Genomic DNA, 72,089 nt, shown 5'->3' with positions numbered 1-72,089 from the left:
TTCATAGCGCCTCCAAAAAGATAGTGTAGCAATTTGCCCTTCATTATAGCATCAAATTGCTCCGCATGTGATTTTTGGGAATATAGTAAAGCGCAGCGGACCGCCAGTGGTGTTCATACCTTGTGGTGGATAGAAGTTTGGTCCTATATGCCAAGTGAGGTCTTTTGCACAATGAGGTGGTTTTACTTCAGAAAAAAGTAAAACCTCATTATCTAATACATCCACACATCTACAACCACACCTCAGAGCAAAGAAAAAGAACTGAGAATAAAAAGCCAAAGCCAAAGCCAAAAGCAAACTTAAGATCAAACTCAAAGCCAAAGTAAAAAAGATCAATTCATAGAAACTCATAAAATGAAATAAATGTCAAATAAGTGTAGAAAAACAGAATTCAATAGGGGGTTTCAAGTTCTTTTGTTTTTTTGCAAGATTTATAAATTTGGACAAGTTGTTTGTAAAACAAATTATGTGTCAAACCAATGTATCTTGAATTAAAAAGGTGTCCCACTTTGAAAATTTTATGCATATTTTACAACGGCCAAGTTGTTGTAGCGTAAAAATATGTGAAAATCAGCAAGTTGAAACCCCCTAATTTCATTAACTCTACAAACAACTGTATGTAAGAGATTTCATCCCACCAGGCAAAAATAAGGAATGATGTTGGTGGTATTGTAAGGATTACACCTATGTATGGTTTGCCTCAGAAACAGCTGGTCTGATTGCCCGGGAACAGCTCTGAAATTCTAGATGGAAACAGTCCTAATTGATATTCTAGTCAGATAAATCAATTGCAAATCTAGGCCCAGCTCATGGAATACCATATAAGATAAAAAACCTTGGATGATGTGATGAAAAACCACTAAACAAAAACAATGAAGATGGAGAGGGTACAAGCAAGAAACTTCAGATAAGGGTACGATCTGAGAGTGTCACAGGCACGCAATACCACCAAAGGACTGATGAGAGCACAATTGAAGAGAGCAAAGAAGAAAGAGTGAAAGGAAGACAATTATAAAATGAGCCCTTGTTGCATGTGTGAATGTGTGTACATACACGCAGATTGTATAAAAGACAGAAACTGCAGAGACACAAGAAAAAAAAAGTCACAGGAGGATCAAATCATATTGGTAGAACATTTTCTAAATGATCCATCTGATTTTGATGAAGAAATGAGATGAAGCTCTTCAGATATAGGTCATAAAGTAATAATATGTATAGAGTAGCTTCTGGGCGGGTATTCAGCCAGTCGTGTTTGACATATTTCTTCAGCATATTCCATGTCACCTTGAAACTTGATGGAGAAACAATATTATACCTCTGCACCCTATGTACCAATCAGTTATTCCCTAGAGTACTAGTAGTCTTCGTCTCCAGAGAATCTGCAGGACACAATAATACAGGAACCCAAGCTTGCCAGCCCATTCACCCAATCCCCCTGGTCTGATTTTTAATTCATGGAGTATGCTTTTTGTCATTTCCATCAGTGCCTGACCACAAGCTAGCACAGAGCTATCAGACTGCACGGATGCATCTGGAGTAGAATTAGCTTGTGCTAAACTTCTGATAAAGTTGGTCTCTTCGTGGAATTGCTCATCTTTGCTGGGGTTTGGGTTTTCAAGATTCTTGAGAATTACTTTGTTTTTTTGCTCAAGATATCCACTCTGTAGGTATTCTTTTAGGCTGTGGTCCAAATAGCTATGTTTTATTGGACCTGTGGTGGTCTCTGCTTGTTGCTTCAAAACATTGCCAATTTCCGAATGAAGGTTGAGAGCAGGCACAGCCATCACAAGCACCAGAGTCTCCAAGCTCAATAAAAGAAGAATACTTCCAAAATTCATCTTGAATAGACAATCTTTCTTGAAATTTTTCCCAGTTATCTTTTTGCTGTAGATCTGATGGATTGGAAGAGCAATAAAGTACAGATGAATATCTGTGGCTCAATATCTGCCCTAGAAGATGAGCTGACTTACATAGAGGAAGACTTTTGGCTTATTTTGTAGGCCTGATTTTTCTTGGTCTTAAAAATGTGGTATGTGCTTTGTTGTCTAAAGGAGAAAGATCGACTACTTTTAATTTCAACTCCTTAATGTTAAATATGTGTATGATAGATGATAGATTGTGTTGGACGACTCAAGTGATGAAAATTGAAAGTCAAAGCTTGAGAGATCTTTATCAAGAAATGAAGAATTTCTGAAGAAAATCTAAAGAGCAAGAAAGGTGAGTGGAATAACGTGTGGCAAATGTGGAATGATTGGATTTTATTTTTTCTCATAAAACCTCACAACCACCCAGAGAATCATCAGGAGAAATCTCACAAGTCAGACCTGGTATCATACAAGTCTTGGCAATTGCTCAAAAAAGGTATGGTGCCAAATCATTGCATCAATTGAGTTATTGATGAAAATTAGCAGAGCATCACTTAATGTGTTGATGAAAATTAGCAGACTGGCTTGTGAATCAGTAACTTTGGTGTCTGCAAGATTGTGGGGCATCTATAAATAGCAAATGGATGATTTCAAGTAATTCAAATGACAGCGGACAGTGAAGAAGCTGTGCAGCATTCAAACTCATCAAAGTCCCTTGCCACAGGCCCTAGGCTTGAGCAAGTCCCAGCATTCAGATTATGAAATCTGCTCCAAGGGGGCATAGTGAACATAGATTGCTTGTGCAGGGATGTCACACACACTGAAAAAACATACACTGCTTGAGGCAAAACTGTGTGCATATCTCAAGTGACTGCAGCCTGTGCAGCGGATATATGGAAATCAGACAAGTTCAATCAGCTGCCTTAATAAAATATCCAAACTGTATCTTGCAGAAAGAGCTACATCAGAACAAAAGGACATCAAATGAAATATGTTGATTTTACTGGGGAGGAATTATTTGCCTGTACCCATATCCCAAGTACAACTTTACACTACGCCAAATTGCAAATTTACCCCTGAGTTTGGAAATTTGAAAAGACATGGAAATTATAGAGAAGCTGGCAAGGGTCAGGTCAATATGAAAAATAATGGTTGGGCCCTTTGGTGCATTGTAATCATCTGGCATATTTTTTCATATATTTAAAACCACAATGTGTATAACACAACACAAAATATGATACTTTCTGGGCAGAAAATATAAAAACTGACACACAAAGATACTGAGCAGTCAAGAAGAGATAGAAAAATACACAACAATTTGCATATTGTTCCTATGGTTGAGACCTTTGATTTGAGTATATTTTTGTATTTTTAGTGTGAAAATTGTTGATTGTACTAACAAAAACCCCAGGTGAAAAACCCTTCAGGATCATTGGATTACAACCTGTAACAGAGATTGGAATTTGGCTAATGGGTGACAAGGGGATATCTTGAATTTTAAATCCCTCATATCTTTTGCAATCTTGGTCAAAACACTTGTTAATTAGTTCATTAGAAAGCCATGGGCTTCATTTAAATCTTATGTTGAGCCATACAATCTGCATCTCTGCTACAAAAAAATATTTGTCTTGAAAATGTTTAGTATATAGCCGCATAGATATTCTTTGGAATTTCTGCCTGAATGAAAGATATAGTCACAGAGTTTGGCTTTCCAATGAACTACAAATCAAGTGGTTTGACCCAGAATTTAGATGATACAAGGGATTGTTGAATTAAAATGATGCACATTGGTCAAATTCCAATATCTGTTACAGGTTGTAATCTGATGATCCCAAAGGTTTTTTGTTAGTACAATCAACCATTTTCACACTAAAAATACAAAAGAATACTCAAATCAAAGGTCTCAACCATAAGAGCAATATGTTTTTTTTTGTATTTTTCTCTCTCTGTCCGAGTGCTCAATATCTTTGTGTGTCAGTTTTTATATTTTCTGCCCAGAAGATATTATATTTTCTGTTGTGTTATATGCATTGTGGTTTTAAAAATATGAAAAAATATTCCAGATGATCGCAATGCAGCAAAGGGCCCAACCATTATTTTTTCATATTTTTCTGACCCTTGCCAGCTTCTCTATAATTTGCTATGTCCTCTCAATTTTCGAAACTCAGGGGTAAATTTGCAATTTGGTGTAGTGTCATCAGATCATTCTTAATCATAAGACTTCATAGAATCATTCCTGAACTCTTTTTGTACTCAAATGCATCACAATTTGACATTTCATATTACATGCTTGTAGTGGTTGCCATTGATACTTTACATCACATGTGCAACAAGCAATGTAAAGGGTTGAGTTGCACAGATGACAGTCATGCATTTGAATCTGAGCAATTTTACATCACATAAAGTTGCATCACAAAGGATCCATGCAATGTGAAATCACAGCGCAGATGAATCACATGAACCCTTGTAATCTAACCTCACATGTTATGTTGAATCACTTCCAGGACAAGCTACTCAAAATCACATCATCAGTACATCACACAGCACCAATGTGATTGAACATCACAATTCCCAGTGCTTTGTGCTGGTGCTTACCATTATACCATGTAAAAATGTTGCCGGTGTTTGATCGCCAGATCTTCTTGTCTTCATCAAACTTGCAGTTTGACTCGCGCGGAGCAATTGGGACTAATGATTGATTGGGCTCCTATGTGGGGGCTCTAACTTACCCAAGTCCCTCTTAAACCAGCAAGTAGTTGAGAGAGGGACTCATGGCTTATACATGAAATTTGGCGTGTGAGCCAATTTGTTTTGGCTGGCGACTTTTTCAATCCTCAATAGCTCTGTCCCCTGCAAATATATATCCTCTGGACCCAAGAAATGCCTTGTTCGCCTGCTGATTCCACACACCTGAATATGACTCACTCCATATCTGGCCCATTTAATTCAGAGTAATGAGAGGGTAGAGTCTGCAAAAAGCACCACAATTCTCGAGAAAGATATTCAACATGTCAAAACCTCACAGCAGGCAAGCTGGATTGTTACACAAACCTCGATTTTTTAAGTCTGGTTTCTAGCACTTTCTGAAACCCAAGAAATAAATTCAAAAGAACCAACATGTGTAGGTTGAGCAGGATCACAAGGCCTTTCTTAGGTCCAGAGGATATTTACTTGAAGGGGACGCAGCTATTGAGGATTGAAAAGGTCACTAGCCAAAAGAATTGGCACACACACCAAATTTCATGTATATGTAAGCCATAAGATCATCAGCAGCAGAGCCCGTAAAATGTGAGCTCCCAAAAATACGGGTGGTGAAATTGCCAAAAATTGTTGCAGTGGACCCCGTCAAATGCAAGGTGAGTCGTCAAGAGTCTCTGGATGTTTGTCAAGAGTCTCCTGATTTAGGGGGCCAATCAAGAGTCTTGATGTCATGTGCAACTGTGAGTACAAGCATACCAAAACACCTCAATCATGGGGTTTCCGTATCAACACGGGGATTTGTTGGGTTCTTAAGGATAAGGCACCAGAGAAATTAACTCAATAGAATGTATGTATTATTCCCAGTTTAAAACCACAAAAAGAACCTTTGATTCTTATTGAACACACTCAAATTAAATCAACAAACTTTGACTGTTATTCACAAATGAAAACTTATAGTCTTATAACACGTAAAGAATTTTCTCCTTTGATGAAAGGGGCTAATTAGTGAAATTAGTACAACAATAGCAGATTGAACTGTTGATGACACTATTATAATTGTATAAGATAAAGAAAAAGCGGACAAAATTATTACAGAAAGAGAGACACCTTTTATAGTCCAGCTACAACCCTTAATTACAGTCAACCAACTTCAAAAACCATCAAAAACCATCAAAAACACTTAATTTGCACTTTGTAATGTAATGTTACTAATGTATGGCGTGATCTGCACAGCAAATCTTATTCTTCATGTAATGTAATTGATGTACAGCACTTCAAGTGATGCTTACATGTTGAATTTTACTTGTAAAATAGCTGAAAACCGTATTTTGGTATTTCAAAGTTTTTCCACAGGCTGATTTTGATTATTTACATAATTGATTCATGATCTACACGCAATTCTGATCATTAATCACTATCACATGAGGTACTTTGCATGAGTGGTTAATGAGTAATTTCTGTGTAAAGATCTTTGTCAAAAGATCTTCACTGTGAAACGCTGTGAGATTTATATATAAGCCGCATACATGTGTCTTGTGGCCGGTTCTCAAAATTCACAATATAAATCTTTTTGCCTTATACGTTTTTTCACATACACCCGTTACTAGTGGTTTAAGATTTGTACATTATGTAATCACACCTTGCGCGCTGATTGAGCCATCTACCAACCTTGTCTGACGTCATTTAACATATGTAATAACCTAAAAAACTCTATTTTCATCATTTTTCACCCATTTTTACTCTTTTACACAGCATTAGTAATCTTTTTCTGAACTTTATATGATCATCTAAAAATCTACAGCCGTGCAAATCTCGGAAAATCCCTCTATTAACCTTATTTATGACTAATACCACCAATACATAACTTCAATAAGGACCAGGCGCAGTTTGGCCCAAAACCTGCGCGTTGTTGCTAACTTTTCCAGTTCAAGACTAGATTTTGACTTTGAGATTGGCGAGGATCAGCCCAAGATCCATGTAGAGCGCGAGTGACATGCAGAAGGATGTCACTTGCTGACCTATCTAAAACCATGCTTGATGTTTGCAATGTTACGATGGATAGACTGGTGAATGCTGAGCTTGATGGTGATATTTTAATCATCCTGATCCCTACTTATTGATGTCATTAATAGCCAAAGCAGGCCCCTGGATAGCTCCTATTGAAGGTACCGACTAAAAAGGTATTTTTTGCTTTGAATTTTTCTTGATGTTAGGGACAAAAAAAGTATGTTTTCACCCTGTTGGCATCAGATCATGGCAACCTTGGAGGAATTAATGCAAGATTTCCTAGCTTTTCCTTGGCTAGCTTTGCATGTTAGCAAGGATTTTTTGGCATTTTTTGTGATTTTTTTTTGCAAATGTTACCTACAAATGGGGTATTCTTGGCCCCCCAAACCCTTAAATTCAGGTATGAATAACTGAAGTTTTGAGTTTTTTTTGTTGGTATGCTCCATAGGAGCTATCCGGGGGCCTGCCAACGCACAAAATTTGATTGAAGCAGATATTTCCAATTATAGATAGATATGGCTTCATAACTAATTATCACTGAGGAAGGAAGAAAGGATGAAAGATCCTTATAGGTGTCCTCATATTCCATAAGCACACCTTTCACAGAACTCCCCTTGCCTCCGGTGATGGATGTACTTCCAAAACCCATAGATCTTCTTGCTCATTTGAACTTAAAAAGCCTGTGCAAATCATCCTCGAGGGGAAGATGCACAGGTTGCATCACTATCAAATGTGCCAAAACCATATTCTTAGAGTCAAAAACAATCAAATAGCAACACATTCGTGAGCTCCAATTTTAGGACCTCACAAATGTGTTGCAATGGAGCAAAGAGCAACTGAATTAGAGAACTGATTTACATCAGTTCCTTGTAATAGAAGTCTGCTTGATCACGAGCCTCACTGAAACCATGTGAGGCTCAACAATAAAAAATCATTTATCTTGCCTAAACAAAGTTTGAAAGTGCTTTATAAGCCACTTTTAAAAAGATTGCTCAAAAACCCGGTTAAAACAAGCCTACTTATAACAATACTCCTTTCACAACGACAACCTCACTTCCGCGCCTGGTCCTTGATACCCGGAAATCCCAGTTTACCATCCTCAAAAAGACACCCATCCCTTAATACCTTTTACACCTCCTTATCAAATCACGCGATTAACCTCTGTATTGACTAACATTACGTCCCTCTTTCATATTCCAATCTCAAGTAAGCCATATCTCCAATATTAACACCCTAAAAACCACTTTCAAAACCTATACACCTCCAAAATCACCAATAATCGAATTTTCCATAACTTCTAAGCCTGCTTATCTTTCTGAAAAGTTCAAAGATGAAAGTTTTGCATCTTAATAAGTATTTTTGATCCCCAACTTTCCCGGAAACATTTGCTTAAATCCTTCTAAAGATCTTCTATAGATACTTTTTTATTACATTTTCGAGTTTTTCCACCCGTTTTCTTCTTTTCTCTTCTTATGAATATGTTTTATTACTGTTTTGTTGGCTTTTCAATATCTTTTGTGAAATAAATGATGATGTAATATGAAATGTATAAGCCTACAAGAGCTTCAATTGATATCATAAGACTCCTAAAAGCGCTGAAACTTGAGATTTTCACTGGTTTACCAGATTTTTAAAATTTTGCTTGACATGCCTCTTTAACTCACCACACCAAGAACCTCTTTAATGCTGGCAGTGACAACAGGTATGATCATGATTGACTTGTTGCCTGTCTGGTTTGTCTACTTTGATATAGTGGCAGAATTGTGCAAAAAGTACCTTCAATGTCAATTTAAAAAGTCAAGATGTTGTTGGCCTGATTGAAGGTCAGTTAAGTGGGCATCAAATGGTCTGGATGTTTAGCATGTGGGTCAAGAGCTCAGCCTGAGTTATTGGTCACCTTGCTTACTTAAAAGAACAACAAAATCTCCAACCTTTGAAAACACAAACCCTCATCAACTTGTAGATAAGTACAACCAGATCTGTAATTTTCTCTTTGATTTCACAAGCATCCTTACAAATTCAGTATTGGTGATCCTAAGCAGAAGAGCTGTACTTGAAAAGGGATCATAAGTGATGTGTCACTGATCACCAAGGCAGCAAGCCACCTCTGGTGCTTTAGTGAAGGTAGAGTAGATTTGAACCTTTCAAAACTAAGCTTGTAGTGGAAATGAATACAAAACAGAAAGAGACACAGATATTTCCAATAAGAAGACATTTGAATATCACCAAAAAGAAGAGGATATGTAAGTTTGACAATGAAAAAAAATTAAATTAAAGTTTTATTAACAGGTCAATCCGATGGCTTGTTTCCATTGGTACATTAAGCTTAAGATCTATTTCCTATACATCAAGTAAAAAAATCAGTATTCAATCTTTAAACATTTTTAATTTCAACATCTTGATGTGATGAGATGGAAAGAGTTGAACAAACCAAAATTTCATCTGATGTTAATTCATCAGTGATATGACACTAGGGATTCAAATGCTTGAAGCAATTCAGGTGTGATCTCTTGACTTTCTGAATCAGCATGTGTAGTGAAGACCATGTGCTTGAACTTGATGACGCCCTTCATACCATCCACACCAACAAGTTCAAAAGCATTTTTCCAATGAAACTCAACTTCAAATAGATCTGCAACAAATGTTCTAACATTCCTGAACATTGGAACTTGCAACCACCGCAATTCTGGTACGAGGAAAGTGAGAAAATAACAACCTCCAATGACCCTCAATTTTGGGAAAAAATCTATCACACTTTTGCCAATTTGACCGTCAACCATGCAAAGAGACCCTCTAATGTATCTTTGACAGGTTCAAATACTTGTTGTAAGCCTTCATACCGCGTGAAATGATCCAGTTCCAGAAATTTGAATGTGTCTTTTGAGGCTGTAGTGATATTAGAAACCTTCTATATTTGTGCTGTTATGAGTGAAACAAAAGTAACATAAATTTGAAAGAGCTGGCGGTTGTAGCTTCAAGCACCTTGATGTACCGGACTGGATTGATAATTGTTCAAGATCAGGTATTGCTGAAAACAGTCCCAATAATGAATCTGGATTGTATGTTCCCAATGAATGTCCAATATGGTGTACGTATAGACTCATACCAACATATAAAAATGACATGGGTTACGCGTGTAATTTTTCCATGTCATGTTTGATCAAAATTCATCCCCAAGCCAAAAATCATACAACATGACTCATACCAACACACATCGACATGGATTTTTGTTTGCCAAATCCCGTGTCGTAACATGAGTCATTGCGGATGGTCTGACGGCCAACAAGTGTCATACCGACAAACAAAATGACACCATATCACATCTAATAGCTTTACCCGATTCACCACCGGTACATAGGTTGCAATATATGCCTTCTCTGGAGTAAAGTACCTTTTAAATCATCAACCATTCCCACCTACAAACTCAAACATTCCTTCTCTCACTTTTGTTTCTTTGGGTAAGTATTTCAAATCCTTCTATCTTTGAATTACTCACAATATTCAACTTGGAACTCATCAATATTCCATCAAATGCCCCTTTCTTTTCTGTTCTCTTGCTCAGGTTTAGATTCCTCTTCTCAGTCCCACCCCCTTTCAATCCATTTGTGATTTATTAACAAACAATGGTTTAACCTTTTTTAGTGATTAGACACAAAAACAATTTCATTTTCAATTGATAAATCAATTTTTTCCATTTGATTCAATCAAAATCAATAGTTTTCATCCGATTGGATCAAAATCTATCATTTTCATCTGATTTGATCAAAATCAATCGTTTTCATCCAATTCAATCAAGATCAATCATCCCCAGACTCCATCCATCTGATTCAATGAAAATCAATTGTCTCCATCTGATTCACCTGTAATCAATCATCTCAACAGCTCATCATCCAATCAAACCAAATTAGATTGAATCTTTAGTTCCTAATCAAATCAAGCAATCTCATTCATTAAATTCAAAACACTTCATTTCAATTTCTTCAAAGTAATCCAACTTTGTTATCTTTAGATTCATCTATCTAAATCACGAGAATGATGTGAGATAAACCTTGATTCTTTCTTCCATGATGGGAAGTCTCACAGGCCAATTTGATAGAGGATGGAATTGGATCTTGCATGTTAATTCTTCACTATGTGAATGCGGAACTACTTGATCTCACCAATGGCATTCCTCTATGAAATCGGTTTTGGATCATGATGATGTACGGTCACTGCTGAGGTTTAACTGTACTTGTCCTCCCCAAGACTGGGTTGGCTTCACGCACCAGAATCTTGTGGGTAGGGTTTGACGCAGACCTTATGCAAGCCTAGTCATCATTATCCAAGTGTGGGATGGACACTGAAAGTGGGTTGCTGTCTTGAACTATTACCTAAAAAATCAAAAAAAAGAAATCAATCCGCTTTTGTAGCTAATGCAATTCAACCTGTGAATGGAACATCAAAAATGAGGAAGCCTTTGACAACGACTATCACTCATGAAAAAACAATTTATTAAAAGTTGAAAACAATCAAATTGAAAAATTGAATCCTGCTTCTAAAGAACAAAAAGTTCAATTGTTCAGATTTGCTTGGCTCGTTTTCTTTTTTTAGTAATTTTTCTTTCATTACTTGTACAAAAATCAACAAAATACTTGATTTGGTATATGATTCAAATGATGATGATATATATTCAATTTTATCTTAGCATGTATTATATTGCAATTCAAGCAAATTTCCTTCAATTGAACATGGCCTTATAGCTGTTTGTCTACTTCTTGGTCTATGTATTCAGTTTGATTAGATTTGTTTTATTTTTTTACTCAGAAAATCTCAAAGGAATTGAATAAAAACAGGCCATTGCTATTTGCAGCCCACATGAAATCCATGTAGGCGCTGTCCAAATTACGCCTACACAGTTGTTTTCCGCCAAAAAGCACCTACATTTATGATGTAGGCGCCTTTTCCTTTTTCAAATGACGCCTACAGGCTGAAAAACCAATGTAGGCGTCATTTGTGTATGCCTACATTCTACAAATAAAATGTAGGCGCTTTTTTTGAGCGCCTACATTGTTTTTTCCATGTAGGCGCTTAAGTTAGTTATAGGAGTCTTATACACGTGTGAATACAAATCTATAAGGGTTCTGGTATTCATATATAAGGGTTTGGTATTAAATTATAAGGGTGGTGAGATTAATTATAAGGGTGGTGAGATTGATTAGAAGGGTGGTGAGATTAATTATAAGGGTGGTGAGATTAATTATAAGGGTGTTGGTATTAAATGATAAGGGTATTAAATGTAAGAGTGCTCATTTGATTATAAAATTATAAGGGTCTTATAATTAATTATAAGGGTGTTGGAATTAAATTATAAGGGTGTTGGTATTGAATTAGGGGGTTTCAAGTTGAAGATTTTTACGTATTTTTATGCTACAACAACTTACCTGTTGTTGTAAACTATGCGTAAATTTGCGATGCGGGACACCTTTTTAGGTGTCCCGAATTAAAAATACCTTGGTTTTACGCATAATTTTTTTACAAACAACTTGTCCAAATTTGTAAATTTTGCGCAAAAAATAAACAAACTTGAAACCCCCTATTATAAGGGTGTTGGTATTAAAATATGTAGGCGCACAAAAATTACGCCTACAGTCAAAAAAAAGATGTAGGCACATTTTCGTGACACCTAAACAATAAGGGGGCTCAAGTCAAAATATTTGCAACCTTTTCTTAAAAAATTGGGGAAAGTTTTTTATGGTACCGTGCTGTAAAAACTTTTCCCAATTTGTAAAAAAGGACCGTAAAAATTTCTTCCGGATCTCCTTCTGAGCAGTAAATTTACGCAAATTTGCTGCTTAAAAAAATTTGGGATGTCGTATAACATTTCCCAATTTCATAAAATTTTGCGTAAATTTTATGAAATTGGGAAAAGTTTTTTATGATAAAAGTAGTAAATTTTTTTGACTTGAGCCCCCCTAATGTAGGCACTTCAAATTTACGCCTACATTTTATTTTTAGAATGTAGGCGTACACAAATGACACCTACATTGGTTTTTCAGCCTGTAGGCGTCATTTGAAAAAGGAAAAAGCGCCTACATCATAAATGTAGGCGCTTTTTCGTGGGAAACCTTCATGTAGGTGCTGTTTTGGCAGCGCCTACATGGATTTTGTGTGGGCTGCAAATAGCAAGGGCCTAAAAACATTGAGATTTTAAAGTTGATGATTGTCTACATAGCCAGAGGAAGCAAGTTTTTCAACAAGTCAAAAGGTAAGATGGATTTGACTACTTTTGTTGTATTAAAATGAGCAATTCTGTGAATTATCAGCTCTCACAAGTGATTGATCAAGAGAACTGCAAGAAACATGATATGCTATAGAATTGATACTTCTTCAACAGCTTTTATCATTTCTTATTGATCTTTGGTCATCAATCCTAGTATACTAAATTAATATAATCCAATTTGTGGTTGTGAATTCATTTTGTTGCTTTGTTTGATTCTGTTGTGTTATGAAAGATGAAAAGGAAATATGTACTCAAAAAATTGAATTGATTATAGAGACAGTTACATTTGGTGTCATGTTGTGTTGGTATGGCACTTCCCGGATGGTATGATGTACAAGATGACTCATGTTACAACACGGGATTTGGAAAACAAAAATCCATGTCGATGTGTGTTGGTATGAGTCATGCCGTACGGTTTTTGGCTCAGGGATGAATTTTGACTAAACATGACATGGAAAAAATACAAGTTTAACCCATGTCATGTTTATATGTCAGTATGAGTCTATACGTACGCCGTAGTCCAAACCGAAATGAAATTGATAGAGATTTTAAATCTCCAATAGTCTTGATAGCTTCAATCAATTCAGGAGAAACTTTCAAACAACACTCAAGGCAAATTTCCCACGTCTGCAAGTTTATACCTAGTAATTTGATCAATCTTGCTACTTGATCGATTGTACTAGAACACCGTTTCAAGCCATGTGTTTTGGACACCGTCTGACATCCCTCTGCATGTGTATGCCAAAGTTCATCCATAGTCTTCTAACAGGACATCAAAAATGATGTGCAAATAGATCATCATTCCAATTATGAATAAGGATTTTTGCACGTCTCCAATCCATCTTGATGGTTTCAAAATAAAATTGCATAACAGCTTTAGACCAAGTTTTGGATACCAGTCTCAAGTTGATTAGTTTTGTATATGATGAATTATCAAGGTAATGTTTCAATGCGGTTTGTCCAGGTGATCCGCGGAAAGTCTTCAATCTGTTGACAAATTCTGTTAAGATTTGATTCAAGATCTCAAATGGTAATCAATTGGTTTGGTTCATTTTATCTTCCTGGTTATATTTCTTCGGCAGTGATTCAATGAAACGTAAACAATTTGATTATCCTCGTGGCAAAAGTCATTGAAGATTTCATGTTCGTTTGATCAAGATGCAATCGAGGGAGAGCCTTCATGTCACTGGTGTTCTCCAAAGTCAGGTTGGGGTGTGGCTCTAAAAAAAGGGGCACCCTGGCGCGTTGTTTGAAAGAATAGGTGCATCCTCACAGTGCAAAAAATACAAAAAAAAAATGTGAAAAACAAAAAAAAAGGTTGTATTCCAGCATAGCACACGTAATGAAAACAAGACAATCAGTCAAATGTCATTGGGGTTCCACACTCACATTTGGCTTCTTGTTGCCCAGCTGAATGATCATGCTCTTTGGTGATGAGAAATCCAGTCCAACAAACACCGCAGCTGCTTGAGGGGGGAATCCATTTGCTTTGCAGGGCTGGTTGATGAGCACTATTACTCAATTTTTTGATTTTTGGCATTGGAATGATTGGGTTGATGATGAGGAACAGGTTTGCTTTCTCACTATAAGGCATACAGGTTTTTAGGCGCGCCTACCCAATTTTTGAAATCTTTGGGCACGCCTTGCGCCTTGGCGCGTTTTTTTTTGCGCCCCCAACCTGACTCCAAAGCTGCATGCTCTCAATTTTGTGGGGTCCAAACCGCTCATATGGCTTGGCTGGCCCTGGTCTGATAATCACAGCCTTACCTGACACAGGTCCGAGACATCGGGTGGGCAAAGGATTTTTTAACCAAATGCTGTTTTGCTTTAGCTTAAACAAAGTGTCCGCGCCCTCACAGAGGGGCTTATGCTGGCTTATGACTGATAGTGAATTCTTGACGTGAGGACTATATTACAAGGATTAAGTGTACTTGAGTACTTTTTCTCATTTTTAGGCTTCCCTCATAAGCAAACTTCACCTTACTCTGCAAGCAAAGTTGACCAAAACAACTTTTTACATGATCTTGTAGCCTAAGATGATAGGCACTCTGAATAATGCAGCCAAAAAAGTGGTGCAAAGATTCTTACAACACATCTGTATTGTTGATTTGAATGTATGCCCCTTTACATGTTGGACATAAGGCTTGGAAACCTGCCTCATGAACAGCATGATGGAGTGATTTTGCCCTCTTGATTAGAAGAGATACACATGTAGAAAATGACTAAGAACAACTTTCCTTGCGCGGTAAAGTGATGCTTGTCAATGAAGGAAGCAGAAAACCAAAAAATTACTTAAGGACACCTAATCCTTGTGGTCCTCACCCCAGGAATCCACAATTTGTCACAAGCCCATGGCTGCGCATGCAGCCACGCAGAGAGGGCTTTGTCAAGTTGAGGTTTTGCTCAATGAGTCAAAGAATCAAAAATTAAAAACTTCAAAGAAATTTCAATTTCCGCCAAATAGAAATTACTAGGGGGCAATCAAGGTGTGCTCCAGCCGGTATCTGGTATGTTCAGCTCATTCCAACAACCAAACTGGTGGGTTATGTGGCCACTGGATGATTCCACAGGCCTTTGTGGTATCCGGATCCGACAGATGCTTCATCTGGCATCTTGGCAGAAAAACTGTGTCTGGGTCTCTGACAACACGCTTAAACAGTCGTATCCGGTGTTCTGGAAGGCGCCCAGATAGCTCCTATGGAGCATATCAACAAAAAAAACTCAAAACTTCAGTTATTCATACCTGAATTTAAGGGTTTGGGGGGCCAAGAATACCCCTTTTGTAGGTAACATTTGCAAAAAAAAATCACAAATAATGCCAAAAAAACCTTGCAAGTCCCTAACATGCAAAGCTAGCCAAGGAAAAGTTAGGAAATCTTGCATTAATTCCTCCAAGGTTGCCATGATCTGATGCCAACAGGGTAAAAACATACTTTTTTTGTCCCTAACATCAAGAAAAATTCAAACCAAAAAAATACCTTTTTGGTCGGTACCTTCAATAGGAGCTATCCAGGGGCCTGTTTGGGCCATTCTGACATCCAAACCAGCAGATTATCTGGTCACCATATGATATCAAAGGCCTTTTTGACATCCAACTCCAACAGATGCTCTGGCCAGTATCTGCCAGATATTTGGTTCCAGAGCATGCCTTGAGGGGGAAAGTTACCCTGTCACTGCCAGAAGAGTAAGGACAAAAACATCCTTGAAATGGTTAAGTACATACCTCCCAAATTTAACAAAGTCCCTAACCAAAGGCCCAAGGCTTGAGCAAGGGCCTCACTGCTAAAAAAAAGATCCTTGCCTGAGAAGTGAGCTTGATTTGCTCAAATATTGCTACTTCAACATCCCTGTTTTGTTTATAAATAAATAAAGCTCCAGGTAAAATAAAAGTAGGACAACAAATGTCCATTGCATACATTACAACTAAAAGCTGAGCCATATCTTGTTTGAAACACCTGCTAGTGGGTGATAAACAACAAGTCTTTTTTCTTCTTCTAACTGGTGAGGGAGCCTGTATTTCTTACCAACAGGTGAAATTGATTTATCATTAATCACACAAACATGCCACTTTCCAGAAAGATACAAAGGAGGTTGCAATTGGTGCATATGTGATAAGATCTTACTCTTATCTTTGTCTTCTGCATCCAATATTGTTTCTCAAGGGATAAAAAAATAAAGTGATGTAGAAATTTTTGAGCAGATACAGCTCACTTCTCAGGCAACAATTTCCTTCTTGGTGGCAAGTCCCTTGTTCAAGCCTTGAGTCTTTGGCAAGGGACTTTGTCAAGTTTGAAGACCTCTAGGAAAAAAGTCTTAAGACAAATAATAAATAGTGATTAATTTTATGAAAAGGAAATACTTGCATGAATATTCTCAACATTGAGGGGCTCAGGTTGAGAATCCAAGCAAAATTTCAATCAGATGTGAGTAAAAAACCAAGCATACTTGATTCTGCAAGTCTTGTGCTCAGATGTCCTAGAATGTGACACACATTTTGGGAAACAAAATCCAAAAAAACTAACCTGAACCTCTCCAAGGTTCAACAAAGAAAATTGTACCTGGAATTGGATCTCAGATTGATAAGTTAATACTTGTAGTTTTAAAAAGGTTTGGTTGCTGTAAAAGAAAAAAATTATTATACAAAGGAAAGGCCTGCAGTAATTTTTGTGCACTTCAGGCTCAAGGTCTATTTTTCCCCTGTCTCACTTGTTGAATCCAAGACAAAAGAAACAATTACTCATCTTCTGTTTGTTTTTAACACTAGTTCAGGGCTCTAGTTGGATCAAATTATACTTACATCATTTGACAAACCAAATTTGGCAGAGGAGATGACAAAAAGTAGAACCAACATTGCTAAACAAGAAAATTTCAAATTGAAGGGACGTTCACAAGTGGATCTAATGACTTATTTCCATTGGCCCATTCAGTTCAAGATCCAATTTCTATTCAATAATCAAAATAATCAGTACAAAGTTTTTGACCACTTTGCCTATCGAAGTTTTTGTGTCATCAAACAAAGAAACACTAACCAAGATTTCATCTGATGTTAATGTTTCAAAGAGATGACATTGAACTCCGTGATATTTGAATGCTTCAATCAATTCGGGTTGAATTCCTTCTTTTAGAAATCTGACATATGTAGTGAAGACCATGTGTTTGAGATTAGGTACCTTCTTCAAAACATCTACTCTGCCCAATTTCAAAGCATGTTTCCAATACTCCTGACCGCGATCTAGATCTGTGATAATTGTTCTGACGTTCTTGAACATTGGAACTTCCAACCAACTAAGGTCTGACATGGGGACCGAGGGATAAGGCATATAATGAGTTGCAATAACTCGTAATTTTGAAAAATTTAAACCTGTAAGACTTTGGTTAAATTGTCCAGTGATCCACTGTGCAAAGAGACCTTCTACTGTATCTTTGACGGGCTCTAAAACTTGCTGTAAACCTTTAACCTGTTCCATAAAATTGAATTCAATAAATTTTAATGAGTTTTTTGAAGCTTCAGTGATCTTAGAAATCGCTTTCAAATTTTGACCACGAGTGAGAGAAAAGTATTTCAAATTCGATAGAGCTGGTGGTTTGACGTCCAAAAGTTCGGATGAATTACACGGAAGTGTTAAACGTTCAAGATTCGGAATTGCTGAGAATAATCCTGATAATGAATGCAGATCGTATGTTCCATCTGGTGTGTCATATTGAAATGTAATTGTTAATGATTTCAAATTTTCGATGGTCTTGATGGCTTTGATCAAATCAGGAGAAACTTTGAAGCAACATCTAAGCTTAATGACCAATGTCTCCAAGTTTTCGCCCAGCAATTCAATTAACCTTGCTATTTGCTCGATCCTAGGCCAACATGAATCAGGTTTTTCTGACGGCTCCTCACATCGCTCTGCGTGTGAATGCCCGAGTTCAAAAATGCTGAGTCTTCTAACAGGACATTGAAAATCAGGTGCAAATAAATCCTTGTTCCAGTTATTGATAATTTTTTCTGCATAACCCGAATCAAGTATCTCTAGTGTTTCGAAATAAAATTGTATAACAGCTTTAGACCAAGCTTTAGATACTAATCTCAAGTTGATTATCTTCGTATATGAATCAACATTAAAATAAGGCCTCGTAGCAGGAGCTCCATATCCCGTGGGTATAGTAAACAAATCATTCACAAATTCGGTTAAGATTTGATTAAAAATCTCTAATGGTAATTGATCAATCTTGTTCATTGTATCTTTGTTCTTGTTTTCGTTTGATGAGGTGATTTTTGATTTTTATAATCCGAGCGATTTGAATGTCCACCTATCAGTAAGATATTGTTGAAGTCCGATATCAAAATGTCGTGTTAGCCTGTTCGAGATGAAATCCAATCTTTATGTTGCTTTTTGATCGTTGATGTTGGGTATTTGGATGAGGGAAGGTCAATTTTCTGAATCCCCGAATAGCCCCGAATTTAGGTTTGAGCACTTCGGTCCTCGTTGATCATCCGGCCCAAAATTCAAGAGGCCCTCCCAGCAGCGAGCGAGCCCTGACTTTCTTTTACTTAGGCTGCCCCAAGAGCGAAGATCTCAAGGATCGGTGAACTCGCAGATAGGTACAAGTTGCAACCTGAGCTGGAATTTTCTCTTTGAGCAAACAATCTTCCTTGCACATCTGGTAACGGCAATCTTAAGTGGAAGAGCTGTATTTGAAAAGAGATTCAAAGTGGTGTGTCACTGATCACAAGGGAAGCAGGCCACCTCTGGTACTCCAGTAAAGGTAAGGTAGACTTGAATATTTGGAGATAGGTAAGGTTGCAGTGGAAATAAAAACAAAACATAAAGAGACAAAAATGTAACTAGCAAGATGACAATTGACTATCATCAAAAAAAAAGAATGTATGAAATGTTGAGAGTAGAGGATCCTGAATTGTAGGTGTATCTACAATTGAATCTAACTTCTTTCCATTGGTCCATTGAGATCAAGATCTAATTGCTGATAAAAAAAGTAAAGAAATCAGTATAAACTCTTTATAAACTCTTCCTTTCAAGATATTTGTGTGATCAGAGAAAAAAATATACAAACCAACATTTCATCTGATGTTAATCGATGAGTAAGATGACTCGACGTTGGTAACTCGTTATTAACAAAGTGGAATGGGGAAAGTTGGATACATGTAATTGTTCTAACGGGTCGGACTTTTCGCTAATCTTGTTTTGCATCACACAGATATGACATCATATCTGTTGACCACTATCGTTCAACTTTCCTCCATTCCCATTCTCATCGAATCTCATCACCAACTCGAATTTCTTCTAGTCATCTATCAAAGTATTATAAAATCGAGATCAAACTATAAGAATTATTAAGAAACTCTAGAAGATTTCTCTAAAAAATTTCTCTAAAAAACCGTTATTAAAGACCTAAATGAGTGATGATGGGTCATTCAATTATGAAGCTGCAAGAACTGTGGCGGTCCAATTGGAGACCTTATCCGCTGAATATGAAAAAGCTGGTGGTTCCAACGGGACGTCTATGGGGGAAATTCAATCATTATTCTCAAAGATCGTTCCTTACAAGGCACCAAATTGGTACCGACGATGGTCCATATTTGCTGCAGGACTTATTAAAACGGATGAAGCCGATCAACGGCCAATATTTCGGAACGAAGGTCCAACACCGACTAGACCGGTCATGTCAGATGACGATCCAGTCTTCATATTTGATCTGGCAACTAATCCGACGTTTCCAGAGGACATCGTCCTGGATAAACAAAGACAAAGTCATAGTCCAGATCAACAACCAAGTCATGTGCATATACTCACACAAAAAGAGATTGACATGGCTCAAACAGCCAGAAATTTACTCGACGCTGAAAATGATAAATATAAAGATAGATCACAACAGTCTAAATCTTCTCCTCCTCTTATTCAAAAGAAAATTAGTGAACATCGGAAGAGCCAGAAGACAGATGTGGATTCCGACGAATCAGAAGATTCAGATGCTAAGACAGCTAAAAAAGCTAAGAAATGGGACTGGATGTCGAGAGCAGAATCAGGTCCTAACTCAGAAGCTTCGTATACACCAGGAGCTGTTAGATTTGCTAAAGCAAAGAAAGGTTATCAATCAAGTCTTACCCAAGCTGTTAAAGGATTCAATCGTACAGTTAGACCTTCAGATTTTCCAAAAACTTTATCTAAAGAACTATTGGAAGGTGAATATATCGATTTACGAAGAATCAAGGCTGAATATATGGCGAAGCAAAAAGGTTATACTGCTCCTCTTACTCTGGATGGGCGTGATAAAAATTTGTCTTTACAAAATAAAGCTCTATCAGAAAACATCATGGATGCTCAAGAATGGCATTAATATTTCGACATCTTACAAAAAGCATATCAAGAAGCTTTCCCGAGCTGTTACGAGGATTTTGTCAAATATGCAGACTTTATCAAAGATCAGTTTATGTCTGATGGTTCAAAGGCAGATTGGATCTGCGTGGCAAGTTTCGATGCAGCATTACGAAGAAATTTCGCAGCGAGAGATTATATTTCTTTTGCAGATTTTGATCATTGGTGCTTATCAACCTTATTGACGAAGTACATGGCGGATGCTTATAAACCTCGTCAACCAGAAGCATCGACAAGTTCTCAACCATATCAAGGGCCAGCACGTCAGAGATCAAATCAAAGAGATCAGAACTTTATGAAAAATCAGAATTCTCCCTTATATTATAACCACAATTATAAATACAAAAGTGGTTTGGGCGTTGAAGATACTCGGAATATGCGGGAAGAAGAGCAGTTCTGTTTTGCATACAACCTTGGTCACTGCAAACTTGATGACAAATGTCCAAGGATGCACCGATGTGTTGGTATTTCACTTTATCGAGTATAGAATGTTGATGACAGTAACTAACACGAAACAATCAATAAATTTCAGAACGTTAAAGGGTGTCGAAAGCCACACCCAGGAGTTGAGCATACCTGAAGTAGAGCAAAAATCTTGCTTTGGGTTGGTTTTCTCTATGTGTTTTCTTTAGCGGAGTTATAAGAAACTAATATGTTAAGTTATGTAGTGATTCGAAAAAGCAAGAAGACATGATTATTGACAAGGATTCATCGCACAAATTCTTACGAGGATACATCTGGGACGGCATCAATGATCGAGGATGTTCTCCAGCGATTGAATCAAGTCTAGAAGCTCGACCATTTCCAGACGCACCGTCATTAGAAGAAGACATTGATGCAGCTTATGCTCTTAAGCAGTATCACTATTTGTTTAAGATAAATACACCAATTAAAGTAGACAAACTTGAAACTCTTCTTCTGAAACATCCTAATAGGCCATTCGTAGATTCGGTTTTGAAAGGATTACGTCAAGGATTTTGGCCAAGTTCAGCATTACCATCATCTGAGGTTATCGATGGGCCCAATCATGAATCTTGCAAAACATACAAAGAAATTTTAGACATCCAATGTCAAGAAGAAATTGATAAAGGTCAATACTCAGAAGAATTCACGACACTCCTCCCGGGTATGAAAGTTATCCCATTATTAATGACATCAAAGAAGGACTCAGTAAAAATGCGCGTGTGTTCAAATATGAGCGTGGGAAGACCGTCTCCAAATGATTTAATCGACAAGGATGACATTGAAGTCACCTATGATAGTTTGAAGAATTTTGCTCCGTATCTGATTGATTTGAAAAAAGAGAAACAAGAACTCATGCTTTGGAAATCCGATGTAGAAACCGCCTTCAGAATCATCCCTCTTCATAAACAATACCAACTTCGTCAAATTATGAGGATTAAGAACAAGAAAAGAATCGATTACAATTTAACATTTGGTTCTTCAGCATCACCTCATATTTGGTGTGGAGTTTTTTCCTTAGTCTTATGGATCGCGGAATTTGTCTTCAACATCAAGAAAATGAATAACATGATGGATGATGTTTGGGGGGTATGTGGTCGAGAAGAATTCATTATGTTTAAAGATCGAAAAATTCCTACTCCACAAGCTAAACTGTTATATTTGTTTGATATGCTGGGGATTCCATGGGTTTGGAAGAAACAAATCCATGGTCCAGTCATAGAAATTATAGGTCATATGGTGGATTCTAATAAGATGATTATGTATCTTCAAGAAGATAAGAAAATGAAATTACCTCAAGCTATCAAAAATTTTGTTTCAAAACCAAAAGGGAAATTGAAAGAGTGGCAAGAATTATTAGGACATGCTTCTTGGGCATGCACTTCGATGCCATGGGGTCGATTCGCTCTTCAAAGCTTATATGAAAAGATAGGTGGAAAATATGTAAAGTATTTACAAATTCCTCTAAATAAAGAGAATCAAGAAGATTTACGTTGGTTATTGAGCTATTTCAAGAAAGCAGAAGGTGTTAGGTTTATAGAATCAACACAATGGACTCTCCAAGATGCAGATTCGGTTTGGTTTACCGATGCTTGTATGACAGGCGTTGGCGTCTGGGAACCTGGTCCATGAATAGGTCGATTTGCAGTGTTTCCTCCACCAGCATGGAACATTTACTGGGGGGAATTGTCAGCAGTTATTTGTGCATTCGATTTTGGTATCAAACAGAAAGCAAAGCGCATATTCGTTCATTCAGATTCGAAATTAGTTTGTGATCTCTTCAATTCTCATTGTCCAAACAAAATTGTCAGACCGTTATTCAGGTACTGTGTGTCACGACTAGTAGAAGCTAATGCAGATGTGAAAGTCATGCACATCTCGAAAGATTTTAATTCGAAAGCGGATGATCTTTCGCGTCAAAAGGTATCTATTTCAAAGAAACAACAAGAAGACTTACGTATCCAAATCAATGCGACTTCAGTTTCTCAATTTCAGCTTAATCCAAATCTAGCGTCAGGAGGACAAGAAACAAATCTTTCTAGCGTCAACTTCTATACAGGTGACACATCATGGGTAGACCCAAAGAGAAGACGACTTTTATGAATATTTCTTTAGAAGACTTACAAAAGATATCACATGAAGATTGTCAAGCTACCGTTGCAAAGATTTCTTTAGCTAAGTATAAATGTGGTTTTCGTAGTTTTGCTTGTTTTTGTTCCAAGTTTCATTTACTATTCGTTCCAGACGCAAAGAATTTATGTGCATATGTTTCTTATTCCAGTAGAGTAGTTTCTCCAAGATCAGTACAGGCATATTTAGTAGGCATCAAACATATATTTAAATTAAATTTTCCTTCAATTAAGTGTGAAACAAGACATCAAGACGTGATAGATACTATGAAACATTGTATGAAAGAACTCTCAAGGCCGGTCATTAGGAAGAAAGCGTTATCTTTGAATCAGATTGAAAGTGTGGTTAAAGTATCATCTTTGTCACATGACGATCGCTTGTTTTTGGCAATGTTAGGTTTGGGTTTTGGAGGTCTTCATTGGTTAGGGGAACTAACAGTTCCAGATTCAGAGAAAAATTTTGATGGAAGAAAGGTTATTTTGAGATGTTCTCTTCAGTTTTCGAGTTGCAAGAAATTCGTACAATATCATCTCCCGTATTCAAAAGGCGACACTAAATTTGTCGGCACTCCGGTCATCATCCAGTATTTTCAAAACACTCAAGCTTGTCCAATTTGACTCATAAAATCATACTTAAGATCTCGAGACAGTAATTTCATTTCTTCACCCGAATTATTCATCACATCATCCGGTTCTCTTCCATCACGCTCTTGGTTTCTCAAGAAATTCCATCTTCATTTCGATAAATCATTCTCAGGTCACTCATTACGATCAGGAGGTGCAACAGCTTTAGGACAGACAGGCGCTTCTATGGATTATATTAAAAGTGCAGGAAGGTGGTCATCCAATGCTTTCCTAATTTATGTCCGAGGACATGCTGCTCTTCGTCTTCCAGAAAACCAAAATCACGTCATTGGGAGTTTATCCCACGTGGGTTATAATGTATTTTTTAAATAGTAAGTGGTTCATGATCAAGACTGGTTTATGGTTTTATACCTTTGCTTGAAGATATCTATCTATTACGGTTAATGGGTTCTCCTTCCCTTTCGAGGTTATGGTTCATGGTACCTTAATATATTAAAAAGGACCTTCCATGATGGTGTTTTTGATCATTAATCTTATTCTTTATTCGTGAATGTGGTCTTTGGAGTGATACTGACAATAATGATTCCACTTCCTCTCCTTCTTCACCACTCTTTTTGTATGCTGTTAGGCGGGTCGGAGAGGGCGTGTTTACATTATGTCAGCAATTTATTCCCTTGGCTTAGGCGTTGGGCTTCGCACCAAATTCCACAGTTCCTTGGTATTATCATACCAAACAGATAGTGAGTTTAACAAGTCCCATTTCTCGATGTTGGTAACTCGTTATTAACAAAGTGGAATGGGGAAAGTTGGATACATGTAATTGTTCTAACGGGTCGGACTTTTCGCTAATCTTGTTTTGCATCACACAGATATGACATCATATCTGTTGATCACTATTGTTCAACTTTCCTCCATTCCCATTCTCATCGAATCTCATCACCAACTCGAATTTCTTCTAGTCATCTATCAAAGTATTATAAAATCAAGCCCACCCTCCCAAGACCCAGTTATGAGAGGTAAAGACAAATCATATTACAAACTTATTCTATTCGATTTAAGGCCATTATCATCCATTTATTTATTTGATTCATTTATCTTTTTATCTCTTTAATTTTTCTATGTTCTAATTCTTTTATCAGTTGTGGTTTATTCATTATTTAATTATTTTATTGTGTCCGATTTATTATTATCCAAGATTATCCAGAGTTTCCTATTTAAGTTCTTTTCTTTTTAAGTTTTATTAATTTAGTAACAGTTGTTAAGGCCTCTAGCCACCCCGTAGGGCGTGTTTACATTATGTCAGCAATTTATTCCCTTGGCTTAGGCCTTGGGCTTCGCACCAAATTCCACAGTTCCTTGGTATTATCATACCAAACAGATAGTGAGTTTAACAAGTCCCATTTCATTGAACTCCAAAGAATCCAAACACTTTGATCAATCTAGGGTTGATATCCTTTGTCCTAGATTTATCGGGAGCACCTGAGAATCCGGGTTTTTTTCCTGATAATCCGTGAGAATCTGATAGTGATAAAATCATGAGAAATACAGCGTACAAGTCCCTCGATAACAGCATACTCACAAGCATACCACAGGAGGGTGCGTAAAAGTAAGAAAAGTCAAACCTTACTGTCAGTCAAGCAAAAGCGCATGTCACAGACCTGACAAACACTGTACCCTCCAAGGGAAAAATTTTTTGGTTTGTTAATGTTTCACACCACCACATCAAAAAAATTTAACGCGCGAAGACCAACCGCAATTCCGCCTATGGATACCAAGTTCAACACCCTTACATTCCTGACCTATCCACCAGGTCTGGTTCCACTTCAATTCAAAGCCAGCATCCACACTGGGAAATCCCACTATCCACGCATTTGGGATCTTGTCAACATCAATCTTGTTATTAGCTCTGGGTCTCTGTTCTGGATCCAAGCACACCATCACCATTGTTTGATCCATCAGTCAAAAGCCTTTGTTTTTGGTCCCTGTCCTGGATTCGCCAAGCTCACGGATATCATTCTTTGATCCATCAGCAAAAAAAAATTGTCTTCGGTCTCTGTCCTGGATCCTTTAAGCACACGGTCATCATCTTTTGATCAACCAACATCAGCAAAAAACATCATTTAGTTTTACTTGTATAATCAATATCAATCAACATGTTTACAAAGAGTGTGATGCTGACTCTTCATTTCTACACACAGATGGTAGTACTTACTCTCATCCACTTGAAGTATGTTTTTGTCACTCCTGGATTCCTTCCTGAACCAGGAGGGAAAGGCACACCAGTGGTAATCTACTGTCCTACCTGCTCTGCTCAGCTCAAGTACTGGACCCCCAAAGTGGACGCTTGGTTTCTTGGTGTAAGGTGACACTGCACTTTTTTCCACTTTTATATATGATGCTGATGGTCATTCTGTTATTTACAGTGTCCCAATGGCCAAGATCATAACACGCGCGCATGGCGCTGCGACCAATTCAATCACAAAAGGGCTCTGATCAACCTTGGATGTCCACGCCCCATCATATCATCTGAAAAAGACTGGGGCCCACGTGTATCACCAGCCGGACGCGTACTTGACCCACACCCCACCTCAAACCCAGCTGACCACTCTTACCACACGTCTTATGGTCAAGCACCAAATCGATTACAACCCTGGGAACACCCATTCCAAGGACGCGAACTTCTAGGACCCATTCACACCTTAGGATGGCACTGGACCCCCGCCGGCTTACTCCCCGCAGCCTCATCTTCGAGTCACCCTGCAGCTTCAACATCTGGACTTTAGCGCAATGCAACTCCACTGCGTTGCAAAGGACAAGATGTGGGGTCTCTGCCAAAGGGGCATTGCAGAATAGCCAATAAGAAGTGCCAATTTCAATACTGCCAGGCAGTATGTATTTCTTGTTTGGTTTTCCCCAAAAAAACCCACAGTACAATGGATGGGAGGAGCTAAGATTGTTTCTCAGTGTTGTAATCATTACGCCCCAGGAACTTGTGGTAGTCACCCTTGGCCAAACTCAAATTCAAATAGCTTACCACCACTACAGCCGATACCATCCTCATTGGCCACCCCACAGACAAAAAAAACAAACACCAGAACCCCTCAGGCTTGCCCTCATCAGTGGGCACAAACCTCCAACTCGCTTGGTTGCAAACTGCCAAGAGAGAGTGTAATTGCTCTCCACCAGAATTGTGCAAAACAATTCAAACCCAAGGTTGAATTTGATAACACGAAGATAGTGACTATTTCCTTTGGTTGAATGTAAGGGAACACAGTGTACCTGACAGCTCATACCCAGCTGACCAATTCTGTACTACCAGGAAATCAAACCGGAAATACTTACAGCTTATTTCAAAGACTGGCCTCAAGCCCGTCTGGAAGAATGTGATCTCTTGATTCAGGCAGTTCTGGGTGAGACAGGCGACAAATGGAACCGGGCAATAAGCCTATGGGATTTTACTATTGATGCCTGGGTGAGTTATTCAAGTGTACATTTTCTGAGTGAATGAATCCACTGCTGATGGTTTACTATGTCCAATGCTTGTAGCGCGAGATACCAGTTGCTTACCCCCATCAATATCCCCCAGATGACCAGAAAATTGTTGTCCGGCTGCCCAAGATCAACGCTCTGACCCCCAGCTTACCTCAAAGCACTCCCCTCACTCCACATGTGAATGCTCTGAACACCTAGCTGGTACCCAAAACCCCATCAACTCAGTGTATTCCTTCAACACCTGATCATCTTCTGACCAGAGGTGCTTCCAGCGCAACTGGGAAAGTCTTGGAAGGTGAAACCAGATTGAGAATACCTGACACCCAGCCGCAGGATAAATCAGTGGTAGCTAAGGATGTCATTGACCTAACTTTGTTACCTGATTCACCTGGATCCTTGCCTCGCCAGGCTGATGTCACTGTCAAATGTGAACCCAAAACAGAAGATGGGAATCCCAAAGACGCAGGAAACGTAAGTGCAAACACACAAATCAAACTCACAAAAAACAACATATGTCCATTAAAAAAGCTGGCAATCATCTCTTTACATCTGTATAGCTCTGAGATGGGGAAGTCACAAGGAATTTTAGACACTGCCAAACTTAAACGTGGATGGCTGTCCAATTCTGTCCTGATTTCGAGCCTCCTGGCCTGGTACCACAAGTCCAAAACCAGGGACTTGCCGGTCACTTGGAAAAAGTATTTTGGGCAGGAATGGAAGATGGTGTTGCCAACTGTGTACAGGTATTGAGCTTGGATCAAAGAAATAGAATACAAGCGCTTTGCCACTCAATATCAATCTCAGCCTTATGCAATGGTAGGGGAGGCGTGCATTTGTTTCAGGCAAGAATTCAATAAGATTGCAAGTGTTGGCAGTGGAGGTGCAATGGATTCAGGGGAGGCGGCCTCATCCACCTCAAAAAGTGGATAATTTCTTTTCTAAAGAGCAATTTTCACCTTGCTTCCTTTCTCTATATTTCTCAATTTGTTTGTGTGTGCTTTTTGAAAAAAAGATAATAAGGTATATATGTCAGCAATGAGAAGTCTTGCAGAGCAAAACATCCAAGATACTGACAAAAAAATATATTTTTGAAAAGAAAACAATAACAAAAATACAATTTGAAATACACATCTCTATACTCAAGTTTCAAGAGTGTAATAACTGTTATCAACAATAATGTATTTTTTATTAAAGTATTTCGTAAAAAGTAAGTTTTTTTCCTTTTACAAAAAATGCAGAAGTTCACCATAACAGTGAACTAATGACATCACCATCCCACATCAACAGGGCAAGGGTGAAATGAAACCCTGCCTAGGAAAAGCTTCTACGCAGCTACAGCAACCAGTACCTTAAACAAATTAAGGGATCAACCAACAAAACCAGCCTGAGCAGAAATACTTCCAGACCCTGGTAAAATTTAAATCCAAACGTAATCTGAACGCCTGATGAATTGGAATCATCAGTTAAATACAAGCTACTATCAGCTAAACAAAGAACAGATTATCCTTTTATCATCACAAAAACCTAGAACTAAAATTCCCTTCTACGAATTAGAACAAAACTATATCCCAGCCTTTATCTCTTCTACTTTTGGAACTACTCTCGAATTACAAATAAAACTCTTCTCTCTAGATTTGATCCGTTTGAAGTGAATTCTCTTCCAGATACTTAGAAGTTCTATTGGCTCCTTCATCTTTCTCTTTTCTATTCTCTTTTAAAACCATCCATTTAGATTTTTTACAGATTGTCTAGTGCTGTCTAGTCGAATAAAATCTCTGTCGTTTTACTTTTTGATACAAATATCAACTAACGCTGAAGCGTAACATAAAGCACAAATACGAAACTCATACTCACTTTAGAAGGCTATCTAGTAAGTGCACTAGATTAGTAAACGGGCAGCAGTATATTAATTCTGCACCTAAGGACTTATAACTAACAATTATAAGTTACTTCCTTTTCCAACAGTTACCTACAAAGAATTGAAAAATAACCATCAAGAGTTTACTTTGAATAAAAGTTGTAAATCTCTTAGAGGATACATTTCGTAAGTATTATTCAGCCCGTATCTCTGATTCTCCTGAAGCCAGAGTGTCAGGCTGACAATATACTTCATTGAATAATAAATAATTTGGGATCATTTGTCAACAGGGTTTCTTTTTGTTTTTCTTAATTGATCATTATGAAATAAATGATCCAGTTCAGTACAAATTAAGTAAGCCGCCTGCTGTCTGTTGACATTATCATCTAAACATTATCAAAGTTGAAAACCGATGAGGAATGAAGAAAATCCAAGACATTCAAAATTAATAGTGGTTTGTCAATGCAGACATTGTGAGCATAGCAAAAGTGGAGGTTGGGGCATACTTCAAGTTATGCAAAGGCTATCGATGATACCCCTTGAAACAACACCCAGTGTGGTCTGCGACAAGCCGAAGCTCCAGTTTTCCTGCTGAGTGGACATGCACTTACTGAGAACTGGACTTGAGATATCATTGTAAGAGTAGTCAGTGTCATTGAGGCTTGGTCTTTGGTCTTTGTGGCGGACATCGCTGAAAAAAGGCTTTCAATTCCAGCAGCGTGTGGTATGATCTCTAGTAGTTTGATCACAAAGCCTTTCAATAAATTTGTCTGTAAAGTTGTAGGTAGATCAAGCCAATAATCAGGAGAAAGAGAGACTACAGATGATTCACACTACACCAAATGTAATCTTTACCGGGCGGTAAAGAAAACTACTGACATAGAAAAGTCCTGAGGCAACAGGAAGAGGGCTAAAAATCTGAAAAAATATGCACCTTGTTCCTAGATGTTGGGGCGTCATGATGAGTATTTTTTTGTATTTTACACACGGATATTGGTTAATGTACTAACAATAAAGGCTGAGAATCATCAAAAACCCACCGTAACAATACCTGAAATTTGGCCCTTGATTTTGAAGACAGGATTTTGGAATCTTCAAACATCAATAACTTTCGCAGTTCTGAATCAAATCACTCGACTTGAAGTGCATTAAAAAGGTGAGCCTTTCCTCTACATTTTTCATTGGGACATCACATCTGTAGCTGGTCTAAAAAAGATCCTACAGAGCTATTCATGCAGAACTGTTTGAACATATGTAGAGTGTTTAAATGACTAGATAGAACCTTACTGACATTATGAAGTGTGAAGGAGAATAGTTCAGCTTTTGAATGAACCAAAAATCGAGTTATTTGGAGCAGAATTGCAAAAGTTATTGAAGTTTTTAGACCACAAAATATTGTCTTCATACTCATGACCCAAATTTCAGGTATTGTTACATGTGCGTTTTTGATGATTTTCAGTGTTTGTTGTTAGTACATAAACCAATATCTGTGTGTAAAATACAAAAAAATACTCATCATGACGCCCCAACATCTAGGAACAAGGTGCATATTTTTTCAGATTTTTAGCTCTCTTCCTGTTGCCTCAGGACTTTTCTATGTCAGTAGTTTTCTTTACCGCCCGGTAAAGATTACATTTGGTGTAGTGTCAAGAACATGTTAGAAGATGAATGCTCAAAATTGTGCAAGTAAGAAGACATACCTTTCTTTGCTGTACCCAAATGACCTTCGCCATCGAGATACAGGCGAGCCTGCTCTGCGGTGTTGATAGCTTCAGCTTGTGAGGATCCCCAAAAGTATGATAGTGTAACTATTGCTTTTTGAATTGTCTTGATGGGGTAGGCACATGAGACAGTTAGATGGCGACAACTTGGAGTGAGGAACAAGGCCAATATGAAGACAGGGTCGTTGTAATAAAGCCAAGATCAAGTGTTCAAAACACTTAGACAATGGTACTTGTAATTGGTGTAACCAGGCCAGGTTGAAAGATCGATTTTTGAGGTTTTGTAATACACTGAAATCAACTCTTTCCATATATCACCAAGGGTTGTTTTAGCTGATTCTAAGCGGCTGAGAGCATTTATAACTGGGTTGAGAAATAAAACAAGGGCCTTATTTGCAGTGAAGTGGTTTCGAGTCCGAATGATTTGAACAATGTTTTTTGGAATTGTGGGAGTGTCCATAGATTGATCTTTGGACATTTCTACACATTCAAGAAATCCGCTTTCATGTGCATCAACAGAGAGACAAACTTTCATATGCGTGAACCAATGACTGTCACATGAGTAACTTAAACCATGAGTTACACCTTTTTTTCGCCAAGTATCAAGATGCTTGGTCCAGTGATGTGATGATCCAAAGTACTTTACTATCTCTTTGTTATCAAGAACTACCTGTTTCATTGCTGGGTGGTTAATTAAATCTTTGGCGATCAAATTGAAAAAATGTAAACAACAAGGAGCTCCGATGACATGAGGGTGATCTTCACGGATGAGTCTCTGTAAAATGAAACGGAAGATTATAAGGATCAATGGAATTGAAACCAAGGAAATGATTTTTAAACACTTACACGTAGTTTGATCATCGGTGATGGATTATCAGTGACCACCGCAACAATCTGTTCCCACTTGATTGCCAATAATTTGAGGGTATTATAAAGACTTGTACATATGTTTTCAGAGGTGTGTTGGATTTGGTGAAGGTTGAGTGTATCAATAAAATGTTTAACTCATGTTCCTCAGAGAGCCAATACTGCATAAACACTGTTGCGCGAGATGTCAGACCATCTATCCAGAGATATAGTAAGACCAGATTGTTGGGCAAGATTGTGGTGCATCTCACGCACACACTGAGCATGAACTTGAGGCAGAATTCAGTTTGTTATAACATATTGAGTAGCTGTGGTTATAGGGGTGACTGACAGGTGTTTTTGGAACTCAATGAAGTGCTTATTTTCAAGAGGAGAGAATGGTACATGGTCAGTAATCAAGGCAAGGCAGAGATGTTTATTAATCTGATTCATTTTCTTGTCGTCCCTCTTGCAAAAGTGGTGGAGAGATGAATCCATGAAGTTATGAACAAATTTGGGTTTGCTGGATGTTGAAGCCAATGCGGAATCATCATGAACTGTTTCTAAGTCCGAGCTGGAATCAGGTTTTGGTGTGAGTGTATTGATGTATGCTGACTTCTTATCTCTGGGGATTAATTCACCACCAACATTTTTACTTCGCATGTGTGTATGTCAGCACACATAGCCTCTACACTGGCGATGAAAAATCACATTTTTTGAGCGCGTTATGATGAACATGTGATTTTATATCACATGTTGATGAAGCAATCAAATTCGTCTTGCGAGTTTAAGTTGCAAGACTGAAAGCAATCAAAATGAGTTGCAATGTTGAATCGCGAGGCAAGTTCAGCAATTCAAGCCCGATGCGACCAAACGTTGCTCATGTGAACATGCAATACGAACCCTTGAGCAATACAATCCTTTGAATTGGATCAAAATTGAGCAATACAAACATTTGCTCGTTTCATTGAGATGCAATATATTCCTTTGATTCGCATCATGGTGAGCAATATAAATGTGGTATTGCTTCTTCTTCAGATTTGATGTGCTTATTTGAAACATTGATTTATGGACAACTTGAACACTGATACAAAATTTATGAATGAAAACAGATCTGATCAACCATGATTTCCTTCTTTTGTTAGACGTAAGAACAAGTACAAATTGAGGCCAAGGAGAAATTCCCAACATTTTGGGAACAATGCGACAAAGGAAAACAAAGATTCACTTTGGGAGATATCATAAGATTCAATTTATTAATTGTGTATGAGATTGTCATGAAACACTTGAAGAAAACAAAACCAAGGTGAGACCATAATGATATATATGAATTTGAAAAGAAACCGGGTATCAATTGATGTTGTGCTTGCCAAAGAAATGGGCCCCAGGTGGCTGACCACCCCTAGTGCGCCAAATTGGAACAACAAAGGGGCAACAAAATCTGGGGCTACACAGAAGTTGAAAGTATCATAAAATTTAACATACCAACCAAATCTTCAGATTACCAGTGCACTCAAACACCACCACCACCGTCAGTAAGGGCCCGTTCGGTAGCCGTCAACCTCGCAGGTTGACCCAGCCAAAAGTTCAGGCGTACGCTTCAAGGCAGTTTGAAGCATACGCCTGAGTGTTGAGGCGTTCGGTACACCCTTTTGGGAAAAGGGTGAAGCGTACGCCCGGCAGGTCTACCAGCCAAATTGGTCAACCTGCCAGGTTGACCGTTTTACCACATTCTCGCAGGTTGACCTGCCTACTGCCATGAAAAGACCTCGCTTTGGTGAAGTTCCACAATTGTCGATTTCGATGTTGGAGTGAACGAGGTGAAATTTTTCATGAGATTGCTGTTAGATGCAATAAAATTTTGTACATACAGTCAATCCGATCCCTTGTCCTCAGCATGCCTTCAAAAAAGAAAGAAGAGATCATTAAGAATGAAGATATTCATACTCCCAAAGTCACGGCAAAGTGGACCGATGAGGACATGTCAAAAATGGTTGATTTCCTCTTGAAAGAGAAGGAAGCTGGGAAGATGTCTGACTCGGGCTGGAAGAACAAGACATGGAATCACTGCGCAGAGGCACTCAAAGGAACCGAGTGAGTTGGCACCCTTCAAAAAACATGGCTCCAGTGCCAGAACAAGTTTACAAAGGTAATGATCATATGTTCTTGATTTTATCTCACCATGCTGGATCACATAGATCTGACTTGAGTGGTTCTTTCTTGTTGAAATTCTTTTTGAAGTTGAAGGGAGAATTTAGAGACGTGAGGGAACTCAGCAAGAAGAGTGGAATGGGCTGGTGCCATGTTGAGCAGACGTTGCAAATCTCAGAAGACGTGTGGAAGCGACTCATCGAAAAAGAACCTAAGCGAGCGAAATGGGCGACCACACCCTTTCCACTCTTTGATAAGATGGAAGCTCTTGTTGGCAAGGTACTCGCATCAGCCAAAGACACCTTTGATCCGACTCAACCTACACCAGCTACAGTAAACCACATGACTGATGGATCATCAATCAAGGAATCTTTGGAGCAAGAGCCACTCGCATCTTCAGATTACGATGTCGCATACCGACAATATGAAAGTGGTGAGGACGAAGAGGAATCCCTGGTGTGTATGTTCTTGAGGAACTATTGTGTATAAATTTCAAGTAGACTAATCATTCAATTTTTCTGTTCAGAGCCAGATCAACTCCGAGATAGCGTTGTCAAGCTCCTTTCGAGCTCCTTCTTCTTACCCAGACTTGCAACCTCAACTGGCACACTCAGATTTGGAGATCACCTCGCGCAAGCGTAAGCAAGATTGTGTAGTTAAAGATGATATGTCTTCATCTTCCAAACCTAACAACTCTCAACACCGCCGAGGAAATAACGGAGCTGCTGCACTCGAACTGTTTGGCGACAAGATTCTCATGGGCCTCAAATCAACTATAGAAGAACCTCGGTCAAAAGTTGACCCCATCAGCCTTCAAGCAATTGCAAAGATAGAGGCGAGTGTAGAGCTGGGTCCCTTAGTTCAAGCAAGGATCATAGCCATGTTTGGTCAACATCCAGAGATGGCTGGAGTTTATATGGCAATCAGTAATCCTGCACTTGCTCAAAATGTTTTGTTAGAGATGCTTGATCAGAACACATCAAAGAAATGAAAGCTTAAAATTTGATTGAATATATCAAATCTTCACATAATTGAAAGGAGAACTCGGACTCTTTTGTTGACATCATTTTAGATTTTCTAAGATTTCTTAAAATTCCATTTTTCATCCGATCATTTCTTCATTTTGAGACTTTATCTTTGGCCTGTTCTCCTGGCCTCAGCTTGCTTCTTCTTCTGATAGTCTGCCCACATCCTGCTTGCAATCTCATCACGCCATCTTCCTGCATCTATATCATCATTTGTCCCAAGTTCAATTTCATAGCTATCTTCCAAAGTTGAACCAGAGGTACGTGGCAGGGGATTTTCTGACAGGGCTTGGAATTCGGGGAACTCAACTGCAAGTTCACTGCTATCGTGGAGACGGATGAAGTTGTGAATTGCGCACAAAGCAGGCACTAGTCGGACTTGAGTTTTGAAAGGATAGTAAGTGCCATGTTCCATGACTGTAAAGCGCTTTTTTGACACCCCAAATATGCGTTCAATCACCATACGTGCACTGGAATGTCTCAGGTTAAAGAGCTCTTCTTTATTTGCTGGCCTGAATTTTGAACACAAGTCAGCATTGAGATTTCAATAACAAGTGGAATTACTTGACATACTCCTTATCTTTTAGCCGGGACCACTCCTGTAGATGGTACCTTACTCCTTGATATGGAACTAAGCATTTCCGGCTGAGACTGAAGCCGGCATCTCCAAGGTAAAACTTGCCTTCAGGAACTACCAAAGATTGTTGGCATGAGTCTTCCCACATTGAGCTATCTGGCATTGTACCGGTGTAGCCTGGCATGACATATTGAAACATCATGTTGAAGTTGGCAGCCGCTAGCACATTCTGACTGAGATTTGATTTTCGGTCACGGAATCGAGCTTGGTCATCTGGTGCCACATGTACTGGAAGGTGCGTTCCATCTATTGCACCCACGCAGTCTTTGAAGTATGGCATGAAGCGTTCATCTGTGCGAAAGGCGAGCGGAAGAGATGTATGCAGTGTGGGCTGTCTAACCAAGTTGGTGTAAAAATCACAATCATTGATGGCATTGAGAACTTTGTGAAAGACACTGCGCGCAGAAATCAAGGATCAGCAATGCTTCAGCCTCCAAAAATCTCAGAGAAATCATCATACCGTGAAATTGTGTCTGGGGACCTTTGAAAGCGTTCCTCGAGTTTTCGGACAGAGTTCCCGGTTATGATGGTGAATAGAAAGATAGCTAACTGCTCTTGAACAGTCATGTTTTTTGTATCTTCAAGAAGCCCTCTGCTTTCCAAATCATCCACCAATTTAAGGAAGATGTGAGGCTTCATGCCCAGCTGATCGTAAAGACGGCGTGGATTATTTGATTCCAAAAGCTCATTAAGCCATTGTTGTCCGGAGAGAACAGAGTTGTTCCGTACAGTTGGCGGTCTACGTTGTAAATACGAGGTGTAGTATTGAGCAGCACCAAAGGATGCCAAGACCAACAGTCGTCTTTGAGCGTGTCGCTCTGCTCGAATGACTGGCATCTTGGATGCAACTGAGTGAAAATTGTACGAATAGATGAGATAGAACTTTGATCGTTCTTCGATCGATGCTTTGCAAAATTTTTCTATGTACAAAATTACCCCTTCATGAAACCCATGATCTTTGGGTTTCATGAGGGTCAAGTTTGGCCTACCGAACAGCCCGATCTCTCGGTCAACCTGCGAGGCAGACGTCGTCAACCTGCGCATGCGCGAGCATACGCTTGCAAGGCGTACGCCTGCCAGGTTGACCGCAACCGATCGGGCCCTAAACAACACCAAAGGACAACAACCCCCACCGGCAGCAGCAGCAGGAACAACATTGGTTCTTGAAAGCAAATATGTCAAATAACTCAAGTATCACCAAATCTCCTACTTCAAATTCTGGAGCATGCTCTCAAAGATCTCAAACTACTACCAACAATCAACCAAATCAACCAAGCCTCCATCAGGATGCAATCAACTTAACTTGCCTCAACTTCAACTAGTAGCGGAGGAGGCGGTAGTGGTCTTTTACTCAGGTTGATTCAATACAAATACTCCAACGCTCATTTGGCTATTTCTCAGTTAGGATATTGTACTTGCAATTTTCTCATATCATGATTGAAAAGATGGTCTGATGAGCTTTTGTTTGACCATCAATTTTATCTCTTATGATCCAGCCTCAAGAATTACCCCAAGTCAATTGGTATAACTTATTATCTTATCGACAGGCTAAATAAATTTCCAGAGAAGGATATCGAGTTTGATTGGCCTCAGATTTGGTAGCTATCGTTATAATTGGACTCAAGAAATGATGATTTAAATCTGACCTATTAATTTTTTCATCATGATCATCATTCATCTCTTGATCAGACATTCGACTGAGAGCTTTGAATTGGAGAGCTTCCTAATCAAAAAATGCCATGATTCAACTGATTTGGCGATGAAGGTAAAGCTTACTTTAACCTTTAAATGGCTTTTAGTCGAGCAAAAGGATTCAATCATTGATGTCATATCTTTTCAATAGACTTTATGGTATCCTCAATCCTCCCTTTCAGACCTCTCATCTGCTTCAAACACAGTACACTTGATCATTTGCAATATGTCGTTGCGCGTCTAACAAAGTTCAATCTATCATTTTTTCCAACCCTTTACTCTCAATCATTAACAATTAAGAAGACCCGCATATCAAAAGAATCCAATACAAAGATCAAAACTTACAGCACCTTTGGAAAGAATGATCATGATTATCAATCACCCTCGTCTTCCATTCATAATTCAGGAACAACCCCGATTGACTACACTTCTGGAGCTCCTTTAACACACACACCTATGACTCTGTCAATCTCAATCTCAAGCTCTTCAGCTGCCATACCTTTATTGGTCGCATTGTCATCAGACTCACAAACACATCCGTTATCCCCGTCTTGTTCTTCTAGATTCTTTGGTCAAGAAGTGTTGGAACTCGTGCCTCTTCTTTCAGAGCCATCCGTCCTCACCGCGCCCCCCCGCGAAGGACTTTTCCCTAGTACAAGCAAGTTGTGATCGATTGAAGATGTAATACACGATGAATTGAATTTTGGACCTAGTCGCCCTAAGCTCCAGACAAAGGTAGATCGACTGCAGCCCCATCCCCTATACCCCACTTCTCTTCTTGTACTCGCATTCCACTTGCCTCCTCACAATTGGTTCCATCCTTGCCTAATTCCTTAGCAAAGTCAACGTCAGATATTCCATTTGGATCCAATCGACATAACCTCCATCACATCAATCGACCTAATCCTGATGCACAAAATCAGAATACTCGTGTCTCTTCCCGAGCGATCAACCTAAGCTCGATTCCTGTCCACGTATTGGATCAGGTTTTGAAATTGCAATCCATGAGATCTCAACTAGACCGGATCACTAGTATCTGAAGGGGTAAAGGTCAATGAAACCTGTGCTTTGTTGATATACCCACATCAAAGAGTGTTAACAAAGTTGTAGGGTGTGTTTTGATCTACACTGATAATGGTTTTTGCTTCTAAACAGATGCATTCAAATTGCAACAGGTCAAATCTCAAGTCATAATAAGGAACTAAGAAATTGAGACTTTGATGAAAAAACAAGACATTCATCATGATATCAAAGTTCTAATGAGTGGTGAACCATGTATAAGTTGTGATAAAAATGATGGCAATTGAGAACTGATAGACTTACAAGACAAGGATCAAGAAAGACAACTACAGTAGATGCTTTTCAAATCATCTTTTTCACCATCAACACCCCTAAGCAATTCTTCTTGCTCTGCAAGATCAACATCCCTTTTTTGCCTGTTATTCTTACCAAATTGGTATTTGAAGACAAAGTTTGGAATAGGCACAAGATAAATGGGGTGGGAGACAAGGTAATATTGAATTGTTGAACTGGTTCTTCAGTGTGACCAGAAACTTGATCAGTCATCCAGAACTTTAATGTGAACTAGAATGGTTTGTATAATCATCTGAAGCTGTCTTCTGAAATTTAAGCTTCACCATTTGGACATCTCCATCTTTCTTGAAGCTGGTCTGTGGCTTTACCTGAGAGCAAAAGTTGTATCAGCCACTGCACAGGGAGCAATCAACTATGTACATCCCTTTCTTTCATTTTCTCATCTCTGACAGTGAATAATTTTTATAATCAAATTTTCATATTATTACTTAGTCTTTGGTCACTTTAAATCAGCCCCCTCACCAAGCAAGATATTAATTTTATTCAGTGTAGCTTTTCTTTTTTTACAATATTATCAAGTTGCATAACAAGAAGGGAATACAACTTCTTGAGTGTTGAGTTTATTGTGCTCTAGTTATTGATCAAGTACCTATTAGGTACAACTTGGGATATATTTGTATCAGACTTTTTTTAACAAGTTCTTTCACCATTTCTCTTTCTTATATACTATTGTATCAGAAAGAGCAGCTATCAAGCATCTTTCAACACTCTTGATTCTAGAGTGTTAATATTCCTTGCTCAGGTACTGTTAACCCCTTGTGGTAGTGAGGCTACAGTAACACCCAATTAAGGAATTCAGTGGATGGAAAAGTCATATCGCCAAGTAACCTCTTGTGATTTCCACAGCGCTGAGCAGGTATTTTGTACCCCCTTTCCAACCCCCTTATTCTAGCTTCAAGCAGAGTCATGGGTACAAAGGGAAATTGTCTAAGATGTGAGGTAGAGTGATGAGCAATCCTGTTGAAAGTGAAACTCATCAACAGCTTGATTCAAGGATCTCAAATGAGCAATCTATTGTCACTGACATTTTACCAACACCTCCTCAAGCAGCTCTACAACCCTGTGTGATTCAAATTTCAACAATCATCTCACCCCGCATGCCACCACATGAAACCATTGATTTAGGTAATCTCTCTGGGAAAACTACCAGACTCATCTATTCTCTCTCCTTGTCAAGGATCACCTCTTCTTGGGAAACCTGAACCAGATGGCAATCTAAATATAAGTAATGTACTTTTAGTTGATCAAACCAAGGAACAATCTACTTCCATGATTATCAAAGAATAATTCAAAATGCCAAACTCTTCTATTATCTGTTTGCAAACTTCAAATGTTCTTGAGGAACAAAAATTGGTACCATTACCTACAGAATCTAATTTTCTAACTTTAAATGTTGAAATTCATACTGAAAATCATGTTGATTCAAGTCTTTGTTCATCTACTACAACTGAATCTACTTCTTGGACACCAAAAGAAAATGTTCTTAGTTTTTTTGATATTTTGTATATTTGTTGATTGTGAAATGATTATCATTGTTTCTTATCGGGTTTTGTTTGGTTACTTATGTTAACTTTTGAGTGGTTATGTGATTATCAATTTAAAATATTTTGAAGTTTGGATTACATGTGATTCAAAACTCAGCAATGACCTTTTTGACAGCAGTAAGTATTGCTATATACTTATTGAAAAGAGATGAATACTTTTTCTCAATTTAAACAGTTAATGTACAAAGTGATTTCCAGTTTGCTATGATAACTTTCAAGTAAACTGATTAAATGATCAAATTTATTTCAAGATGGGCTCATTGTAGCTTATCCAATTTTTTGAACATCATCTTGACTTCTTAAAACAATTCATCCAAGCTTTTTTTACAAGAAAAGTGTCAAAACATGAGTTTATTTCTTTAACAAAGTGATTTGAGTGCTTGAAGAAGGTTTTGGCCAAGTGGTCTGACAAATTTGCCAATTGATATTTGCTGCTGAAGAAGTAATTGGGCAAAGCAATAGAGAAGTTGATTGATTGATTTTCTTGCCATCCTGATAGACTCCCAATAGTTCTTGGATCAGTTTTGATATCCTGATGAATAGGACAATGACAATAAATGACAATAATGAGAATGATGACTTCTGTTCCTCTTGTTTGAAAGTGCCCTATTTGTTGGATATCTGTGAGACCACGGTCAATTACTGAGATAGATTAATTATATGGCAGACCTTGGCAGACCGAGTAATTGGTTGAATTCTGGTGGGATTGAGTCGTGTCTTTGTTCAATCAAGCGGTTAACAATGTGTTGGGCTTATTTTGAGGAACGACCTAAAGTGACCAGTCTTGTTAAGTACATATGGGGCTCATTCTACATTGTTGGAACACAAGGGAAGCACTTTACCTGTCTCTTTGTCAGGTCATGGTTTGTGTGACAACCATCTGTGAGATGATCTTTCTTTGCAGTGTTCCTACCAATATCCAAATGGTACATAATTGGATTTACACTTGTTCCCAACCAAAAAAAACGATGAAAGTTAGCTTCATCTTAGACATGACCTTCATTGAACACACTTACAGATTTTGAATATGAGATGTGTTTAGTGTGCCAACCTTTGAGATGGCTTCAGCCTCAGGAACTGGTTGGGCTTGGAGGATTTTAGGAAGACAGAATGATTGATAAGATAAAACAAAGAAACTTATCAAGAAATCATTTGAATCTCTTGCCAACAAAGCAATTGTACATACATTTGGATTGAATAGTTCCACGCGATTGAAAGGATTCACTCGCATGTTAACAAAGCCACTGAAACCTTTTATCGCTCAATTTCAATGTGATCTAAAGAATTTGCTCGCATGAGGGTTTGTGTTGCACAGTCACATGAGCAATGTTAGGTCACAAAGTAATTGAATGGCTGAGCTTGTCGTGCAATTTAAAGTTGCTGAGCGGTTCCATTGCATTCAGCCATGTGACATAACATCGCAAAATCCATTTCATTGCTTAATCAACAAGCTATATAAAATCACATGTTTATTCTGTTGCCTTGGCAAAATGCGATTAATTATCGCCGGTATCAAAGCTTTGTGTACTGGCATACGTGCATGCGACGTAAAAATGTTGGCGGTGATTTGCATAAGCTTATCATGTGCTTCTGTAAATTATGAGGTTTCACATCCATCACATCATCACAATAAGTGCATTTTGCTGCACATCGTCCAACTGATTGATCACGCTGTTTGGCCATGAGAAATCCAGTCTAGCAAGCAGAGCAGCCTGAAGACGGTAGAATCCATTCAGTAGGTGAGTCTTTACCATTCTGTTTGTGAGAATGTTTATTGTTTGTCTTCTGAACTTTTGGCATATTTTTGCCCGGATAAAAAGATGAGCTCGCTGTTGAATATGGACGAATGATCCTTGAACCTGGGGGCATACCTGATGGTAGAATCAAACCTAAAAGAGCCCCCCTCGCCATGTTTGTTAGGTTTGGATATCCTGCCCAATTTGGGCGCGCCGACCAATTTTTTGAGTTTTTTGGGCGCGCCGTTTGGCGGGTTTTTTTTTCTGCGCCCTCAGTGTGAAGGCGGGGGCTCTGTCTGTTGATAATGTATGTATTTTATGGGTTTTGAGAGGTCGTTGAAACCACAAGCTCAAAACCCACGACGCATACATCCAGAACAAGTCAAATTTACAAAAATTCCAAGATTTCTTCATCAAACTTCAAACTTCACGATGACCTCAACAGCCAATTTACCTTCAGTTGGAGCATCCATCACATTACTACTAAGTACCTGGTTAGCAACCGATCCTATTGCTGTTCAATCTAGCGACTTGGTTTGCACAGTTGTAGATCAATTTCAGATCATTAGACGATCATCGCTAGAGGATAAGGAAGAAGCACAGGCTACTTTGTCTGCTTTGAATCGGTAAGTTTACCTTTTCTACAGGTCGAAAGAGTATAGTAGAAAAAGTACTTAAAGTCTTCGATTATTCCGATCATCATCAATCATCTAGATGGCATCTTCGGGTCAAATCTCTCTTGAATTCAAGATTACCTTCGGCTTATAGCCTTGGTGCACGATTAGCTATTTCAACATCTCAGCAATGCGAATCAGCAGTTCTGACTCAAGGTTCCGTTTGGCTGACATCTGTTCTTACCATCCTTAGAGTTAGTCAAATTTGCGTATCTTTTTTGCAGTTTTATTATTGACAATTTTTTTATAATTTTTTGTCTCGCAGAGATGTGCGACTGAAAACGTACCTGCAAGTTCGATCAGACCAGTTGTGTCTCTAGCGCTTCATATTTTTGAGCATGGATCACAATGGCCAGACTTTTCTCGGGAGAATTGCGATTCGAAAGCCTTACTGGGATTAACCAAATCATTGATAGCCCTATCAGGTGATGAGATATTAGATTTGGAAGTTTGTGGTGATTCCAATATTTACCCACAGTCAATTTCAAACTAACCCCTCTGTCTCTCTGCGTGCATCAGACTCGATCAATTGCTCTTCAAGCACTTGGTACTCTTCTACCGCGTTATTCGACTACTCTTAGACCGGTCGCAACCCAACTTCAATCAATTTGCCTCACTCAATTACTTCACCCTGTTGATATGGTTTCAAATCATGCTATTAGCTTACTTACCTCGCTTTATCGATTAAGCGGCAAGGTCGAAGCCGGTGGAGCTTGGTCTACTACTATTATGGGCACAATTGGCACGATTGACACTGTACTAGATACTCTTCTAACACCCGTCTGGAAAGAGACTTCTCTTTTTGGTGAACCTACGTCCGAAAATCAACGTCTTGCAGCACTTGATATTCCTTTACAAAGTCTCATTCATTCTACAAGTGGAAACAACTTGGAACAGGATCAATTACCTATCAATCAAATCACGTTTCTCATCAAACGAGTAGAATGCCTGATCAAAGTTTTAATAGTGATGCTGTCAGAGCCCACAGAAAGGTCTGTACAGGTACCGATTGGAGAGCTCTCTAGGCTATCATGGCGGATGCTGTCAGTTGCTCAAGCGGAAGTCAAGGGACGTCCCGACCTCAGCTGGAAGTCTGCATGGGATTGTACAGGAGCAGCAATGTCATTGAAATCATTGGGTTGTCGGTTAATAGGCCAAATAGCAGCATGGTGAGTGAATCTCTCCTGCGTGTACTCATTATATGGCTTTGATGTTCACATATGATCCGTCAATGTAGTACCTCGACTGCATTTATCCCATTTTCTACTCCTACTCTTTTACTACTTTCATCGTCGATAGCTAGCGCATCTCAAGCAAACAACTTGGACGTATCAATACTATACAGAACGTATGCAAAGATCTTATCAAGCTGTGCTCCAAATCCGGATACCGTTAAATCAACCATGGAACCGATTTTGAAAGCTATATTGAACGATATCAAGAATATAAACGGTCGAGAAAGTGACGCTTCATCTGCTATCGAATCCGATGGAGCTAAGAATCGAAAGGCCAAAAACAAGGCAAGACAATATGAAAGTGATCAGGCTTGGAGTCGGTCTATGGTAGTGGATCAAATTGCTTTAGTTTTAGGTCTCAGAGCCTTCAATAGTCAGTCTTCCAGTTCATTAGGTTCAGGCTAACAATGAATCGTATGAAGATTCATTTCAAGTTTATGGACACGATGACTGATTCAATCTTCTTTTCTCTTTGATTATAGCTCTTGAAATCTTACTATCATGTGTCCCGCATTTTTTCCCTTCACCATATTTAAGTATCATGGTCCGACATTTAGTTTCACTTGCTTCACATCCATCATTCTATTCGCCACTCTCTTCAGTCTCAGCCAATGCAAGTACAACACTAGCAAGTTTATCCGATTCATTTGCTCCATCACCTACTTTCGCATTCGCATCATGTCCAAAACTTAGACCAGTGATCTTACGATGTTTGATAGGATGTATACCAATTCAAAGAAATTCAAGTCAATCTTCATTAGGATTAAACCTTTCAGAATCAATGACAAGTATCCTTAGTCAAGTATTGGTTTGTAGTGATGATCCTACTGATGAATTAATTGAATTGGCTAAAAAAGGTTTAAATCAGATTGGACTTTTAATTAGACCACGTGTTCCACCTATTTCACTTACTCAAGCTCAATTGAGAGAAGAAGAAGAAGTTGAATTAGATGAAGATGAGGATGGTAGTGTAGATGATAGTATGGGTGAGCAGCAAGTTACTTCAAGATCTGTTGCACCCATTCAACGAGCAGTAGCACCTTCGACTTTACATTCATTGGATCGGGTCAATGTGATACAGAAGAAGTCTGATTATGCGACTGGGACGATGGAGGTAGTTGAAGCTAGTACAGAGAAAGTTACGATCTCTGAAGAATCTGAAACAATCATACCTTCTACAAATGAAAATCAAACATCTTCTTCAAATACTCAATATAATTCAATAGCAGAAGAAAGTTTGATCAACAAACCATTTGAATTAACTGAAAGATTTGGAAATGGGAATGTCAAAAGAAAATCAGATGATCTTGGAAGCATTATAGATGACCAAGGTAAGATTAAACAAATCAAAAGGAATGACAATGGTAATGAAGATGATTCGGATGATGATAGTGTGATTCCTGAACTTGATCTTGGTGAAAGTGAAGATGAAGAATGAAACAAGGATATATATATTTTTTTCAAAAAAAAACTTGATTGATTTTTATGTTTCTTTGTTTCTTTTATATCTTGATCTGATTGTTTTGATTTTATATTCTGAAGTTGATTGATTGTGATTACTTGATACCTGATTATACTGAACAATGGTAAGATGAAAAGGGATTGAAAGTTTAATGGATGAAAGACCATGATTGAAATTGGATACATAGTCCGTTTCCTTTAGACATGTCTGCATTTTTGTCAGGAAAGTTGGGTGATAGAAGTTACAATGCTCAATTGATTTGGCAAAGGGTATTTAACTTCTAATCTTGATCGAAAATGCTTTGCCAATGCAGATTTATCAAAGCTGGATCATCAATGGCAAATTGAACAAAGTCCCTCGCCAAAGGCCCGAGCCCCAGCGAGGCATCAAGGGGTGAATTAATTTTTTTGGAAAGTTGAATGTATGCGCCACATGTGTTCTATCATATGTAAGCCTAGGTACATGTGTGTTAAGTACTTAACTTAAGACTTAACTCGAAGTTGCGGCTCATTGAGAGTTGAACAGTTTTCTTCTGAGCCAAGCGTTTGACTTTCATTTGGATTTGTAATCGCTTGAACGTCGATCAAGATTGTTTTTCAAAGTGCAGATCAATACTCACACAACCAAATCGAAGGATTCATAAAGACGAAACGGAACATTACGGTCGATCGATTCTTGATACAAAGAAGAAAAAGATTGTGGAGTTTTTAGGATTCGGCGATTGAAGATGGATATTAGACAAGCTACTGTAAGGAGTTTTATGCGTCCGAACGACATGACTTGGTCTGTCTGACGAAGTTTTCTTTGGTGTGTTTTAGGTAGATGATTTGGAGGGGTTCGTTATTGATTTATTTATCTCAATGAATGAAGGATGACGGAACTGATAGTTTCTTTTGTGGTTTTTTTTGTAATGAAGGATGCAACACTGTAATTTAATGAATTTACCAGGTAAGTAAGGATAAACAGGGTTTCTAGAGAAGGGGTTAAAAGATTGAAGTTTCTATTGTTTTTTTTGTTCTGCTCGGAGAATTAAAGTTGATTGATTTGTTTGTTTATTTGGATTTTTCGAATCCGATTTTACTTTCTTGCTTGAAATTAAATCAAATCTTTTATGGAAATAAAAAAACATCGAAAAACTGAACCTGAACCAACAAAAATGAATGGGAACATGGAATGATCAACTTATTATTAAAATCTTTAGAAAATTATCAACTTAAATATTGTAAGTCAAACAATCAAAATCTTTTGTTTCTTGTTTGAAATAAAGAAAAAAAAATTGAAAAACAAAACTGAATTTCAATTTGATCATTAAAACATTAGATTTGTATCATATTCTTACTTGGCCACAACTTTCATTTGTGGGTGAAGATCATAAAGGTAGGATTGTAGGATATATTTTAGCTAAAATGTGAGTGAATTTCTCAATGGTTTGTTTATCGTGAAATTCAATTTAACGATCAACTTTGGTTTTGTTCTTTTTTGAAAATCTTGACAAAAATAAACGATTTTAGGGAAGAAGATCCATCAGATGAACCACATGGACATGTGACATCAATATCAGTTTTAAGGACTTATAGAAGATTAGGATTAGCCAATAAATTAATGCAACAATCTCGTTAGTGATTATTTCAATGATTATAGATTTCCTAAAAGAAAAATTGATACGAGAACTGGTACATTTCTTCTTTATGGTTTTTTTTGTAATAGAGAAAGCAATGAGAGATATCTTTGGAGGAAAATATGTTTCATTACATGTTAGAAAAACGAATCGAGCTGCATTGAATCTGTATAAAGATACCCTGGGTTTTACAGTAAAAGAAATTGAAAAGGGATATTGTAAGTAATTCATGATTCATTGGTCTTGTGTTGATTATCAACTCACTTTTGGGTTCTTTTGTGTGTTTTTAGATGCTGATGGAGAAGACGCTTATTCTATGAGGATGATCTTATAATGCATGAATCAAATTTCAAAATAATTGTTATGATTGAAATTTTGTTTTTTTCTTTTCTTTTTGTTTTTTTACACTTTTGATAAATTGATTTTAAAAATTGATAGAATGATTTTTTTCATTTGATCAGATCAACCTGAATTGTCATGTTTAGAGACTTGAGTTTCTTGACCTGATGAAAAGAAATTCTTTCAAAGAATCTCATCTCAATATAAAGTATTGAATTACTTTTGTTGATTTTGATTTTTCGGAAAACAATTCGAGTTCAGGTACGTTTGGGTTAGATCAGTCACAGTTAGAGTGAAGTTTCTTGTAAAGGCAATATAGAAGAATAAATGGTGCCATGTTTAGCAGTACAAATAGGCTTTAACCAAATTAATTCTTGGATCAAGTTCTTCTCCTCTGTGAAACCCCAATATATTATTGACATCATTGATCTACATTCAATTCATCATCATCGTTTTCTTTGAAATTGTAGTAGAAAAATTGGTGATTATGAGCATATGCTCAACTATAATTTTCAGTTCATGCAAACCATCACTCAAGTCATCATTCAAGTTCAATCCCTTGTCACATTTTCATCCAATTTGGCACTCAAATTGCTCTCATTCAAGGTCAGTAACTATTTCAACTCTTACCTTTGTGCATGATAACTGAACTTATTTGACCTCTTAGATTAGCTCTCTGGGTTTAATGCCTTCTTTGGAGCAATAATCATCATGTGTATTACCCTGGGTGTCAATATGCAACAAGTCTTCACCAGTTGCCGAATCATCTTGTGATATTCCAGTTGAAACTTGGGTCAATGATGGCTTCCCTCCTTTATTCTTGTTCCAACAAGTTGAACTTCTTGGTCAAATCTTACCTCCTATTGTAAATGTCCTTCAACCTGTTATTTTGGTCTTAGATCTGTTCTTACTGAAATTGGCTTGGGTCTCAGAGTCCTATTGGGTGGTCAAGGTCTCATTGGTGTCCTTTGAGATCTTCAATTGGCTTGATTTCATCCTACACAATTCACAATGTGTATCCCAGCTTTATAATGTTCCCTCATTATCTTCATCCATGTTGTAATTTGAACTCCAGATAATTCTCTATTAACTGTGATACTGCTTTGTTTCTTGGGGTTTATTTTGGTTTATCTGGGTTTATTGCAGTTTGTGTGTTTTCTGTCTTTTTTTGAATTTCAATCATCATTCAACATCCTTAAACTATATAATTTGAAGCTAAGTTCCGAAAAGCTCTTTATGGGTTCAAAAAGCCCTTTATGAAAGATTCTTCAATTCAGACTTTGAAGATACACTGTACATGTTGGGTATGTGAGACTGAGTGTTGCATGCATTCTTGATTGTAGTGTGGATGGGGCTACAGCTCACTGGTGTTAATATTGGGCAGGAACTGGACAATCTTGATTGGGTAAACTTGTCACTGGGAGGCATTGTGACACTTATGTATCCACTTAGATAATTTACATGGATTATATTTGTCTTTTGGTTGGTGAACTTATTGGCCTCTTCTAGCCTTGTTGTTTTCTCAATTTCAAAAGTTCTACAGAATGCTTGCAAAACTCTGCTGAATCCTACAAAACCCTTCAGAGTATTCCAAATTCTGTATATCAACTGGGTGGCAGAAGAAACCCACTATACAAATCCAAAAACCATTCATGTTACAGCCATTCTGATGATCAATGACAGAATTCATTGACTGTGTGTTGCTTTTGGAGTTGAATCTAGAGAGGTCAAAACTGGTTTGAACCGAGGTTTTGCACAAAAATGAACAATGGTGCCTGGCACAACTTGCCTGAAAGATCTGTCACTTTGGACCAGATTCAACTATTTTTGGACATTTGGATCAAATCCAGTGAAACACAGCAATGAACATTTTTACTGTTAATTGTCAGAATGGCTGTACCATGCCCCACCAACCTGAGCACCAACATAGAAAGTTTCTCTAGATCTGACACATGAAGCAGCCTGTACTGGAAGGTTACCTGGGAGCAATAAAAAAAGCTTGGATGGAGCAAGAATCACATTCTGTGACAAAAAACACAGGTTGAACTTGTACCAAGGGATTGTGGGGTTAGATATAAAACATGCATCATTGGCTTAAATGTCTCATAATATGGGTGACCAGATTCCAGGTTCAAAATTTTTATGCCCAAATTCCACATTATTGCTCTCCTGGAATCTTGATCTCAAAAAGGAGCAGCTATTCAAATCATGCTTACTTCCAAGATATGGCTTATTCACTTTACTCAAGTTGTCTTCATCCCAGTGATCTTTGCAGGATTTTGGGATGATAAGCACACAGTAGAATTCTACTCAGACATCATTGATGCAGAACCAAGCATTGAAACTAGTTTTTCAAAACCTGATGGCCTTTCAATGCAGGACAGAATATATCCACGACAGATCAGTTATGATCCAATTTCTTTCAACCAAGATATAGAATATGGCTGGGATCACTTCTGTGCAGATCACTATCATACACCGGACTTCCATTCACAGGATAGCCTATTTCCAAGTCAAGAATCAAGAGATCAAACTGAAAAAGAGATGGAATTGGAAACAGGCACTACTCAAGTGAGAAGTATCTCACCAAGAGAAAATGTATCAATTGGTAGAATGGGAAAGAGTTTTGGAAGCACCAATACACAACCCTTGAATGAACCAATTGTGGCTTTTGAACAACCTTTGATGGTTTGTCAAGACTCTGAAACCATGCAGGTGAGAAGTATATCAGCAAGAAAAACTTTACCAATTGATATCATGAGAAACAGATTAGAAAACACCAATCAAGACGAATCAACTGAGACTCTAATACCATCTGAACGGCCTGTGAGGGTACAGAGAAACATTGGAACCAAACATAAGCTCAATCACCTTCCTGAAGCAAGACATCAAAAGAAACACAAAGAAAATGATACACCTCAAGAGAACATGCAACTTGAGAAGAAATTACAAGACATTAATCACCAGAAGCATCACCACTATGCACATGAAATCACATTGAGCTCAGTTCTTCAATGGCAATGTAGAATACTATTGGCCAAGAGATACAATGTCTCTTACAAAATTGCAAGATTTTTCAATAATTTAGAAAAATCCTACATGCTCATGCCAGATCATAGCTTATATAGACTCAGAAATTTCAGTCAATTCCATATATCTATTGAGAAATTGAGGACCAGCCTTGTAATGGGGAGTATAGGTGCTTTGAAGCTCATAGTCCAAAGACACATTGGATTGGAATTGATGAACTCATTGATTCTTGATTTATGGGAATATCTTCAACAGTTTATCAATGATGAGTTGATGTTGTCACCAAAAGAGACTATTATAATGTCAGCTGAGAAGCAAAAAAGACAAAAACACAACTGGATCCAACCTGGAGAACTCCTTGAATATTTATCAAATCTTGCAAACAGCTCTCCAATATCATCAAAGATTGTACACCTAAAAATCCAGGATTGGGCTACCACAACCACCTACAAGAATATGATCTCTGGTATTGCTACAGATTATCAGTCACTTGTTGAAGAATGTGAGACATTTTACAAACAAAAAGGAGAAGACAAGACTGTTTATTACAAAAACAAAAATAAGGCCAGAAATCACCACATATTGCAAGATAACTTAACCAACACATCAACAAGATTGATCCCAATCCTCTCCTCTTCTCAATTAGTCCAGGCTCTCAAGAAGCTAGGATGGGATGTGGCTAGAAGCAAGTATACTGTCACCTTCTTTTCATACCTTCACAGTGTTATAGAATCCAATCCTGACCCAGAAAAGAGTCTTTACAATGATTCAAAGGATGTCCAGGAAGGAGCTCAGATATTAAACAAAAAAATGGTTCATCAGGCAATCCACTTAGCACAAAATGAAGTGACTCCAGCATTCATGGGTCTTTTGCGGCTGATGCATCATGATCCAGCAATAGACGCTGATTCAACTTGGAATGCTGTATCTCAGAGTGGTTGGGAATTTTTGAAAGAGTATTTTTCTACATGGATTAGATATCTTTCAGAACCAGATCATCATATCTTGGTGATTCCTCCTGGAAAAGCTAGGGTGTTGGATGAATGGTTTGATTTGAAAGTAACACTGAATTATCTAAGCAAAAAAAGAGAGACAAACACAGTACCACAAGGTCTGATTTGGTTTCTGGCAGATGTGTGGTATGATGAAATGAATTGTCCAGAAAGTAATGGCAAACAATCACCAAGTTTTAGGATTCTTCCTCCACACAGGAAAGTTATAGAACAGAGGTGTCTCCAAAGAATGCCAAGGAAAGACTGTTGATAGAATTACAGTAATAGTATTGTCATGTTCAAGTATCATCTGATGATTAAGATTGTGGATTATGACTTTCATGTTTGTGCTATTTCCATGATCAATTTCTATGAGCTTTTTAGCAGTCAATCAGTGGGGCATCATACATGGTACATATAGAAGTTAGGCATGCATATTTCAGAAGGGGGTGTCAGTAGCTTGGAATGGTTGATTTTTTGATGACTGGAGGTGTACCCCTGAGCCCTGATTACAGGACCAGCGGCTAACAGTGCCATATTTGATATTACAATATGTCATAAAGCCATAAGCTGTGTCTCAATGCTTGGGGTCAAGAGCTACTTCAACACATGTATGTAATGTATTAAAGCCATAATAAGCCTAACCCATCTGTTGACCACCAGTTGACATGTGACTAGACAAGACTCACCCACCAACCGCAAGTTGACACTTGACCTGAGAATATAAAAACCCCCTGTTCTTCCTTAGAATCATCCCCCATCTTTTACTACAATCACAACACAGAACCACATTTCACTTGACTCATACTGAGACTGTCTTTGAGTATGTGGTTAGTTATGTAGCTTGTTAAAGACCATTCTTGAGCATTATTGGTTGTATGCCTGAACACTCAAGGTACTGATTTCTACAAGCCCAGGGAATTCATTGTCTCTAGACATAGACTTCAAGGCAGCAAATCTTCCTCCTTTTTAAGAGCTCTAAAGTAGCCTCAGGATCTTTGGTTTACCAAAGCTTAAAGCCTGCCACTCACAACCTCACAAGGGTAGAACACAACAGCTATTTACTGTCTTTTAACTTCTTTCCCTTTCCTTAAACCCACCTCTTAGAGGTAAACTAAATGTAGTGCTCACTTGGTTTTTACCATGTGAAGACCACACTATCCCTTTTGTAAGCTACCCTCAGTGAAGAGTACACCCAAATGATGTGTACTCCTCACAACTTGGGGGCCTCATTGGTGTTTTGCTTAAGACCATTCATTGCTATCCTCAGACACTTGTGTATCCACTGAGATAAATTACATGGATTATATTTGTCTTTTGGTTGGTGAACTTACTTGCCTCATCTACGCTTATTGTGTTATTGATTTAAGAGGTCTACAGAATGCTTGCAAAGCTTTGCTGAACCCCACATGTGAGGAATATGTGTCTGTTCGGTGTACTTTTCACTAAGTGGATCATAGCACTACAAGAAAGATAAGTCTTGACATAGAAAACTATTGAGATCTCAGGAGAGGAGCAAAAAATACAAAAAAATGCACCTTGTTGCCTGCTATCAGAGCTTTAATCCAATTATTTTTTGGTATTTTTAGAGTCTCTTTTGATGAATGTACTAACAATAAACCTTCAATTTCATCAAATTACAACCTGTAACAAATGCTGAGATTTGGCTCACAAAGATCAAATGGACATTTTGATGTCTAAGAAACCACATAACTTTTGCATTTGGGCATGAAAAACCTCGATTTTGAGTTCATTAGAAAGCTGAACATCTGATCCAGAGCTTTCATTGAAAGTGAAAATGTGTAGCTAGTCTGGTAAGGGCGTTATGGAGACATATGTGTGAATTGTTTCAAGCTTCTATAACTTCTTTCACTCAACAGCCAGAGCTCTTAGTCCATAACAAAGTATGTCCAGAATGCATTCAGCTTTCTAATGAGTTAATGATCAAGTCCTTTGGAGCGCAATTAAAAAAATTATGAGTTTTCTCAGAAATAAGAATGTCCATTTGATCCTCATGAGCCAAATTTCAGTCTTTGTTACAGGCTGTAATTTGATGAAATTGAAGGTTTATTGTTGGTACATTCATCAAAAGAGACTCTAAAAATACCAAAAAATACTTGGATTAAAGCTCTGATAGCAGGCAACAAGGTGCATATATTTTTGGATGCCACTATTTAGAGCCCCCTCAGCTGATATCCGGAGCCCCCCGGGTTTTCACCAAAACCCGCATGACCCGATGACACCCCACTGAATTTAGCCTATAATTTCCTTGTTCGGACCTCGAGGGCTCATCGAGGGCTCCCTAAGAGGGCACATAATTACGCTGGAGCCCCGATGGGGCGACAAATACCACAAAAACAAATGCAGGGGGCTCCCAAATTGTTTTGAGCCCGGACTGGCCCTGGCACCCCTTGCATCATGCACGGACATTGGCCCTTCCACCCCTTGGAAGGAGCACACACAACTTCAAAACATATAGACGCGTCCCCTCTCCCTTCCAACTTTCTTCCCTTGTCCGATTTTTCTCCTTCTTTTCCTTACCCACTAATAACAGCTAATAACATCGTTAAACAACTTTAAACAACCAAACCAACCTTCATAATACAACTAACACAACCCTCTGCCTACAAACCTTCTCATTTGACACATACAGCAAAACTCTACACTATGAACCACCCAAACCACGCAAGCCACCAAAACCCTGATTATTATGCCAATGTTTGAGGTCTTTATTTTGCGCTCAAATCGAGCGAGTTGCAGCTTGTGGTAGGTCAATGAGTCGATGACGGCTCAGTCATCTTTTTGAGTCGTTGACGGCTCATTCAGTTTTTTGTAATGTAATGTTGCATGAATAGTTTTTTCAAGTACATAAAAGGTTAGGTTGCATGGAAACCAGGTGTGGGAAAAAAATAACGGGAGCCCCTTGAGGAGCCCCTTTTTGAAAAAGGGGCTCCTGATTTATTTGAAGCCTTGGAATCGACCCGATAGGGGGCTTCGGATCCTGTTCCGAGGGCTCTAAATAGTGGGATCCATATTTTTGTATTTTTTGCTCTCCTCCTGAGATCTCAATATTTTTCTATGACAAGACTTTTCTTTTCCGTGCAGAAAATATTATGTTTCTTGTAGTTATGGCGTTCAAACATGTGCAAGATCTGTGCAAGCAATCTTGCACGGATCTTGCTTAATTAATTTTTTCACAACCCCCTGCTGTATATATTTACCCTTTCTCATCAAGGGCAAACTGAGTCCTCGAAGCGGGGAAGCCTAGGTTCACACATAACTTTCTTAAGTCTGCAAGTTTTGTGCAAATTCTCTGCAAGATGTTTGAAAGAACTTGCACAGAACTTTCTTGCAACTTGCAAATTTCTTGCGCATGTTTGAACGCCATAAGTGTAGGGAAAGGAAAAAGTGTGTCTTCAATTGGTACACCCAAGTAGTGACTACAGCTAGTTGAATTCCAATAAGAGGGTTTGAGGGAGTAAAAATGAAAGGGAAAGGCTATCAAGAGCTAATACACTCAAAAACTTTTGAGAATGCAAGGGGCAGGCTTCAAAATTTGTCAAACCAAAGATCCTGAGGCTACTTTGGACTATTTGTAAGGGAGGAAGCCTTGCTGCTTTGCATGTTTTCATAGAGACTATGATGGCCCAGGGCTTGTAGAAATCAATACCAAGAGTGCTCAGCAATGGGACCCGTAATGCTCAAGTTTGGTCTTTAGACTACACAACTAATCACTTACTCAAGGATCCTCTCAATAGGATTTCAAGTATACTGTGACTCTGATGTTTTGATGTGTTGTAAGATGCTGTACGAATCAAGCAAGGAAGAGGGGTTTATATACTCACAAGTTCAAGTGTGAACTTGTTGGTAGTTGTTTGATTCTTGTCTCATTGCTTGGGTTAGGTTTGTCATGTGATTAATACATTACATACATGTGTTTATGTGGCTCTTTGCACTGAGCCTTGAGATGTAACTTATGACTTTTGACAATATCATGTTATGACATGTGATGCTGTTAGCCTGTGGTCCTGTGGTCCTGTGATCAGGGCTCAGGGCGGAAACTACAAGACCCTTCAGAGTAAGATAGTAGTCATTGAAAACCTGTATATCAAGTGGGTGACAGAAGTTAGCAACCCACTATACAAATCCAAAGACCATTCATGTTACAGCCATTCTGAAAATTGGTGGCAGAATTTGTTGACTGTGTGTTGCTCTTGGAGTTGGATCAAGAGAGGCCAAAACTGGAGTAAACCAAGTTTTGCACAAACATGAACAATGCCACCAGAGAAACCCACCACTCTGGACCAGATTTAACTAGTTTTGGCCTTTTGGAATAAATCAGGTGCAACACATCAATGAAGATTTCTACTGTTGTTTTTCAGAATGGCTGTATTTTGCCTCACCAATCTGAGGCCCACATAGAAAGCTTTTCTATATCTGACACAGCAAGCAGCCTGTACACAAAGTGCAGCTGGGGGCAGTGAAAAAATCTTGGAGCAAGGAACACATTCTGGGACAAGAAACATAGGTTGTACCAAGGGAGGGGATTACATATAAAACATGTATCATTGGCTTAAATATCTCATAATATGGGTAGCCAGATTCTAGGTCCAAGCTTTTGATGCCCAAAATTCACATTATCACTCTCCTTGAATTTTGATCTCAAAAAGGAGCAGCTATTCAACTCATGCTTCCTTCAATAATTACTCAAGTTTTCTTTCTTCCAGTTATCTCTGCAGGATTTTGGGATGATAAGCACACAGTAGAATTCTACTCAGACATCATTGATCCAGAAACAACCCTTCAAACTAGCTTTTCAAGACCTGATGGTACTTCAATGCAGGACACAATTCATCCACAACATATCAGTGATGATCAAAATTATTTCAACCATGATATTTCATTTGGATGGGATGATGTCTGTTCCAATCACTATCATACACTGGACTTCCATTCACAGGATATTCTATTTTCAATCCAAGAATCAAGAGCACAAATTGAAAAAGAGATAGGATTGGAAACAAGTGCTACTCAAGTGAGAAGTATCTCACCAAGAGGAAATTTATCAATTGGTAAAATAGGAAACAGTTTTGGGAGCACCAATACAAAAATTTTGAATGAACCCATTCTGAATTTTGAACAACCTTTGAGGGTTTGTCAAGACTCTGAAACCATGCAGGTGAGAAGTATATCAGCAAGAAAAACTTTACCAATTGATATCATAGGAAACCAATTAGAAAACACCAATCAACACGGATCACTTGGGGCTCTAACACCATCTGAACAGCCTGCAAACATTGGAACCAAACATAAGCCCAATAACCTTCCTGCAGCAAGCCATCAAAAGAAACGCAAAGCAAATGATACATCTCAGGACAGAATGCAACTTGAGAAGAAATTACAAGACATTAACTACCAGAAGCATCACTACTATGTACATGAAAGTACATTGAGCTCAGTCCTTCAATGGCAATGTAGACTACTATTAGCCAAGAGATACAATGTTTCTGACAAAATTGGTGATTTTTTCAAAAATTTAGAAAAATCCTACAAGCTCATGCCAGATCATAGCTTATACAGACTCAGAAATTTCAGTCAATTCCATATATCTATTGAGAAATTGAGGACCAGCCTTGTAATGGGGAGTATAGGTGCTTTGAAGCTCATAGTCCAAAGACACATTGGATTGGAATTGATGAACTCGTTGATTCTTGATTTATGGGAATATCTTCAAGAGTTTATCAATGCTGAGTTAATGTTGTCACCAAGAGAAACCATTATAATGCCAGCTAAAAATCAAAAAAGACAGAAACACACTCGTATCAAACGTGGAGAACTCCTTGAATATATATCAAATCTTGCAAAGAGCTCTCCAATAGGATCAAAAATCATACACCAAACAATCCAGGATTGGGCTACCACAACCACCTATAAGGATATTATTTCTGGTATTGCTACAGATTATGGGTCACTTGTTGAAGAATGTGAGATATTTTACAAACAAAAAGGAGAAGAAATGACTATTTATTACAAAAACAAAAACAAGGTCACAAATCACCACATAATTCAAGACGACTTAACCAACACATCAACAAGATATGTCTCAATCCTCTCCTCTTCTCAATTAGTCCAGGTTCTCAAGAATATAGGATCAGATGTGCCTAGAAGTGATGGCACTCTGACCTTCTTTTCACACCTTCACAGTGCTATAGAATCCATCCCCAACCCAGAAATGGGTGCTTGCAACAATTCAAAGCATGTCGAGGAAGGAGCTCAGATCTTAAACAAAGATATGGTTCACCAGGCAATACATTTAGCACAAAATGAAGTGACTCCAGCATTCATGGGTCTTTTGCGGCTGATGCATCATGATCCAGCAATAGACACTGATACAACTTGGAATGCTGTATCTCAGAGTGGTTGGGAATTCCTGAAAGAGTATTTCTCTACATGGATTAGATATCTTCCAGAAAAGGGTCACAAAATATTGTTGACTCCTCCTGGAAAAGCTAGGGTGACACAGGAATGGTTTGATTTAAGATTAACACTGAACTATCTAAGCAAGAAAAGAGGAGTCAACATGGTACCACAAGGTCTGATTTGGTATCTGGTAGATGTGTGGTATGATGAGATGAATTGTCCAGAAATTAATGGCAAACAATCACCAAGTTTTAGGATTCTTCCTCCACACCGGAAATATATAGAACAGAGGTGTCTCCAAATAATTCACAGAAAAAACTGTTGATGTAGATATAGTATTTTTATGATCAAGTCTTGCTTGATGCTCAAGGTTGTGGATTATGACTTGCATGTTTGTGCTTTTCTTGTGATATTTTTTTATGAGATCTTTAGCATTCAATCAGTGGTGGCATCATCTTTGATGAAATTAGAATTTAGGCATGGATTCTTCAGAAGGGGGTGTCAGTAGCTTGAAATGTTTGATATTATGATGACTGGATATGTTTTCTTCTATTATGATCCCTCTATTTCTTGTGTTGCAATTCCCTTCCTTTTGCAAAGAAACAGTTTTTTCTTTGATCTTTACTCTCCAAGCATGTGATTCATTTGGTTGTAGCCTGTGGTACTAATTAGCTCTGCTATTTTTCTCTGAACCAGTTTCTCATTTGGGTATACTACTTAAACTGCTATGAGTAACTTGTAATCAACAAAGTGGAAAGGGGGAAAGTTGGATCCATTATATGTATCCCTGTAGCTGATGGGTTGGCCTTTTCTAACCATCTCTTTCAATCCACAGCTATGACACTACCAGCATAAAGTAATTTTCCTGTGGAAAAAATGATTACTTACATAATCAAAAATGCTGCTCTAATGCATTTTCATTCATTTGTTTCTATGAATGCAATCATTTTTTCTACATGAAGATTACTTTATGCTGGCAGTGTGAGATCATAGCTGATGACCACTTTTGTGATCAACTTCTCCATAGCATTCAATTTGGTCAAAGTAATATCCATCTTCAACTCAAGGTTTAAATCACCTTATCACACTCTAAGTCAATGAATCTTCTCCCACCCTCCCATTCCCTGCATGAAATGGATATCAGTATTTCAGCTTCAGGACTATTTTGAAATCAGTGAGGGTTGGTTGTGTTTCATTTATTCTCATTTCTTCTTGGTTTCTTACAGCAGGTGTATTTCATTAGACTACTTTGGTCTAGTTTATTATTTTTACCGTTTTAAGGTACAGTATCATATCATTGTTTATTATTCAATCATCTTTGTTTGGTTTGAGACTTGTGTACTTGTCACAATTGTTTTGTATCCGCTAGCCACCCAGTAGGGTGGGTTTTTTGTTGTACACATCATTTTATTTCCCTTGGCTTACACCTTGGGCTTTGCACCAATCACTGAACTTATCCTTGGTATATTCATTCCCAACAGATAGTAACTTTACCAAGTCCCATTTCTTCCTCTTTTGTAACTTTCTATGGATTTTTTTGCATTTCAATTTCCTTTGTAATCAACAAGTGTTCTAGAGTTCAATTACCGGACCTTTTATATTTCATTGTCAGATCTGGATAAAATGTGACATAATTCCTGTCAAATAAGCTGTATTTTTGCCCAAGAGAAGCACTCTTTTTGGATCATGGCCTTTTTCCATTACCAAGGCTATCAAAAACCGTGAGGCAATGGAAGATTAGGGAACAGTGACAAATATACCGTGGTTGAATCTATGGCAAGATTCATTGTGAGAAGATTCCATTTGATCTTAAGTTCACCATCATAGAGGCAAATGTACTTGTCATCAAGACTGGCCAAACAACACAAACTTCAAATTAAGAGTAACAAATTAAACTTGCTTGAAGTTCACTTGGGTATCAGTTGGGATTTCTCAGAAGGACAATGTATGGGACCCTGGAAATCATCAGGTGAAGAATATGTCTTAATCAGAATAGATTGAGGTTCATTGGACTCGTGATTGTTGGTATGTAACCTCCAAGAATTAAGTCCCCTTGAGTTGTTTTTTTGCTTCTCAGACTCTGTTTCACCTCACTTTAGAACGTGTTGAGATTCTGGTAGGTTGTTCTTTGCATGTTGCTACATATTCTGGTACCACACACATTGGTTTACATTGAGTGGATGGGTTTTGAATTGGTAGTGTAGGAGAGGTATACATGTGCTTTCAAATTTCATAGGGGTCTTTTAGTTGGTCTTAGGCCATTTACAGGAGGCTTAAGGTCCATTTTTGGTGTTTTTATCACAGTTTCAAAGCTGTGCCAAACTGTATTTTGCTCATGAAACCTATATAATCCAAATTTTTAATATTGCATGAAGACCCACATGGCAGAAGCACCACATTTTTTATGGTGGCAGAGAAGTGAAAAAATAACATAAAAAGACATGATTATTGGAGCTCACATGCTGGAAATCACCTGATGTAAGCCCCTCTTTGAGGGCGCGGCAAAAAAACTTGTGAGGGGCTCAGTTAATCTTAATCCTCAACAACCAACACTGCCAACAAAGATGCCACAGATTAGAAATTTCAAGGTACCATGGATTGCAATAGCCTCAGAGACAGTGTCCAATTAATTGATCCAAGGCAATCTTTGGGGCCAAAGAAAGCCTCAGATTGATTCCTTGGACACACAGTCCAAGGGAATTTATATCTGAGGTACATATCTTTGCTGGCAGTTCAAGCAGCATTCAACATCTTTGAGGCCTTCAGTACCATGGGTGCCAGCAATGTTGACATATGGCAGGGGATTTAATACTTTCAGATGATTGCCATTGGATAGCTTTTTTTCAAGGTGGATATGGTTTTTGCCTTGTAGGACAAGTATCTCTTGTAAGTTTTTGTTCATTGCCTCTGACTACCAAAATCTCAAAGGAACAATGAAAAGTTTTCATTGTGAATTCATACAGACTTTCACTCAGTCTCAATTCATGCTTCAAGTTCAATCCTTGTCATTTGTTACTATATCGTGTATCATCTTCAACTAATCTGATAGTGATAGTGATACCCAATCACCTTTTTCTCCAAACTCACTAATCTTTTCTAATTCTTCAATATCACTGTTGCAATTGTTGATGTTAGTCCATTGCCTTTATAAGACAATTTTTTAGACATGGCTTATATGTTTCTTATCATTGGGATTGGTATGAGTCTGACCATGAGGTTTTAATATCCAATGCAAGTCTTCAATTGGTTTTCAGTTCAATTTCCAGATGTTTCAAAGCTGTGTTACGTAGATTTTTTGCTTGATTCTTGTTCCAACCAATCGAACCTCTTGGTCTAATCATACCTCGTCTTTGTTAATGTCCTCCAAGCTGTTGGGTTCGGTCTTAGAGCTTGTTTGAATGGACTTGGATTAGGATATCATTTGAGATCTTATTGGCTTGTGTTTATCCTAGTACTACGCAATTCCTGATATATATCCTAGATTTCTACTTTCTTTGATTCATCTTATAACTTGAATTTCAGATACTTCTCTACATATCAACTATGGTCTCGCTTCTTTTCTTGTGTTTTCGCTTAGTCTATTACTTTTGTTTTGGACTGTGAAGGTCTTATGTTTTGTTTTCTTTAGATTGAAAAGATCTCATTCGATTGAATACTTCGAAAATGATGCTATGATGTCTCAAATTCAGACATCTACGATCCAACCTTTGTGGATTGGTGAACTTTTATCATCACCATTTTTGATTGCGGCCTTCACATACCATTACAAATCCATATAAATGAAAGGATTAATTATAACATTTTTCAACATTCCATAAAGTTGCTCAGAGTCATGTTACAAAACTTGAAATCAAACTTTCGACGCAACCCCACCCCCCCGTTACATTTTTTCAATTTGTTTGGGTTGTTGGAATGATGAAAAAGCTTATGCTTCAACATATTCACACTTTTCTCGAATCCAACTGATTGTTGCAAAGATGATATTGATATGCATAACAGCCTCTTGTTTTGTTTTATCGTTGTTTTGTTGGTCTTTTCAATCAATTTCAACAACGGTACTTAGACTATCAATATCATTTTTGTTTAAAAAATTGAGTGACCAAGATCGATAAAGTTACATTTTATTTTTACTTTACCCCATTGAAAAGAAAAACACAAGTCATACAAAAAGCTTGTTGAAAGGAGTTTTATCTATGAACAGCGTACAACTTTGGAAGTTGGTTCGGTAGGTTATGTAAGAATCTTGATCATTTTTTTGTTCATTTCTTTCGGTCTTACTTGACATTTTTTTTCGGTTGCTTGTTCTTCATCGAAGAAAGTTGTCCAGACCAGATACGATAGAAGTTTGATAATCACTTGATTTTCTCTTTTTATTTTTCATTTTGATCTAGTTCTAAACCGATTCAGTTTTAATTTCAATTTGAAGTGTCTGTGTGTTTTTATTTTTCTACAAAACAAGTTTCATTTTTCATCAAATGGTTAGTCCAAAGATTAATTAGAATCTCAAGAATCTTGTAGTCTACTACTACTACCTCTTACGTTCAAGTTTTCATCTGGTCTTGTTCTTGTTCTTTTTTTATTATCATCTAATCCAATCATTCATCCATTTTGTGTGTGGGTTTTTTTCTTTCTTTCTAGAACCAATCTTTGAAACATTTTAATCTTAACTGCGATTATTATTTTTGAAGTTTTAGAAAATTGAAAAAGTTATAGAAAGATATTTACTCTTGAGGCATCAATCAACTTAAGCATTTAATCCAAACTCTTTAACAATTTTTCTTTAATTTTCGAATTTTAACAGGTTTAAATATAGAAGAATTACACTATGACTTCACATGCTACAGGCTCAGCAGTGGCACCAGTTAAAGTTAATAACACTCAATCGATATCACCACCCACTACTACTACCACTACTCCTATCACTACTCCTATCACTAATAAAGCTATCAATAATACTACTCCAACTACCAATCCTGTCTTACCTTCCACTATCACACCTTCACCTTCACCTTCACCTTCAAATCAAAATCAAAATCAAAATCAAGATGTAAGTCATTCATTTAACATCATTCTGTTCAAATCGCTAATGTGATCTTCAAATCGCTAATGTGATCTCCTTGATTGTTTTAAAATATTCAAAAAGCGACTAGTCTCTTCATCCAATAACGAAATCATCACCCAATCTTCGGTCGTTTCTTCACCTCAAACCATTCCAGTCGAACCATTAGCTTCATCATCTTCATCACTTTCAAATACTACCACAAATGATAAGAACGCATTACCAGTAGTAGCAGTGGTGATTATTGCGATTGTAGGAAGTGTGATTGGATTGTTTATAGTTTATAGGATCTATAGAAGACTGTTTTATAAATTTCAAAACCATCGATCAACTAAACCACCCAACAAGAAGAGTACGAAGAATCCGATTGAAGGAAGTCATCATGATGGATACGATCATTCATCGGTTTCTCAAATCATCAGTCATCATCAAATTGGATCACAACATCAATATCATTCAAAAGCCAGTTTAGCTAGACATTCGATTTATTATCCTCATTCTGGAAACCAATATCATCATGTAGAAGAACAAATCTCAGATTTAGGTTCGTATTCTATTGGAATCAAATCTTTAAATCAAGCTGTTCAAGGTGATCATCAGGATGAGAATAGATCAATGTCGTCTTCTTTGTTACCATTTGCTCATCATGATGAAAGTCAAAAGACGTCACCTACTAATCTTAACACAAATCAAGAGTTGATGATCGGTTTAGAGAGTGGATCAGATGATAGTCGACAAATCTTACTTGGACCACCGTCTCATTCGAATGGAAGAATATCACCTTTACCCATGAATCCATTACTTTTAACTAAAGATCATTCTACTTTATCTACCAATACGCTAAAACAAGCTACCAGACGTCAATCGATTCTTAGTCATCAACACAGTGTCTCGAGAAATGGATCGACTGATTTCGGACCATCTATGATGGATCATCGGATCAGTACGTATCCTGCACAACAACCACCCAGATCGAATAGTAGGACAAGTCTATATGCTGGACCACAATCGAGATCGAACAGTCGAATCGGTACATATGCATCACAACAATCAAGATCGAATAGTAGGATAAGCAATTCGGTTGGATTACCACACCTGACTAAACCTAGATACCAATTAACCTTACCTACTCCTTTATCTAAACCCACTGAAACGTTTATGAATGCACCATACCAAACCGATCGATCATTTCAATCTGATTCACATCCATCTGGATCTAACCATCGTCATGATCTTCATCATCAACAACTTGATGAATTCGAAATCAATTCGTTTACCCAACAACAACTTCATTATCAAAATGATGATCACTATGGTTCGATCCCTCTTCATTCTCAAATCGGATCTCTTTCAGGTGAAGATCATGATGAGTTTGTGAACCCTAATGAAAGTGGTGGTGGTGGTGGTGGTGGTGGTACAGCTGGTGGGAATTTGAAACATCATGATCATTCGGTTGGAACTTCTCCACTTGATTTACTTAAGATTCAATTCGCTCATCAACCACATAGTTTATAAGATCTTTCTCTGGGTTTATTTTTTATGATGACTTACATTTGAAAATCCAAGAAAGGCAAAACGTTTTTATAAATAGTTGAATTGGGGTTATACAAAGCTTTATTGGATTCGTTAATTGGTTTAGGGTTTCGTTTTTTCTTTACTTTTACCTAAACTTAATCATATTTCTTTTTTCTTCTTCTTTTTTCTTCTTTTTTATTACTTATATAGAAACCTTCGTGTAGCATTTATTCTTTTTTCTTTTGATTTCTTGTGATTTTATATTGTAACTTTTTGATTTTTTTTGTGTTCTTGACTATTTAAGCAATTATTTTTTCTAGAACTTGAAAGGTTTGATTGAAATGATCATTAGAATGAGAGAAGTTTGTCGAAATAAACAGGTCTTTAGGGGAATGAGTGTTGAGTTGATATTTATTATGATATTTTCATGTGATGAGGTCAGAAGCTAGGACTTAAAAAGGTGTATGTTTGGTGAGAGTAGTGGTTTGACCAATAGACCTTTTGTGAAACTTATCATGGCATTCGGCGACATTATCAGGTTTGAAGATTTCTGATTTATTGGGCAACAGGAGCTTGCTTCTAGATACCAGAATAGGTGACAGGTGCCAATAGTGACGTAGCCACGACGAAAGATGAGTAAGCCATTCATGTCACAATTGATCGCACTGCTGTGCTCTTTACCCCTCTGAAATGTTAAAGACTCTCTTTACCATGACATGAGGAGGCTCTTTACCCTCTTGCTAATCATATAAGACTGTGGATGCTTTTGAACTCCGGTTCTTCCCACTCTTATTCTTTCTCAAAGGGTTTTTTTAGAAAATTCATTCCTAAAGAAGTATTCTCACATTATCCGTGGTTCTTTATATTCGTCTTAGTGATTAGAATATTAAAAACTTTTTTCCCACCCACCTCTTCCTGGATTACTTCAATACTTGTTCGGCAGGCCCATGCGGTCCTCTTTTTATAGCTTTTTATGCCTTTGAGTCATTTGCACATTTATTTAAACCTATTCCGATAGCTGTTTTTTCTACTATGCAAATACATAGGGCTCCACGCCCCGATTCTGGCTAAACCTTCACATTGTGAGTTTAGGCTTAGCAGATCACCAACAAGCACCTTACCTATTCTCTGGGTGGTTTGTAGATATTTTGAATGTTTTAATATTATTTCTTGAAAATAAATGGGTGTTTTCTTGAAAATTTTGATTTCTTGAATCATTTGACCTACTTATCTTTTCTGTTTCAGTTTATCTTGAAATGATTTATTGAATTTTTCAAAAAAAAAAAAACGAATTCTCAAATTAGGCAATAGGAAAAAAAAAACATGAAAAAATATAGAGAGCTTGAACCAAACAAAATAGTTTCATAGTAAAGATATTTCTTTACTTTTAATTTTGATCTTTAGTGAAGTATGATATGATATATACAAGGCCTAGTTTAAATACCCTCTTTTTGAAAGAACAAAATTGATCAAGTTTTTCTTTAAATACAAACCCTTTCTTTAAATATTTACAAAGTCCTTTGTTCTACATGAAATAACTTAAAAACTAAAATCCCTATATAAGATAAAAAGATGAGATTAAAGGATACAAGATTTTATAACCAGACGTAAAAGTTTTTTTGTTTTTGGTCTTGAGGATTATATGTTACTTTTAGAAACCAGTTGGTCTACCATTCCCACCAACTCCATTTCGACCACGTCCTCCATTTGAAAATGGTGGAACTTGTATAACACCTGCTCCGTTTGTTGAAATTCCTCCTAATTGTGGTTGATTATTTAGGTTTGGATTGTTACTTAGGATTGGAGTGGTGGTGATGATTGGAGTGTTGGTGATGATCGGAGTGTTGGTGATGATTGGAGAGTTTTGGATTGGATATCCATTGGTTTGGATTGGGTATCCATTGGTTTGGATTGGATATCCATTGGTTTGGATTGGGTATCCATTGGTTTGGATTGGATATGCTCCGGTTTGGATTGGAACTCCGTTTTGAATGATGGTTGGTCTTACACCTGTATTCACAATTTGTCGTTTTTGATGGGTTGTTGGACGTTCATGTGTCTGGATAAAATTTATTAAGAAAGATAAAAAAAATAAGATAATTAATTGAACTATGTATGAAAAAATTTACTCACTTTTAAAGGGAATGGAAAGAAAAGGAAAAAAAGACGTACTGAAGCAGATTGTAGATAAGTTAATGCAGATCCATTTCTTTTGTTTAAATTCACTAATTTCATTAAAGGTGATCCATTACAAACCAAAACCAAAAGAATTGATAAAAAAATTAAATTTTTAAAACCTAACATGATTTTAAAAAAATTATGAATTTTGTTTTTTGTTTTGAAAGATCGGTTAAAGGATGAGGTTTGAATAAGAAAGAGTTTCAAGAAGAAAATAGTTTATACAAATTATACAATGAATATGTCTTGTAATATTACTATTAGAAGATAAGTTTGATATTTATAGTCAGTTTAAAAATTAGGACGAGATGAAGAGTTGTGGTAGAATTGGTTAGGAAGGTGTTTTATATCATTTAGAATTTAACGCCCATAATAAATATAACCCTTTAATTCGAAAAATTCTCAAGGTTTGTACTAGTAGTCACTTTGACGGAAAGTAGTTTGATTAAATTTGCCATGCGGAAACTGATCTTCAGTTCTTGCCAAGTTATGATAGACCAGAGTTTTAAGCCGAGTTCAAGGCAAGTGGTGATACATATATTATGATAGAAGGAAAAGTTTTGATGATGAGGTGGCGACTGTGAAATTTACTGTGAATAGACCTACATCGGTAGAGAAATTTGGCCCTCTTCAATTCATATTTGTTACGAGTTGGCTGACATCAAAACGAAAGCCATTACTACAAAACACTAGAATTTTAACACTGCTCAACATAGTCTTGCAATAAATATTAATGCGAAGAGGGATAAGTTCAAGAAAGGGAATCCGATCTACATTTGATTCTGAATTCTGAATTCGCGTCGGAGGCCATGAGCATTCTGAAGTATTCGGTTCTTAATCAGCTTCAAATGGTAGTCAGTCATATCAGCACGCTCAACCTGAACCACTCGAATTTAGGTGTTGCAGTTATTTATATCATTGGTTTTCCGCTCAGTTGATTAGGTATCAAGGTTTCTCTACATGAGGGAAATGGCGTAAAGACGCAAAAATACGAGTGTCCTCTGTTTATGCACACATCCTCCATGCCTGGTGAGACCGGTCCGAATTTTAGTTCTGTAGAAATCAAAAAGAATGTTGAGGTTGATCAGTGCATAAAGATTCTTGTTCAAAAGGTAACACCGTGTAGTTTTTATTCATGTCCAGCATCAGATGTTTATGTATGACAGTTCGATAGCTTTGTTTTGGATTAGTTTAGTCATTCAGGCCTTGCCCATCGTTAACCTTACGCTCATAAATGGGCGATGAGGAACGTATATATAAAGTATGATTTCCAAGGCGGGTTATGTATCTGTATCGTGTTATATGTTCACAATTGGGCAAGAGCTCTTTTAACCAAGACACTAGTTGAGCGTGATTTTGTGTGAATGAAAAATGAACAAATTGATCATTGGAATAATATCACCGGTGGGATTTGAATGTCTAAAGAATACATGGCGTAATCAACGGCTTTATAAAATTATCCAAAAAGAGGAAATTACTAATTCCATCAATTGCCTACTCCGAGAACGATAACAGGTTGCTGACTACACGGGCGACTTGTGTTGAACAAGGGGAAATTTGAGGGATTTTCCATGGCATACTTATTGGTGGAGCCTCAGAATTTGGAAATATGCATGTGTGGGCAGACATGCCATAGAGAAAGCAATGAGTGGTCAGACTCAGACAGAAATTGGGATATACACCAATCATGCTAAGGAGTTAATTCACAGAGAAATCATAAGTTTCATGAATTTATGATTCCCAACTTCAAAATGATAAAGTAGACTTCTTTATTATGTTGGTCACATCCATATGCAGTTAATACTTTTCTTACCTTTGATGTACCTCATCAGAAACCCCAAGGACAGTTCCCCATGCGGGCTATCAACTCCCGAGTCCCATCACTTTTGAGGCATTCAAAATATTGGATGCTTTGGAGCATGAGCCTCAAGTAAATGTGTGATATCTCGTCAGAATGATCGTAGATAGGTTTGTTGGGATGAATGATAGCAATGCTGATTTGATGGATTGAAATTGCAATCGAAGTGGGGGTAACAGTCACAGTGTGTTGTATGACTTAGCCCATGACTTAATCTTAGGTTTAGTCAGATGGTCAACCGGTTACCGAGGTCAACCGTCATGGTGACACCGCATACAGTTGTCTCCCGATGGTTTCAAGTTGCATGGAAGTCAGATTGCTGCTGGGCTTCAAAACCTTTCTTGTCTTTAACCTTCTCCCTCTTCGCAACCTCTCAAGCAATCTTACTTCAACGTTCTTCAATCATCGAAATCACCGAATCATCATCCAGTCATGGTACTCAAAAGTCCCGTCAATCTAAATCCAAGGCTTCAACTTGAACGTCTCAGCACGCAAACTGCTGACGAATACTCAACCGACGATAGCCTCAGCAATTTAGGTGATGAGAATCTATCATTATTTCCACCTCAACCGAATTCACCACTTTTACCTACCAATTCAAGTCCTTCCTACCTTCGATCACCTTCATTTCCATATCATACCTCACGTTCAAGTTTCAATCGAATTTGTAAATGTAAATTATCATTGAGAAGCTTTAGAATGATTGCATTAGTTCTACTTTGCATTACAGTGATGATTTGTTTAATGACTGTACCTTGGTCTGGATTAAGTACAAGTGTTGCACCTGATTTATATAAATATCAATCAATTACATTAGGAAATCAATCAGATCCACTTGATATACATCATTTATCTGCTTCAGATGGTTCTATTCACGCGAGTTTCATTGGTCTTGGCGCTTCAATTCAAACCCTGATGGTTAAAGATCGAAGCGGGTTCGTTTTCCAATTATTTCTATACCTAGCTGGTTCGTTTCACGAACCTCTCATGGTGCGAGCAATTTGAAAGAGCTTTGCTGACTTATCTATACACCAGCTCCTTTCGGGATATTGTGCTGGGTTACGACAACATTTCACAGTATCTCCACGATCCGGCATATCCAAGATTTGGTTCAATAGTAGGTCGATACGCTAACAGGATCAAAAACAGTCAGCAAGCAATCTTTACTCTGAGTATGATATCAACATAGTTGGAAAAGCATCTGAAAAGCTATTTTGATATGAATTAGGTACCTTCACCTTGTCAGGCCGAGATAAACGTACTTACAAAGTCACACCAAATGAGCACGATGGTAAGTTTATTTTGAATTCCTTTTCCTTACCTCTATCTAATGACTCTTGTCTACTTTTAGGTCAGAATACTTTACATGGTGGTAAACCGGGTTGGGATCGTCGGTTGGCTTTTATCTTTGTCTCAAAAATTCATCCAATTTCAGAATGGTCTTTGTGATCTCATGCATCATCTATCGCAAATTTTCTTTAGACCTTTTGATGTACAAAACAAAAGTTTGAGTCAAATTACATTTACAATCGTCGACCCTAATGGCGAACAAGGTTTCCCAAATCAGGTTGTGGGTACAGTGAGTCACCAAATTAACCTTCATTTTGAAGCAAAGTCCAATAATCTGATTATGTTACTATGGAACCAATCAGATCGAATATGAACTTTTGCCAGGCGCAAAGTGGCGGACGAGGATGACTGGTTTAGCGGATGGGCCTACACCTATTATGTTATCATCACATGTATATTGGTAAGTTGAACCTAAATCAATCTTTTCACCCACTCGATTAAAAACTTATCAATCTTTCATGATTACAGGAATCTTGATGCGTATGCTGCAAATAGCTCAGCATCAGATCATTTTATCCAAATGAATGCACCATCTTACATCGTCACAGATGGAGATCTAATTCCTACAGGAGAAATAGCTAGTGTAGCTAAGACCACATTAGATTTTAATAAATATAGAAAGATTGGATCACTTCTTGATCAGACTAGAGGGCTTTGTGGAACTGATTGTATAGGTTATGCGAGTTTGTTTCTTTCCTTGAAATTCTTTTACCTCATTGTATCTGCGGGTTGACCTAAAAGCTCTTTATTTATTCAATTTTTGTTCATTCAGGATAATGCTCTGGTTTATCATCCTCACAGATCCAATAAAGATGCCGTGATGGAAATGTGGAGTGAAGAATCAGGAATTAAGTAAGGGTTATTCAAATTCTCCTACTTTAATCCAATCATAATTCGTTGACTTGTAGTTTATTTCTTTATTTAATCATTTAAGAATGAGCGTCACCACTGATCAAACGAGTGTTCAGATTTATACTTGTAATGGAATCCAACCTATTGATAGTTCAATCAAATCAATACCACGTAAACTATCACATCACGGACCTGACACAATCTACGAAAATCATTCATGTGTGGTAATCGAGCAACGTAAGATTTATTCGCTTTTGTTCGATTGGTAAACCCGGCTGCTTATTCTCATTTTTTTCGATTGGTTTAGAATCTCTTATCGATGGCATCAATAATCCTCAATGGGGAATTGATCAGATATATGGACCAGAGAGACCGTATGAATGGAATTCGATATACCATTTCACCACTGTGTGAGATCCCAGAGGAAAATTTATGTGACGTAGTAACAGTAGTGAATAGAAGTAAGTTCGTCTGATTTTGTTTATTTGTCATCTACCATTTGTCTGACCCCATTCATTTATATTACCTTTTTGTGATACTTTTTCTCACCATCAGTGTAAAACCACATCACTATCAATTGTTGTGGATTAGTTTGATTTTTTTACTGTATACAAACTCTGTTGGATTGATTTATACATCTTTTCATTCCAATCTTGTTTGTTGATATTGTCTTTTTAGGCTTGTAAAGATCATCAATACTAGCAATGGCTATATACATGTTGGATAGTATCCAATATCATCACAGTATTGGGTTTTTGGTCTTTTGATCAATATTGAGTTTGGCAGGGTTATCTTCTTGATTTGTATTCTTACATTTGTCTGATAGATGGCATGGTTTTGAAAACAATGGTTGGATTTGAAATTTATTCAAAGTAAATTGAGGAAGTAATAGAGATGAACTTTTTCATTGTGAAGATCATAAGTTGAATGATTTTCATACATTTATGTCATTCTGATCAATCTTTATTATGATGTCCTTGATATCTGCTTTCCTGAAAATTTAGACTGTTGAAAAACAGAGAAAGTAAAAAAATACATACTTCATTATTCTGATCCTTTGAAGTGGGGGCTTCTGATTAATTGATACATCTGCCACTCTGTCCAATTTATGTTCTTCTTGCTGGTGCAATTCCATGAAACCATTGCAACAGATTGCAATAGCCTGCAGTCTAACTTATCACAAGTGTGTATCCCTTGTAGTCGTCAAAGCAAGCCCTTTGCAATTCACCCCAAAGATTTTGATGGAAGGATCTATTTTGTAACTCTTCCTTCACAGCACAGGGAGCTTTTGGATTCAAAGCTTCCAGTGGATTAATTCTGAGTTGTGTGTACACATCCCCACAACCAGGAGTCATAATCATTGGGCTTGGAAGTCAACAAACCCTGGGCCCGCTGCTGCAGAACTTGAATGATCATGTAAATCACTTTGAGGGGACTGTACAAGATTTAGGTCAGTGTGACTTTGTAAGAACTGAAAGTGTTCACTTTTTTCTTGCAAGCTAACAAAACAAAAGATCTTGGGGTAGCACTTTGATCTC

The 72,089-nt window shown here is 37.7% G+C and overlaps 10 protein-coding genes across 10 annotated transcripts; 7 read left to right on the top strand and 3 right to left on the bottom strand.

Annotated features, from left to right (window-relative positions):
* Nucleotides 1-1,346: 1,346 nt before the first annotated feature.
* Nucleotides 1,347-1,838, bottom strand: MELLADRAFT_66784 (uncharacterized protein; the record flags this gene model as incomplete). Its single annotated transcript, XM_007414817.1, has 1 exon — nt 1,347-1,838. The coding sequence occupies one exon, from the start codon at nt 1,836-1,838 to the stop codon at nt 1,347-1,349; it is 492 nt and encodes a 163-aa protein (XP_007414879.1).
* A 15,259-nt stretch (nt 1,839-17,097) lies between these two features.
* MELLADRAFT_72904 (uncharacterized protein) lies at nt 17,098-17,849 on the bottom strand (the record flags this gene model as incomplete). The annotated part of the gene is made up of 2 exons (XM_007414816.1): nt 17,098-17,273; nt 17,361-17,849. The coding sequence occupies 2 exons, from the start codon at nt 17,796-17,798 to the stop codon at nt 17,229-17,231; spliced, it is 483 nt and encodes a 160-aa protein (XP_007414878.1).
* An 8,981-nt stretch (nt 17,850-26,830) lies between these two features.
* On the top strand, nt 26,831-28,315 carry MELLADRAFT_110669 (uncharacterized protein; the record flags this gene model as incomplete). The annotated part of the gene is made up of 6 exons (XM_007414892.1): nt 26,831-27,106; nt 27,213-27,365; nt 27,440-27,562; nt 27,584-27,856; nt 28,027-28,128; nt 28,190-28,315. 6 exons carry the CDS (start codon nt 26,831-26,833, stop codon nt 28,313-28,315), a joined length of 1,053 nt encoding a protein of 350 aa, XP_007414954.1.
* A 14,086-nt stretch (nt 28,316-42,401) lies between these two features.
* Nucleotides 42,402-45,316, top strand: MELLADRAFT_78922 (uncharacterized protein; the record flags this gene model as incomplete). The annotated part of the gene is made up of 6 exons (XM_007414893.1): nt 42,402-42,595; nt 42,738-42,837; nt 42,909-43,091; nt 43,163-43,812; nt 43,881-44,251; nt 44,598-45,316. 6 exons carry the CDS (start codon nt 42,402-42,404, stop codon nt 45,314-45,316), a joined length of 2,217 nt encoding a protein of 738 aa, XP_007414955.1.
* A 751-nt stretch (nt 45,317-46,067) lies between these two features.
* MELLADRAFT_91842 (uncharacterized protein) lies at nt 46,068-47,292 on the top strand (the record flags this gene model as incomplete). The annotated part of the gene is made up of 8 exons (XM_007414894.1): nt 46,068-46,088; nt 46,159-46,175; nt 46,257-46,288; nt 46,542-46,562; nt 46,661-46,748; nt 46,852-46,955; nt 47,048-47,176; nt 47,249-47,292. 8 exons carry the CDS (start codon nt 46,068-46,070, stop codon nt 47,290-47,292), a joined length of 456 nt encoding a protein of 151 aa, XP_007414956.1.
* Nucleotides 47,293-49,505: 2,213 nt separating this feature from the next.
* MELLADRAFT_110666 (uncharacterized protein) lies at nt 49,506-51,590 on the top strand (the record flags this gene model as incomplete). Its single annotated transcript, XM_007414895.1, has 1 exon — nt 49,506-51,590. The coding sequence occupies one exon, from the start codon at nt 49,506-49,508 to the stop codon at nt 51,588-51,590; it is 2,085 nt and encodes a 694-aa protein (XP_007414957.1).
* A 4,416-nt stretch (nt 51,591-56,006) lies between these two features.
* On the top strand, nt 56,007-58,044 carry MELLADRAFT_66781 (uncharacterized protein; the record flags this gene model as incomplete). Its single annotated transcript, XM_007414896.1, has 2 exons — nt 56,007-57,929; nt 58,024-58,044. The coding sequence occupies 2 exons, from the start codon at nt 56,007-56,009 to the stop codon at nt 58,042-58,044; spliced, it is 1,944 nt and encodes a 647-aa protein (XP_007414958.1).
* Nucleotides 58,045-62,564: 4,520 nt separating this feature from the next.
* Nucleotides 62,565-64,867, top strand: MELLADRAFT_91841 (uncharacterized protein; the record flags this gene model as incomplete). Its single annotated transcript, XM_007414897.1, has 4 exons — nt 62,565-62,786; nt 62,883-64,305; nt 64,644-64,711; nt 64,790-64,867. 4 exons carry the CDS (start codon nt 62,565-62,567, stop codon nt 64,865-64,867), a joined length of 1,791 nt encoding a protein of 596 aa, XP_007414959.1.
* A 1,097-nt stretch (nt 64,868-65,964) lies between these two features.
* Nucleotides 65,965-66,617, bottom strand: MELLADRAFT_110663 (uncharacterized protein; the record flags this gene model as incomplete). Its single annotated transcript, XM_007414815.1, has 2 exons — nt 65,965-66,372; nt 66,486-66,617. The coding sequence occupies 2 exons, from the start codon at nt 66,615-66,617 to the stop codon at nt 65,965-65,967; spliced, it is 540 nt and encodes a 179-aa protein (XP_007414877.1).
* A 2,476-nt stretch (nt 66,618-69,093) lies between these two features.
* Nucleotides 69,094-70,965, top strand: MELLADRAFT_38932 (uncharacterized protein; the record flags this gene model as incomplete). The annotated part of the gene is made up of 10 exons (XM_007414898.1): nt 69,094-69,284; nt 69,385-69,497; nt 69,578-69,640; nt 69,701-69,743; nt 69,832-69,928; nt 70,002-70,099; nt 70,168-70,427; nt 70,512-70,551; nt 70,634-70,788; nt 70,859-70,965. The coding sequence occupies 10 exons, from the start codon at nt 69,094-69,096 to the stop codon at nt 70,963-70,965; spliced, it is 1,167 nt and encodes a 388-aa protein (XP_007414960.1).
* Between the last annotated feature and the right edge of the window lie 1,124 nt (nt 70,966-72,089).

Source organism: Melampsora larici-populina (assembly GCF_000204055.1).
Source record: "Melampsora larici-populina 98AG31 unplaced genomic scaffold MELLAscaffold_46, whole genome shotgun sequence".
NCBI lineage: Eukaryota > Fungi > Basidiomycota > Pucciniomycetes > Pucciniales > Melampsoraceae > Melampsora > Melampsora laricis-populina.
Note: the sequence above shows the minus strand (reverse complement) of the source record. Positions and strands in the feature narration are given on the sequence as shown.